The 72,089-nt window shown below is 37.8% G+C and overlaps 2 protein-coding genes and 2 pseudogenes across 2 annotated transcripts; 3 read left to right on the forward strand and 1 right to left on the reverse strand.

Moving 5' to 3' along the window:
- Window positions 1-719: 719 nt before the first annotated feature.
- LOC103301733 (transmembrane protease serine 11B-like) lies at window positions 720-14,912 on the forward strand. Its single transcript, XM_008158737.3, has 10 exons — window positions 720-727; window positions 3,357-3,475; window positions 5,127-5,242; window positions 5,327-5,394; window positions 6,945-7,105; window positions 10,026-10,064; window positions 10,876-11,053; window positions 13,256-13,515; window positions 13,878-14,020; window positions 14,751-14,912. Exons 1-10 carry the CDS (start codon window positions 720-722, stop codon window positions 14,910-14,912), a joined length of 1,254 nt encoding a protein of 417 aa, XP_008156959.3.
- A 13,246-nt stretch (window positions 14,913-28,158) lies between these two features.
- LOC103301741 (60S ribosomal protein L10a-like) lies at window positions 28,159-28,787 on the forward strand (annotated as a pseudogene).
- A 2,059-nt stretch (window positions 28,788-30,846) lies between these two features.
- Window positions 30,847-45,377, forward strand: LOC103301732 (transmembrane protease serine 11B-like protein). Its single transcript, XM_008158736.3, has 9 exons — window positions 30,847-30,979; window positions 35,481-35,599; window positions 35,696-35,763; window positions 38,214-38,374; window positions 39,053-39,091; window positions 39,589-39,763; window positions 40,493-40,752; window positions 41,228-41,370; window positions 45,195-45,377. Exons 1-9 carry the CDS (start codon window positions 30,847-30,849, stop codon window positions 45,354-45,356), a joined length of 1,260 nt encoding a protein of 419 aa, XP_008156958.3. The 3' UTR covers window positions 45,357-45,377.
- Window positions 45,378-63,580: 18,203 nt separating this feature from the next.
- Window positions 63,581-64,075, reverse strand: LOC103301731 (39S ribosomal protein L17, mitochondrial-like; annotated as a pseudogene).
- Between the last annotated feature and the right edge of the window lie 8,014 nt (window positions 64,076-72,089).

Consider the following 72,089-nt stretch of genomic DNA (forward strand, 5'->3'; position numbering starts at 1 on the left):
TATATTATAGAAATCTCACATTTATCCATAAGAAAACATCAACAAACAATAGAAAAAAATAAGCTAAATTTATGAACAGGCATCTCAGAAGAGAAAACCCAGCCTCCCCTCTCTCAGCCTCCCCCATGATATTATGTGAAATGATCATTATTCTCAATGGTAATTAGGGAAAAACAAATGCAAACCACAATGAAGTAGAATTTCATTTACATCAGAATGATGGTAATATTAGTTATACTGAAATTCATGCCTTGTGAAAAGTCATTTGTCAGAAACTCCTATGAAGTTGTAGTTGGTTTGAATTGAGGAAGAAGCCACTAGAATGGAATTGGTCAAACAGATTTAGGATTATTCCAATTTACCACAAAGCTGCTCCTTGGGTGTAACTTTTAGGTGACTAATCTAAGACTAAGCTATTATTATTTTTTCTAAATGGCCAAGTCAAGGAAGTTTGTCATTCCCTGGATGACTCCTATCTTGAAACTATAGAAATATGACAGTCTTTAACCCTGATCAGACAAGTTTCATCTTATTTGTTCTTTACATTTCACCCAGCCCATAAAAACCAACCAACCAACACTGGATGTAGCACATAAACCTGTGACACTTCGATCACCTTTAGAGCTACACAAGAAGATCCTTATTTTTGTTACCATTATCATCATTGCCATCATCATCACCACCATTGTCCCTGACACCAACGCAATAACCAGGACATAATGTACAGGTAAATAGGATTTTATTTGGGAAATTAAGTCTGTGAAACCTAACAAGTAACAACAAGGTATCTTCTAACTTCTTGCTAATTGGTTGCTTTCTATAATTCAGATTTTTTTCTGGTCACTGTCAAGAAACATGCTATTGTTTCTGAGGTCTAAAGGCCTTGTAAAGTCTCTAGGAAAGTTTCCGAAAGTTGGAAAAAAGAATCAGATTGCAACAAAATTTTGCTCACTTTTTTTTTTAATAACCACCCATAAGAACACTTTCATTTTTGTTCTCTAGTAATAGAATTGAAATCAATTTTATAATATAAAAATGTTTTTATAGAAATAATTTAGAACTATGAATGTCTTTATAGATTTTTAGAATAATGTACTTTACAAAACTCATCATGAATTAGTATCTGGCAAACTTCTAGGGGTCCTCAAAACTTCATAAATATTTAAATGAGATTCCTTTCTAGGATATTCTGTTTTTGTAGAGTTCCAGAAGAAAGTTGGAAGAGGAGGCCATTCAACTCATTTGGTCATTAATTTCTCTGTTCCTTATTCAAAATTTTCTCCTTAGTGATTTAAAGTCCTCTACAACAAAAAAGAAATAAAATAAAATAAAAGGTTTATCTTTATAAAATTTAGGAAATTTTGCACTGGAATCTTGTGCTAACTCTCTTCACTATATAACAACTTAGATGCATCTAATTCAAATGGTCTATAACTGAAGGTCTAATAAATGAAGACTAGTTCATTATGCTTTGCAGTCAAACTGATAATGCAATATCAGAATATGGTTATGAAGAAATCTAATCTAGAAAACTATATCTGGTATGGACTGTGGGATAAATTATAGTGAGATTGATGGTTTAAAATTGAATAATGTATTTATTACCATTTGTATGAATATTATTATTGTAATTTGATTAAGGTGAATGGTTGATTATGTCAGAATAGCAATGAGCCTTTACTTGAAGTAGATTTAATCCAAAATTGAGGCAATGATAGTCCAGTTAAGTATATGAAGTTGGTTAAATTCATTGAAGATTAATTTTAACCTATTCTCTTTATTCAATGAGGGGTTCATTATGGAATACAAATCCCTACATTAAAAAAGAAAAAAAAAACCTGTGGCTAAAATTAATTTGGCAGACAAAAGAGTAAACTGTTCCATGAATGGACATTTTATTTTTGTTTGTATTTAGAACATCATTTTAATGGTTTCTGGTATTATTCAAAATAATAAGGCATTCTTAAAGCCCATGCATCACATTTACTGAAGGAAGGGTTGAATAAATCATAAACTACTGTGATCTTTTAGATATCAAAGACTCTCCTTAATTGTTTATGACAGGAAGAAATCCATAATGGGGGGAGCCATATAAGTGCTATAGTCAATAATCTTTCTTTAGAACATCTAACAGGGCATTTCAGATCATCTAAAAGAGCTTTCATAGAAAAACATTTTATAAGATGTTATGTAGTGATTATTTTTATAGAAACCATCTCAGCAACTTTAGAATCACTATTTAGGCTACATAATGTTTGAGTTCTTCAAACTGATATGCGTTTCTCAGAAAGACTAAACTACCAGTCTACTGGCTAATCCAAAACAAATTTGAGATCTCACTATCACAGTGAACTTCTACTCATTAAAATAAAATATTCTCAGATATTAGTAGGATTTAAAATATAGTTATTAATTACTTTAATTTTATATTTCTCTTTAAGTGTGATTCATTTAGTATGAGAGACTGTGCCAGAATAGCATTTTGCTCTGAGTACGAGATTAAACAATAGAATTCCAGTATGAAAGTTACATACAGTGGGGAGTTTTGCTGAAGAGATTATGGTTCTTGTAAACATGAATTTAGCAAGTCATCAATGTAAGGAAGAGGAAGGATTAAGAATAGAGAACAGAGCATAGGTTTGGCTCAGTGGATAGAGCGTCGGCCTGCGGACTGAGAGGTCCCCGGTTCGATTCCGGTCAAGGGCAGTACCTTGGTTGTGGGCACATCCCCAGTAAGGTGTGCAGGAGGCAGCTGTCGATGTTTCTCTCTCATCGATGTTTCTAACTCTCTATCCCCTCCCTTCCTCTCTGTAAATCAATAAAATATATTTTAAAAAATAAATAAGAATAGAGAACAGAGCATAGAGGAAATAAGACAGGTGCAGTTACACAGTTGTGGCTTAAGGTAGTGTTTTAAAAAAGTGTAACTCCCCCCAACCCCCCAAATCTCCTCTACCTAAAAAGCAGTTGGTCCTTCAGGCATTAGAACAAAAAGAAAGATGCTCATAGTCATAGGGAATACTTAATCTGCCCAATATTGAATATTTATAGAAATATTAGAAAAATAAAGTTAAAGAAAAAGTAGACAAAAATTATCTATCCAAGATCTCATAGCAGGGATAACTGCAGTTGACATCATGATGTTTCCTTCCACATTTAATTAAAACTTATAAATGGTTATATTATGTATTTTTTTATAAACCTATATATGTCCTTGTTCATGATGTGGCTATAGTTTAGAAAAATACAATCAGACCTAATGCCTATATTATAAATCATGTTGTATGAGTTGGAGGAAAGACAGGTAGATTTAGAATGTCTATCATCTGATTTGAGCCATTTTTCTCCTTTCATAGGTACGGCATATCATCCCAGAGAAGATCTTGGCCACTATATATGACAATCCTTATTTTTCTTGGAGTGGCGGCAATCGTGGGAATAACTATTGGTCTTCTTGTTCATTTTCTGGCAGTTGGTCAGTATTAACTATTTTCAATTTTCACCCTTACTACTAAATCTCCTTTTACTTAGGAATTATCAAGAAACGACATAAATATTAAATTTATTTTGGTAAAATTTATTATTTATTAGTGTTTTATTTCAATATAATACTTTTCCATGAAATTTATTTAAAAAAATTTGAATTAGATGCCTCCTTGATCCATTGTGTACATTATATCATCAACTATGGGAATATGGCAAGATTGAAATATTCAATACTTTGATGTTAATATTCATTGTAAATAAAGGAACTTGTGTAGTAGGCTTGTAGTTGAGTTATGTCTTTTAGTAAATATACCTCAAACTATAGAGATCCCTACTCTTTGTGGCTCAGTTCTGGTATTGACAGATTAATCTGTGCAGCCTCAAATACCCAAGTTCAGCATACTGAATGCAACAGTGTTAAAGATTCTAGTTATTTGCTGTTCTGTTTTGTGATACATGTTACAGATTAAAATTATGAAATGGTAGTTAAAAAAGGGTGTTGGAGTTTATATTTTGTAATCTAGTCTTTGTTATTAGTGGAAAATATTCCAGAGGGCTAAAGTGATATGCTGGGTGACAGCCAATTTGTGTCACCTTGTATTTAACAAATTGAACTAGTTTATCTAACTTTATATACTTTACTCTTTTCAGAATGACCTTAGATAACTTCTTAGACAGGAACTGGCATTTGCTTTTCATATATACTGGTTGCCATAAGAAAAAATAGAGGAAGCTATAAAAAAAGGAAACTATTTTTATTTTAGGTTGAAATGATATTTCTGACTTCCAGGACAATGAATTATTACAGCTCAAGTGATCACATTTTTTAAAGTCTATCAGCATTCCTTAGAGACTATGTGGTGCTTTTTAAGGTTGCTCAAAAGCACAATTGTTCTCAGAATATGTGAATGGCTTATCCCTAATCAAAATATGGTACCATTTCCTATTAGTTCCTATTTTTGAAAGTACATATATGACCTGGAAGAACTACCTGTAGGCTTGTCATGTTTTAAATTATGGTGGCCTACTATATCAGGTGAAGCAGTTTACATTTGGGAACAGGAAAATATGGGGAATGTGAAACTGATGACATATGCCAGGCACCAGCCACCAGATGCCAGAGGGAAGTGCAAAGGCAGCATGAAGTCCTAAAGGAATGACTTCAAGGAGTGGAAAGAAGGCCAACAGTCAATGAGGCATAAGAAAGGGTGAAAGTGACTATAGATAATCCAGAAAGTGAAGGGAGATGTTTGTAATGTTTCTTGTATCACAGGTACTTAGGAAGATTAACTGGGTAATAACTAAGCTAAGAATTTAGATTACACATGAAAAATACATTGCATCTCTAGTGCATACTTGGGTAAATTGCTATTAGCTGCCAATATTAATATTTTGAGGAGGATTCTAAGGAACATGATATCTATTATCTTATGAAGAAAGGAGGGGGATCACTTTATTAATGCTGGGTAGTTGCTATTTCTAGAATAAGTGAATATTAATTTCCCTCCATTTCCCTCCTCTTCTTCATCCCTATGATTATTTCTAAAATTAGGTTGAATATTAATTTTGACATAAAGATATGGTGGGACTTGAAGTCAATTTCTATTTTAAAATTCTTTGAGTATTTCTCTATTTCACAGGAAAGATTTACCATTACCAAGGGGATTTTCATATTTCTGGAGTCACATACAATGATAGCTGTGAAAATGCAGCCTCACAAGTTAGCAAAGATCTGAGCAAAGATATTGAGACTAAGGTAAGTTGGTGATTTACTTTATTAATTTCATCATAAATTTGATTAAAATAGACATGGTGGCTCTTTTATTTTTTCTCCTGACAGATGCATGATGAATTTCAAAATTCTAGCATATACAAAGAATATGTCAACTCTCAGGTCATCAAACTTCTGTAAGTGCCAATTTATTCAAGATATTATGGAAAGGGATGTAGGTGATATGTAACATTAGCCCTGGTTTTACATAATAACAACATAAGAGAGAAAAAGAGAGAGAAGAAAGGAGAAAGAAAAAAGGAAGGAAGGAAGGAAGGAAGGAAGGAAGGAAGGAAGGAAGGAAGGAAGGAAGGAAGGAAAGAAGGAAAGAAGGAAGGAAGGAAGAGTTGCGCATAAATTAAGGTATCATTGTATTTAACAAATTTCTGTTCACAGTAGTAACTGTTCTGTACAAATCTGTAATCTTATACCTAAAGGGGAATTACAAGGTAGTTTGTGGCAATCAGGTCTAACTGACTTCTATGATAAAAGATAATTGTAACTATAGGAAACAAGGATTCCAACTTGATTGTTTTGCTATCCATATATGAGCCACCTCTTCTTTCATCCATATCCATCTGGCATGCCTTTCCTAAAATAATCTTTAGTATTACCATTACTGTAATAACTGTGGAGCAAAGTGAATCATTTAAGATAGCATTGGTCTAAATATGTCTTTGAAGTGTATTTGAGGGTGGAAGAAGTGGTGCGGGGAGGAGGGTAACATGGAGCATAGGGGATGTAGACAGCACTTGTATTTTGGTAATTGTCAATATCTATTCCAGAGATTTCTGAACTTCCAAAACAAAACAAAAAAAATCCAGATGACCAAATGCCAAACAACCAAACAACTATCTACAGATAAACAAAAACCTTTAAAGGTCTTCCATTGACCATAATTATTTGAAAATATAGTTGTTTTTTTAAATTTGTGATTAGCATGGCTTTTGGTTTGAAAGTCTTCCAAATGAATTAATTTCCTTTTCTGATGAATAAAAAGAATGTACTGAATGTATAAATAATGGAGATTCTCTTTATGCTTTAGAGCTATCTTTCTGAGATTTCTCATGGTACAGATTTCTCATGGGGCAGATATGTAAAGAAACTATAAAAAGGAGCTTAGTACTGGTTCTTGAATATATTTTGGAAGCTATCGTTTGAATGCTTCCCAGCTCGACATTAAGCTCTCACTTACCTCTTAATCTAAATTTAAGTTATTAGAAAACACCTATATGAGAACATGTGTGTGTGTTTTACTGTGTTATAATAAAATCTCATCTTAATCATTTATTGGCTGGTACTCAGTTTCTCTGATGTGTTTAAAATACAGGGTGAGGCAAAAGTAGGTTCACAGTTGTGAGTAGGTGAAATATAGAGCTTATTATCATATCATTATTTATTAGTTATCATATTATTTTCCATATGAACAAGTGTAAACCTACTTTTGTCCCACCCTGTATTCTGATTTCTAGTTTGTGGTTCACATCTTCCTCCATGCACAACACCTCTGAACCCATTAGAATATTTTTGGGACCCTTGCACTTTAAACAAACTAGGACAATTTCTATCTATTATTCTCTAATATATGTAAAGAAAATATGGTAATTAAAATGTGGGAAGTTCAATATGTTCACAAAACATCTAAAAACTCAAGAAGCAACAACTAGAACATTTCTGCTGTTTCTAGCCCTTATCCCAATGGTTCAAGCGTGCAGTTGCAGCTGACATTCAAGTTTCCTCCAGCAAAGAGGGGGATCATGAAGCCTACAATCACAGCTGTCTTACTTCAGCTGTTGAAAGACAACATGGTGACCTGGAATGCAGTTCCGGATTCCATTAAACTTACAGGTATTTCATTTATTTCCATTATTTTCTATTACCTGGGCTTATGGACTAATAAAGAAAAAGGGTACGAGAGAAAAAAAAAAAAAGCAGGAGTTTCTGGAATTTGTTTAGAAAAAATATGCTTCCCAAAGTCTGGCACTTCTACAATGCATTGTTAATAGAAGGGTCAGTGGCATAGAATTTTGTCTGAAGAGTGATTAAAATGAAGGTTAAACTGTAGCATGCAAGTTTGGAAGGGTTTATTGTCAATGTCTGAAAAGGTAGTGAAGGGACCTAATTGAAGCATTATTCCCCCCTACCCTGTACTCTTGTCAGGATCCCATTAGAGGAAACAGATTTAAGATTTTTTTAATCATTCAGTGTAAAGACTGTAATGGTAAGAATGACGATGGAATAGGAAGTTTTTGTTGCTTCTTGAGGAAGAATGGGAATAATAGCATTAAAGAAAAAATGATAGGAATTTGCTCCAGTACAGAAAGTGAAGTTTGTAAAGATTTCAAGGTCCTGCAAAGGTCTTGAAACTCTCACTTGTATTGTTTGAGGGCCTATAAGGTGATAAGCATGGGGTTACGGAGTCCAGTTTTGTGGTTCTTCCAGACTGACAGTTTATCTGAGTACCCTTGAAGGCTATGAAGGCTGACAGCTGCCTATTATAGCTCCATTCACTCAGAATACAGACTCTACCACCAATGGGCTACTGATGAGAAGTGAGTTTAAACTAGAACTTCTCGAAGGAGCGATACAATTCTCTGTGGGGAGATGTTGGGAAAGACAGCTGCACTAGCTACTGCTTCTGTGCCCCAGGAATTCAGTCAGCACTTTCTGGTGTGCCTTCCTTTAGTTCTCTACTCTTCTCTTTCTCTCTTAAGTCTCTTTCCAGTGGAAAAGAGACCTGAAAAGTTAAATTCTTAAAATTTCAGAATTTAGTCTTAGTAATGAGATGATCCCAAAGAGCAAGACAGATCCAATCTACACTAATAAAAGAGAAACATGCAAATTAACCATGACTTCACTACGCCCACAAGCCATGCCCACCAGCCAATCAGGAGTGAGTATGCAAATTAACCCAACCAAGATGGCGCTGGCCACAGAGCTGGAGCAAGCAGGAGGTTTGGGTTGCCCCGGCAATGGAGGAAACCAAGCTTCCTGCCCGCCCTGGCCGGCCCTGGCCTCTGCTCAGGCTACAAAGTTTCAATTATAGAAGATAAATAAATCCTAGATACTTGTGTCCAGCCAGCCCTGGCCTCCGCTCAAGGAGGTGCTGAAAAAAAAAAAGAAAAAGAAAAAAAGGAGGGGCTGGGAACTTGAGTTGCCAGGGGTGATCAGGCCAGGATGGGATGGCAGGGGCCATTGGGGGTAAGCAGACCAGCAGGGGGGCTAGTTGGGGGTGAGCAGACCATCAGTGGGGGTCAGTTGGAGGTGATCAGGACAGCGGGGGGGAAGTTGGGGGTGAGCAGGCCAGTGGGGAGGGAAGGTGAGGGCAAGCAGACCAGCAGGGGGGCAGTTGGGGGTGAGCAGGCTGTCATGGGGGGCAGTTGGAGATGATCAGTCTGGCAGCGGGGGGGGGCATTTGGGGGCGAGTAGGCTGGTGGCGGGGAGCAGTTGGGGGCAAGCAGGTCGGCAGGCAAAGTGGTTAGGGGCAATCAGGCAGGCAGGCAGGTGAGCGGCTAGAGCCAGCAGTCCCAGATTGTGAGAGGATGTCTGACTGTTGATTTAGGTCTGATCCCTGTAAACCAGCAGTAGGACATCCTTTGAGGGGTCCCAGATTGGAGAGGGTGCAGGCCAGGCTGAGGAACACCCCCCGCCCCCCCCCCCCCCCCCGTGCATGAATTTCTGCACCGGGCCACTAGTCTATATATATAAAAGCCTAAGCGACCATTATGACCGAACAACCAGAATGACCAGTGAACTGGTCACTATAATGCACACTGACCACCAGGGGGCAGACGCTCAACACAGGAGCTTCCCTCTGGTGGTCAGTGCACTCCACAGTGAGAGCGCTGCTCAGCCAGAAGCTGGGCTCATGGCTGGTGAGTGCAACTGTGGTGGTGGGAGCCTCTCCCACCTCTGCAGCAGTGCTACTGAGTGGTGGCAGTGGCAGGCACAACAGGGCTGGGATGAGCAGTAGCAGAGCTGCACCTGGCCACAGCTGGGGCTCCTCCCCGGCCTCCAGCCCCTTCAGCACTGTTACATCCCCTGAAGGGTCCTGGATTGCGAGAGGGTGTAGGCCAGGCTGAGGGACCTCACCCGTGCACAAATCCAGGCCTCTAGTCTATATATATGCATATATATATTATATATATATATCAATATATATAAAAAGCCTAAGCAACTGGCCAACTGGCTGGTAGTTATGACACACACTGACCACCAGGGGGTAGATGCTCAATGCAGAAGCAGAAACCACACGCATGGAAACATGGAATAGACTGATGAATCTCAGAGGGAAGGGGGCTGGGGGGAGGGCGGGATTAACCAAAGATCTTATATGCATACTAGAGGCCTGGTGCATGGATTCATCTCTAGTAAAATATAATTTTAATTGGAACTTTTTCTTTATAATATAGATAATTCTGAGTATTTCAGAGTAATAAGAATGATCATAAAGAAAGAAATTTAAAGATAATGCCCAGCCCCATTTTTAGTAAGAATGTCAGCTCTTTACTGCACTAAATATTTTACAACTATTATAAAATTGAGAGCTTTGTTTTTATTTCCTTTTTCCTTTTCCTATGCCTGGTAGAGATGTGAAGAGATGGTCAAAATATAACAAGTAAGAGTGAAAGGGGTTGATAATACATGAAATATTCTGAATATTTAAATGTTGGTCATAATTGGGGTAGAAAACTTAGCCTTTATTGTCCTTAAATCTAAGATAATTGTTCAGTGATATTTTATCAATTTTATGTCTTTTAAATTTCAGAAATCAGCAAGGCTAATGCTGAAATGCTTACCAACAAATGTAAGTTTAGAAACTTAATTATAAATTTAACACATTCACAAATATTTCTCCATTTTTTTTCCTGTAAAGGATTTTGAAGTACATCACATGGAAATCCATAGTAGTCTTTCGAAATTATTGGATATATTAGATATATATCTAGAATTTCTTTTTGAACAACACTGGCATATGAATTTTAACTTTGTAAGCATTTGTCCAAGAGGATGAAATAAAACTGATTCCAAAGAATTGAATTATGAGTTAAGAATATAATTCTGAGTAAGTTAAAATAAGAAAGACTGAAGGAAAAAAAAGACAACTTAGGATAATAAGAAAATAAACAACTAGGCTGTATCAAATATATTTAGTATTGATGAAAAATAGTTCTGTTTAAATAAATAAATAATCTTTAGAGTATCATGTTGCCCCCAAGAATTAACCCTGCATTCATACACTCAATGGATATTTTTGGAGTATCTGTTGTCCATATGGGGCCTTATAGGTAGCACTGCATATGCTATGCAAGATGCAGACATTAATGGAACAAAATCTCCACTTTCAAAAAGTTTGAAAGTTTCTTGGAGAAATGAGAATGATAACAAATAGAGGCAATAAAAGTCAGTGGTTGAAGGATGCTTGAGACTGAAAAGAGAATATGTAAAAGTCACCCAAACCAAGATGGAGTGGGTACCTGATAACAGCAGGAAAGAAACAGCATCGCTTAGGAGATGCTGGACAATCGCTAAAGGATTTCAAGTCATGTTTTAAGATACATATCTTATAAAGCATTATCAAAGATACCTGCTTTTGTATAAATAAATCCTTTCCTCAGGTTGTGGGAGACAACTGGTCAATAGTATCAGAGCAGACAACCGAATCGTGAATGGAGTAAATGCCCAGACGGGAGCATGGCCATGGCAGGCCAGTATGCAGTGGAAGGGCCAACACCACTGTGGAGCATCTCTGATCAGCAGCAGGTGGCTACTATCTGCAGCTCATTGCTTTACTAAGTAAGTAGAAAGTCTGACTATAGGTAGGATTCTGGGTGCTGGCTTATTTTTGGTAGTTTGTGGGGGTTAAACTAAATTTGTGAACATTCACTAAGGCCATATACATTTACAAGTACCTGCAAAATTAAAGGGTAGCAGGTTATTTAAATTTGATAAAGAAGAAGTGAATGGAAATAATTCTCATTTCCCAAAGAGCTACTTGGGACTGACAGTAAGTACTTTACTTACGTTATTTTACTTCATCATAACAATAATTCTGCACAGAAGGTATAATTAAACTTATTTGAAGATGAGAAAACTGGGGTTCAGAAATAGTGACATAAATTGGCCAAGATCATATAGCTTTTAAATATCAGAAATTGAATGTGAACTCAGGTATGTCTGACTCCAGTTACTAGGTGCTTACTTTTTCCTTTATTTTTGCTCTTCAGGGGTTTACAATCTAGTTAAAGAATTTTAAATATGATATATTCAGGGTATAAGACCACAGAGCATAGTAAATGTCTTGTCTACAATATGAGTAAGAGCTATGGAAATTTGATGAATAAAGATAGCATATCCAACTGAGATACATATCTATCTATCTATCTATCTATCTATCTATCTATCTATCTATCTATCTATCTATCATCATCATCTATCTATCCTTCCCTCCCTCCCTAAGCAACTGGTCTACTGCTCAACTGGTCGACCGGTTAAATGGTTGACCAGTCGCTATGACGAGCACTGATCACCAGGGAGCAGACGCTCAACACAGGAGCTGCCCCCCTGGTGGTCAGTGAGCTGCCACAGTGGGAGCGCTGCTCAGCAAGCTTACTGAGCTGCAGTGGCAGCAGGTGCAGCGAGGCCAGGATAAGTGGGAGTGCCCAGCAGGGGCTCAGGCTCTTACCCAGCCTCCTGCCGCTTCTGGCACTACTACATCCCTTGGGGAATATCGAACTGCCAATTTCAGCCTGATCCCCACCTGGCCTGCAGGGATCAGGCTGAAACCAGCAGTCTTACATCCCCTGAGGGGTCCTGAATTGGGAGAGGGCGCAGGACAGGCTGAGGGACCCCACCAGTGCACGAATCCATGCACCAGGCCTCTGGGGAAGATATAAAATTTGATCTGGCTCCTACAGATATAAGAATTGATTAATAAGGGTGGGTGTATGGAAAAGAATAATATGTGTATTTGGCTGAGAAAACAGTCTTCTTCAAATGTATTGAGATGGAATAACACAAGTCATATTCTGTGGATAACAAACAAAAAGAGTAACTTGAAGTAGAGACGATTTTGTGAAATAAAAGCATTAGAAAATATGCTTAGAAAATTTGTATTGATTGGGGACATCTCTAAATGATAAATGCTTACTTATTTAACTCTCTTACAAAGCATATCATAAGATTTGTCCCTCTGATATGATTTTCAAAAAATAGTCCATGGACTATGGACCATGGAGACTTTTCAAAAGTGTAGATCCTTAAGCATCACACTAAACCTTTTAATATAAATCTCTGGAGGTGGAGCCTGGGCTGAGTCTGAGGGAATGAAGTTTCAAACATAGCTGTGAAGCATGTGGAGTCCCAGAAGCTTTCAGAGTAGTGGAAGGATTGAAGAGTGTCACTGTTACATGAAGGTCTTGAAACCTTACAACAACAACAACAACAAAAATACACAAAGTATCTAATCTTTCGAGGGAAACTGAAAATAGTTAAACAAGATATTAGGTCCTAAATTGAGGAAGAGTTTCAGTGAGAACTTGATAAATAAGTCATAAAATCTAAATTAGAAGCGAAAATGCATTGACTTGGTAAACATAACAGGATGATTGGGTGAGAACAAGTGGCATTAGAGCCTCCAATGGCTGTAGAAATCCAGGCTGTTTGGCAGTGAGTGATTCTGGACCCCATGCGCTGAGGCTGCTAGGATGATTCTGACCTAAGTCAAATGTTCAGAACATGGATGGGGCTGAAGTACAAGGAGGAGACATCAGTGACTGTAGTTAGGACGATTTGCAGAAGGCTGACAGCTCTAATAGTCCTTAGCAGTATTTTTATGTGACTACAGCATTTATAATATCTGCAAATCAAAGAAATTTAAAGACAATAAAAACAAGTGATTCACAGTATTATATGGGAATCTCATGCCTTACACCGACCACTAGGAACAGTGTTGTGGCACAGAAGCTGAATGTATTTTCATTGAATTGTGTCTTCCAGAAAAAACAATTCAAAAGATTGGACCGTCAACTTTGGAACTGTATTAAATAGACCATATCTGACACTGAAAGTCCAAAGAATTATTTCTCATGAAAATTTTAGCGGGCCTGGGGTCCACGATGACATTGCCCTGGTGCAGCTTGCTAAAGAAGTCTCTTTCTCAAAGTACGTCCGTAGAATTTGTCTTCCTGAAGCCAAAATGAAGCTCGCAGACAATGACAGTGTTGTAGTTACAGGATGGGGAACACTTTATATGAATGGTAAGTTTTTCTCTAAAAACATAATAGCTTCGTGGGAATAATTATTTAAATGATCAACTAATCAATCAGTTTCTCATGCAATTAACCAATTAGTAAATATACTGAAAAGAATAACAAATTGCTGGAACCAGTTACTTATTTAACTCTTTTACAAAGCATCTGGAAATGAGAGATATTTGAGAATTGGAAAAATTGCAATTGTGTGAGGCAGCCAGCTATAATAAACATTTGAAAGAGACCAATCTAGCCTGGGACTGGCCTGGCTCCTGGTCACCAAAAGACTCTGCTTTATTTTATAGATATTCTGTATCTCAACAAGCAAAGTTAAGATCCCCTTAATATGTAGAATTTGTTGCCTTTAGGTCCCCTTCCAAATATCCTTCAAGAGGCCTTGGTGAAGATTATCGATAACAAAGTTTGCAATGCTCCACATGCATTATCTGGCTTAGTGACCGATAACATGCTATGTGCTGGATTTCTGTCAGGAAAAACTGATGCCTGTCAGGTACGTCTAGATACATCATCAAATCATTTTCTCCCAAAGTACTAATTAAGTGGCAGTTTTTATTACCACAAAATGTTTATCTGTGTTAATGATTTCTACAGAGTACCTTCTTATTTCAATGCATAAAATGAGTATTGATTGCCCCCATTTATATACCAGACACCAGCCTAGATGCTGGGGATGCAGTGGTGAACACAATCCCTGCCCTCATGGAGTTTTCAGTCTAGGAATCCACACAGATGATAATACCTACAAGGCAATAAAATAGATTTGGCCCTATTTCCTGGGCAATCTGCAGATCTACAATGCTGCCTCTTCCTTATCCAGAGATGCAGCAGGAGATTTAGCATGTGCACACGGCTTCATGGAGCAGCTGAGTCGCTTTCTCCAGAGTCAAAGCTGGACTCATCATAAAGTCAATTTCTAGTCTGTCCAATCCAGCATTTGGCAGCTGTAGACAATAGATTCTGGTTTGGAGTTTCCATGGGTTTTGTTTATTTTTATTTCATTTCATATTTTCCGTCACCATTTATCTCTTGTATGCCCTACCCCACCCCCTCCCAATCACCACACTATTGAAAAGTCCAAGAGTTCCAGAGTTTCTAAGCCTAAAGAAGGTGGATTGTTTTCAATGCTGGAGGACTATTGATAACTCCAGAAGAGAGGGAAACGGAAATTCTTGTACAGGATAAGAAACATTCTCTCTCCCCCCCCCCTTTCATTTTTCTAGAATGATTCTGGTGGACCACTAGTTTACCCTGATTCTAGAAATATCTGGCACCTTGTTGGAATAGTAAGCTGGGGTGATGGATGTGCTAAAAAGAATAAGCCAGGTGTCTATACTCGAGTGACTGCTTATCGTGATTGGATTACCTCCAAGACTGGACTCTGAAAGAAGAGTAACTTTGGAATGGAACATAAAGACAACTGCTGGGATTCTTATTTGTTGCTTCAAAATCTTTTTCTTTTGACTGTTGGTATACCAGTCATTTTCTTATATATAAATACATAGAGGTTTTTATCAATATTTTATTATACCTAAAACACTATCCATTTATTTCCTCTATTAACTAACAGGAAAAACACTAAGAAAAAAATAGATGGCAATTAAATATTTTTAATTGCCTTGTTCTGTTCTATCCTACCATTATATTCAGAATTGACCTTAACTTATTTTTTCAGAATTTAAAAAACAACACAACTTTTAGTATGAGAACACAAATGCTATATCTATCAAATAAATTATTTTTCATTCTATAAATTATAATTACATTTTGTTAAAGTGGAATATATAAGACATAATGTACATTGATTTCTTGTTTATATGTGAGATAATTTGTGTGCCTCATAAAATCATACAATCTTTGTGTGAAGGGTCTCAGAGGTTCAACTAGAGCAAGCCTCTCAATGTATAGATTGAGAAACTAAAGACTAAAGAGGAAAAATTATTTGCTTAAAGTCAATCTTCAGCCTCGCTGATAAGTTACAACTCACATGAATTTTCCTTCATAGAGTTTAGAACCAAAATTAATCAGGAATTTAAAAACAATTGTAAGTTGCAATTATTTAAATAACATTTTCTGCTTGTCATTCTTTTTCATTTGTTTGCCTTCACTTATAGCAAAAATAATGTGAGGTTTTCAAGAGCAGGGAACTGTGTGGAATCAATTCAATAGTTCCAATATGTAGAAATAATTTCTTAGTATAAAAAGAAGCAGCCCAAGATTTTCAAAGTAGCTAAAGTAGCCCAGCTGGCATGGCTCAGTGGTTGAGCATTGAGCTATGAACCAGGAGGTCACAGTTCGATTCCCAGTCAGGGTTCATGCCTGGATTGTGGGCTTGCAGATGGCTCAGTGGTTGAGCATTGAGCTATGAACCAGGAGGTCACAGTTCGATTCCCAGTCAGGGTTCATGCCTGGATTGTGGGCTTGATCCCCATTGTGGGGCATGCAGAAGGCAGCTGATCAATGATTCTCTCTCATCATTGATGTTTCTATCTCTCTCTTCATCTCCCTTTCTCTCTGAAATCAATAAAAATATATTTTAAGAAAAGTAGCTAAAATAAAGTAAAACTAGTTCTTCCCTCAATTGTTTGTATTATTACTTTTTTATTATAAGGTATGACCAAATGACATACATAATAATGCCAAACCAATCCACAACCAGGTGTGACAAGAAGTGTTTTTTCTCTTTTGATTCCTTTCTCAGGTGGGGCACACATAGTTTTTGAACTCCTAATGTGTTCCAGGAACTGTCAAATATAGACACAGTATCTTCTTCCAAAGATCTGCATTTAGTGGATAAAGATAGTAAATATAAATAAAATAATTTTGGATTGTGATAAATATTATGAAGGAAATAAAAAATAATATGATAGAAAATGGTGGGGCAGATTAAGAATACTTGAGGTTGGGCTATCTAAATTACTCCTCTCTCTAAGAGAGGAGCATTTGAGCTAGAACTAAATGATGAATAGGCAAAACATAAAACATCTGAGCAAAGAGAAATTCAAAGGAAACCAGTATAAAGTTCTTGAGACAGAAATAAGAGAGGTGGATGTGTGGGCAGAAATGATTTTTCTGTTATCAGCTATTTCGTCTCAGTCTTTTTTGCTGGATCTTCTACATCTTCCCAAACTATAAATGTTGGATTGTCCCAGGGCTCAGTCTTCAGATCTCTTCTTCTCTACTTTCATTCCTATCCTAGATGCTCTTATCCAGCCCAATACTTCAATACCAACTATTTACTGACAACTCCCAAATGTTTTAACTCTAGCCATGACTTCTCCTGGGACCTATTTGCATATAGTTAAAATTTCTACTTGGAGGTCTAATAGGCCCTTTACATTAGTATATCAAAACAGAATTCTTCATTTTTCATCAGTCTTCCACATCTGAGAACATTAGTTCTGGAGTCATTCTGGGTATCAATATTTGAGATATTATTCTTTCTTATTTTCATTATTAGAATTTTTACAACATTTACAACTGGACTGGGAAAGCTTTATCCTTATGTCTGGAAATGATTGGACTTTGACTCTTGGACAAAATGAGGCCATTAGGATTTACGTGAGGTTTAAATTCTGAACCTTTCATGGCAGCTCCTGGGCCAGTTTGTTTACTGATCCAACAACCTGCTGGAAACTTCTGCCTTGATTTCTTTTGGAGTTAACAGATCTTGGTGGTTCAATATGGAGACAAAATGTGTATGTGTCTGAATACGGACTATGGGAAACTTGCACCTGTATATGTCTTGACCTCCCAATGCTTGCCTATACTCTCTCTTGATGTACTGAATTCATTGCCTTTAAATAAAGCTCTATATATTTCCTATGGAATTGTATCAGTCCTTTCAAATATCCAGACTTATGAAATCTTTTCAAATTTAATATTTAAAAATGCAGCAGTGGTGTGCTGAATAAAGTTGGCCTGCACCATTTGTATGAGCTGTATATGAAAACGTTAGGGATTGTGTTAACCAGTTGTGAAACACACCATAGTTTAAAATCAAGAATGCTAAATACCCTAAACTCATATTTTAAAAATTATTTTACTACATATTACTAGTATTTATGGTCTTGAGATTAGTTACATCTATTATATCTGTACTAGCTTTCCCGTTGCAGGAAAATTCCTGCCATGGGATTTCCTGCTGCACTTTACCCCGCCTCCGTTCCTCCCTTGCCGCCCGCCTCGCTTTCTCCTCCGGCCCGCCCGCGTTTACCTTCGCCCCCGGCCCCGCCTCCGCTCCGCCCTTGCCGCCGGCCCCGCCTTCTCCTCCAACCCGCCCGCGTTTCCCTTCACCCCCGGCCCCGCCTCCGCTCCGCCTTGCCGCCGGCCCCGCCTTCTCCTGCCCACCCGCGTTTCCCTTCACCCCCGGGCCCCGCCTCCGCTCCGCCCTTGCCGCCGGCCCCGCCTTCTCCTCCAGCCCACCCTCGTTTCCCTTCGGCCCCGGCCCCGCCTTCTCCTCCAGTCCGCCCACGTTTCCCTTCGCCCACGGCCCTGAAATCGCTCCTCCCTTCTCCTCCCCCCGCCCCCCTGGCTTGCTTGCTTCTTCAAAGCTTTACTCCCCTTTGCAGCTCTTGGCTTCTTTAGACACTGTCTTGATATGCAAATTAGCCGCCATAGTTGTTGGGGCAATTTGCATACCCGTCCTCATTGGTTGGTGGGCGTGGTTTGGCTGGTGGGCGTGGCTTAGTGTAGCGAAGGTGCGGTGAATTTGCATATTTGTCTATTATATTGTATAGTAAAGATACACATAATAGAGTGCTACTGCTCACGTCTTCCCAAATCCATGCTTGGCAATATCATGTGGGTATCTGGAATTGGTCATTGTGTATTTACACCATGGAATTTGGTGAATCCTACTACCTCCTCGGGGAGCAGGCTGTTAAATCCTTACAGCACACCACTGAATTTAAGTATTCCTCCTTTATGTTTTAAAAAGAAATCTTCACCAAATGATGCACTGGAGCACAATTTTTATTCCATGACATTACAAACTAGTTTTTGGTCATCATGCCAGACTTTTTTGTTAAATGCCTAAAGTATTGCCTGCTAGTGACTGAGGTCAAGAAGATTTTTACTTGTTTTCATAATTTCAATGCTAGCATAAGTTTCAGAAGAAGCTCTTTTTGAAACATTTTGCATGATGTGTCAAGTGTATTTCTAATTTGCTATTCACGGTAGTTAAAGGATTCTAGAAAAGGCAATTATGTTATTTTAATATATTGTATTCTATATTTTGTTTAATTTTGAAAATAAAATAATTATATCATGCTTCCTTTCATTGTTTCCTAAAAAATTAAATTATCTTCATTTAAAACTTGTCAGAGTTACAAGAGTCCTTCTTTTGCCTCTGTGACTTTATAAACTTTCTCTTATAATTAATCAACCAGTCAATCAATCAATCAAGATGTAGTTTGTCACAATTGACATTCATGGTTGAATAAATAATTTTTTTTTTTACTAAGTAGAGGGGTACAAATTACACAAGAATTCCATTAAATAACCATCTCTAGTCTTATGAGCCTACATTAATACTTTTTAAAATCAGGTTTATCTCACTTAACAAAAAATAAATCAACAATGCAAAAATCACTAGCCAGGGTAATGAGAGAGTGTCTCCACATTTTCCTTCCCAGTCATTTGATGAAAGATAAAGAATTAGAGGAATTTATCTAAGCCATTATCAGAGCAGGGATGACATAGTAATAATCAGGGAGACTTAGTCTATCAGCACCTCTATCTTTTGCTTAAAATCCTATTCCATTCCTGGTCCCAACACCCATTGAGGATAAAACCAAAATTCTTTATTATGACTTGCTGGTGCTCCAGATTGTCCCGGGCCTACACCTGTCATTTCACTTCCCACAAGATGTAAAAATGAGCTGTTTATGCATCTGAATATCTTACTAGACACTGATCTTCTCAAGGTCCCCTTTCCATTTATGAGTTCCTGGACTTGTGGCTACTTCAACACAGGTTATTATTGTGTTCAATTGAATAAAACTTAAATATACTATCAAGATCTTGCTGCTACATTAGGTCTCTTTTATCTCCCATGATGCCCTTGCATCTAACCTGTGACCCAATCACACTACTGAGATTTCTGAAACATGCTATATTGGGCCTTTCCAAATAGCATACTCCTTGTCTAGAATGTCCTTCAATGACTTTTTCCCCCTGGTATACTCTTAACATCTTTTAAAAATTAGCATACATCTTTATGAAACTTTATCTACTGTGTTCTCATGGATATTATGCTTATTGTCGTTAAGCCATCATTTCATCATGAAAGGTTATATAAAGACAACAAATACAATTTATTTTTAGTCAATATTAACTTGGCCCTAACTCCCTGAGAAACTGTATTTTATTGCCACTTCCAACTTATTATTATTTTTTAATATTGATTTTTCCACAGAGAGGAAGGGAGAGGGATAGAGAGCTAGAAACATCGATAAGAGAGAAACATCGACGAGCTGCCTCCTGCACACCTCCCACCGGGAATGTGCCCGCAACCAATGTACATGCCCTTGACCGGAATCGAACCTGGGACCCTTCAGTCCGCAGACCGACGCTCTATCCACTGAGTCAAACCGGTTTCGGCTTATTTTTTATTCAGATCTACATCAAAGATAAGCTTACATTTCATAAATATATCTAAATTTTTAAAATTATGTAACTAATATCAATACATTATCTTTGTGAAAAAAAAATGAACCCATTATAAATAAAACTAAACTTTTTTTTAATCATCATTTTCAATTCTGGTCTCTTCCCTTCCCCTCAGGGATAATCACTGTTTTGTGAATTCTTCCATATCTTTTCATATATTTATTTATCTTTTCATTTACAACACATTAATTTTAGTACATTATCAGTACCCATTAAAAATGTAAAGTATTATTTACTATTTATTTTAAGTATAAATGGCATATTGAATTACAATTCTGCATCCCATATTTTTATTCAGTTTTTCTTGAAATCTTTCTTTTTTATATATTTCTTTATTGATTTCAGAAAGGAAGGGAGAAGGAGAGAGAGATAGAAACATCAATAATGAGAGAGAATCATTGATCGGCTGCCACCTGCATACCCCCTACTGGGGATCGAGCCCGCAACCCAGGCATGTGCCCTTGGCCGGAATCGAACCTGGGACCCTTCAGTTCGCAGGCTGATGCTCTATCCACTGAGCCAAGCTGGCTAGGGTGAACTCTTTCTATATAGGTCAACAATATATCAATCATGGTTTAGAGGCGGGAAGACATTTTAAACAGAAAGGAATTTGAAATAGGATATCAGGTACTTCAAAAACTGTTGGAAGGTCTGGAGGATCAGGCTCTAGCCTCAAGAATGATCTATAGAACACGAGAGAACTGATGCCCATGGGAAGAGACTGCAACTGGCACCATCAAATTAAATACCTAAGATCTAGGGATCAGAAAGACACTACCACCAATGATATTACCACTACACTCTCCTTACACCCACAAGTTGCTCAGGTCTCTGCTTACTCGAAAATTGTTTCTTGGCCCCCAGGAAGTTGGACAATGACAGTAAAATGTTGCTATAAGAAATATCCTATATCCATGACCTTTCACTAACATAAATCCATAAGGCATCATTTATGCCTTTGAAGGCTTCTGACTTGCTTCTCCCTTCCAAGTTTCATGTGAGTGCATCTAGCTGGCAGAATCTAATTTGTATACAGAATCCTAGCTGCAAGGGAGTCTGGGAAATGTAATTTTTATCTTTCTAATATCTACAGCATTAAAAGAAAATGTAGAATGGAGGAGAATGAATCAACACACTCTATTAATAACCTCATTCCTTTTTATTTTATTTTTTTACAGAAAGGAAGGGAGAGGGAGAGTTAGAAACATAGATGAAAGAGAAACATCAATCAGCTGCCTCTTGCACGCCCCCTACTGGGGATGTGCCCGCAACCAAGGTATGTATCCTTGACTGAAATCGAACCCAGGACCCTTCAGTCCGCAGGCCGATGATCTATCCACTGAGCCAAACCGGTGAGGGTCTCATTCCTTTTTAAAATTTTATTTATTATTATTATTATTTTCATTCAGGTGATAGGACCATCCCAGGGACAAATTTAAATAAGAATCAGTAACGTAGCAGATGATTAAATCCAAAATGAGTATTGACAATGGTACTTGGAGGCCAGAAAAAGGAAGTAGTAACTAGGTTGGACCATGAAGCAGGAATAAACATTGGGTGGGTAGGAATGGCAATCCCGAGAGTATTAAATAGCACAAATAAAAGGATGGAGGGTGGGAAGCGCTTCCCTTTAAGAAATGGAACTGTAAGAAATGGCTCAAGTAAAGTTAATGTTTAGATAAAATCATTAAGATAATACAATGTCCTGAGCATTGTGCCAAGCACTTGGTACATATGGTGTCAATTGATGCAACAACTTTACAGATACGCTATTGTTAGATGTCATTTTTACCCATGAGGAAGCTGAAGCTCAGAGATATACATATATCACACAGCTAGTTACTAGAGGAACTGGAATTGGAATAGAGATCATGCCCTTTCTGTTACACCAAACTACTATGGAACAACATGGATAAAAAAAAGATGGCATTCTAAAGAGACTTGAACATCAACTGAAGAAGTTTATCTTCTATCCTAAAAGCAAATTTAGAGTTTTGAAGATAGAGAAATGTCATGATAATTAGTATCATCATTCAGGTGTCTATTCAAAAGCTTTCTTCTCAGAGAGACCTTTCTGGACCAATCTAAAGATAGCTACACCTGTTTCTCCCTGCCCCACCCCCCGCCAATATACACATACATTACTTTCAAACCAATTACTCTGCTTTGTTTTCTTTATAGCATGTATAAAAATATCTTGTAATAAATTATATAATTGCCCTTTTCTTGAGTGTTTGTACTTCCTATTCAAGTGTTAGCTTCATGAAGGCAGGAACTTTATATTATCCAGCATTGTATTTTCACTACTAGGAACAATGTGCAGCCTCAGGAAGTACATGACAAATAGTTGTTAAATAAATGAATGGACTGAGTGAATGGTTAAAAATATGAAAGATGGTGCTAAGAATCTAGATATTTGTATCCAAAATATCTAAATTACCTCCTAATGTTTTGTAAAAATTTTATCTGAAAACTTAATCCATATTTACTTAATAATATAACTTTTGACTAGGTCAATTAGTTCCATTTTTTATAAAGAATTACCAAAATAGGACTTTTGTTTCTTACACCAAAAACTACCTCTATCTGTAAATCTATTTCTATATAATTATGTGCAGAGTCCCAATGAGAGTTTTTAGATGAAGCATGTTACAAATGAGTAATGCTGTAGCTGAATTATTGTATTAAAACACACACAAAAAACAACAACAGTGCATATTTAAGTCATTTGTCAAAGACTGCTCTGGTGAGTAGAGTTGGTTTCACTGCAGAAGAGCTCTGTATCATAAAGGAATGGATGGAATCTGAGTCAGAGCACTGATTCACCAATATGCGGTGGCATTTCTTGGGCGGACCTCTCAGGCAACCAATCCAAGTGATGTCTACTGTCTTTTTCTAAGTATACAACTCAAAGAGTGATTTTCAGTTCTTCCTTTAAACCACAGATGCACAGCTGTCACCAACACTTGTTAAACAAGTTTCTTTTTAATTACCCTCTGCTATTGCACCCAACCCTTAAAATCCCAGGTATCATTGTGGTTAGCACATTTACCTGAGAACCACTGATCAGGACAAAAGAAGTGCAGAAGTTTCCTTTATTGCTATTGACATCAACAGCCAATATATCGGCACATTATGTATAGGTAAGTGGGGATTTGCTCGCCTAAAATTCCGACAAAAATAAAACTAAACTTTTTCCTCAATATGACTCCCACCCAAGGACTGTAGTAAGATAATTGAGTTGAGGAGGAGTTGGTAATTTTTCCACAGATTTTTAAGTTTCCTGCCTGGAGACAACCCTATCACATACACACATTTTTGGTTTAGAATTTGTAGTTTTGTGCAGTGGTTCAGGGAGTGCTTCAGAAAGGTGACATGCAGCTTAACAGATGTGTGACTTGTTGTAAAATGGAAAAGAGGAAACAAAGAGAATTTTTTCTCTTATAAATCAAATGTGAAATTGTTATTGGTGGTGATCATGATTATGAGTTACTTGTTTGTTTTTTAACATTTTGTGCTTTCTAAAGTGCTATCATGAATATTGTCTTGAATCTTACAGTATTATTGCTTCATAGCTTTTTTTTTTTTTTTTTTAGAATCATATATAAAACCTGGGAAGTCTGTCACTTTCAATCAGCTATTTAATCATGTATTTTTATCTGTAAAATGATCATGAATTAGAATGGTTTAATTATGTCTAAACATGTGTTTTTTTATTTTTATCCAGTATCTAACTAGATAATTATTATGTGAAGTGAACAGTGATAATTAATGCCATTTTAAAAGTTTACTTTTAGTTCATAAAGCATTTTCATAAAAATGCATGCAAAATAGCAAAATTAAGTGAAACTAATTATAAAATATTTAATGTTCAGGTAACTGTGTAATATGAATGCATATCTTATATAAATATTTCTCTAAAAAAGTTCATCTTGAGCCAATAGTTGAGCCCTTTAAGACACACACACACACACACACATTTTTTTTACAACATCAGTATTCACATAAAAATGTTATTAGAAAGATTATACTTACTGTAATAAGATATGGTAAGAATATTTTTTCTTGAACTAAAGTAAATATTTTTAATTAAAGATGTTATATTATTCCTACCCTGATGTTTTCTTATTAGTCTCAGCTCTGATGTATCAGCAAAAAAAAAAAAAAAAAAAAGTAATCATACACATTTAGCAGCAGAGAGGAAACAGCATGATTGCTTTGTTTTATTTTGCCTATAATATAGTCATCACTTTTATGCTGGGTGGGTGATTTTCTTTTTACTCATAGGGCACCTCCTTCATCTCCTTCAACATTTTGATACTTGTGTGAACTCCCAACCTAAAAGATTTCAAAGGATTAACCCATTGTTTCTAAGCATTCCTAGTTACCTAGGAAAACTTTAAGCCCTAATTCAGTGGTTAGCTAGTCAGAGTGAGGCATTAATCTGATTATCAGGAAGAGCTTGAGTGGATTTGGCAACATGATTGATTCTGCAGATGCATTTGAAGAGACCTTAGTCAATCCTGTGGTTGCACTTGGCTGCCTGAATGATGAACACCAAGAGAAGAAAAGGATCACTGGGAGTGGAAGTCAAGACTTCAAAACCACATTTTATCAATTCCATTTTTTAAAAATTACAGTCAGTCCTACAGGATAAAATGGGAAAAATCTCGAAAGCTGTGTTCTAGATTCTTGCCAAGGTAGCTTGACAAAGTAGTTCATGGTCAGGAGTTTTTAATAACAAGATATAACTAATATTCTGCATGCTCTTTCAGTAATTTCTTTTATGTGATTCCCCCCCCCCCCCCGAGAAGAATTTGTAGTATGAACTACCAGAAAGATTGGCTAAGTAGCTGAGAGATTTTTCTGCCTGGGAAGTCTGTCACTTTTAAGCAGCTATTTAATCTGTGTAATGGTTTGTAAGATCTTTAGGTTATGAGTTAAAGATTGCTACAACCCAGAGGAGCATCTGAGCTGGTAACAAGCAATAATCAAAGTGGACAAAGAGGAGAGGAAGTGTAAATATACAATTCTAGACTGCTTTCAATGAAGGACAGTTGAAAATGAGGATGTTATTTTAGTCCTTTTTCAAACGATTGTGTCTAAATGAATTCTAAGACATCTTAAAATGATTAAATTTTAATAGATTTAAATTTACTTATGTTCTTATATGATGCAAGTTCTTAAACTGTAGAAATAAGAGAAAAAAAATTCCCAAATCTATATGAAGGTAAATATTTAAAAATAAAACTAGTCAAAATAAGAAATGTATAAATATAATCTCCAGTTAAGATACTATTAAGGAATAAAAAAAGAGTAAGAGTTCATGGGAGACAGAAAAGTAAAGAAAGGGTGTGGACTAAGGGTTTAGAGAACCAAGCAGTGAGCAAAGCAGTTTTGGTGGAGCTGAATGCTTATGATATGAAGTAAGTGCTAACCTTTCAATGAAGGGTGAACAATATTTTGAATTTGACACTTAAGAAACATGCTGACAATATGAAGTCTTTTGAGAGACGTCAAACAATATGACTGTAAAATTCAAGAAATTTATGAAAAATCAAGAAATTAGTTGTAGTTAGAATGGAAACAAATTTTTGTCTTAAAAAGAGAAATATCAATTTTGCATAATATTTTATACAGCATGCATTACAATACACTAGTACAGCTTTGTTTCTTTCCTGTTTTTGGATGACTCCTCAGTTGATATCCACAACTACGTTAACTATCAGTCTGATATCTCTAGTTGTATACTGAAAATTTAAATGTCTCTCAAACTCAAAATATAAAATATTTATCATGTTTATCCTCAAGTTACCTCTTCTAGGTTTCATTTGCTCTTCTTTACTTCTTGAGATAAAGACTTATGTCATCTTTAACATATTCTCATCCTTTACCAATATAGCTAACTGATTACAAAGTTCTGACAAATATTATATTGTAATCTTTCTCAAATTAATCACTTTCTTTTCTTGCTACCACCATCCAGGACTCCATCGTTACATTCCCATAGATTACAGTAGACTCTTTACTCATTGGTCCTCTCATTTTTCCTCTCTCCTTTAAACTATCATCATGCAGGCTACTGGCAGATTCATATTCTTAAGCACCACAGGTTTTCATGATAGTTATGGGTCTTCTGATTAGCACTGAAGGCTTTCCACAAACTGTATTCCTATGATCTATCTATCCTTCATGATTTAGTTGTCCTTAATATTCCTTGGCTTCATGCATTTACTTCTTCAAAAAGTATCCTATATAATAAAGAGGTAATATGCAAATTGACCATCACTCCAACACACAAGATGGCACCCCCATGTGGTCAAAGATTGCTGCCCCCATGTGGACACAAGATGGGGACCACAAGATTATGGGCAAGGGAGGGCAGTTAGGGGTGACCAGGCCTGCAGGGGAGGGTAGTTAGGAGTGACCAGGCCTGCAGGGGAGGGCAGTTAGGGGGGATCAGGCCAGCAGGGAGGGCAGTTGGGGGTGACCAGGCCTGCAGGGGAGGGCAGTTGGGGGGACCAGGCCAGCAGGGAGGGTAGTTGGGGGTGACCAGGCCTGCAGGGGAGGGCAGTTATTGGCAACCAAGCCAGCAGGGGAGGGCAGTTAGGGGTGACCAGGCTGGCAGGGGAGGGCAGTTAGGGGCAATCGGGTCAGCAGGGGAGCAGTTAGGCATCAGATCAGGCTGGCAGGGGAGTGGTTAGGGGGTGATCAGGCAGAAGCAGTTAGGGGTAATCAGGCAGGCAGGCAGGCGAGCGGTTAGGAGCCAGCAGTCCTGGACTGTGAGAGGAATGTCCGACTGCCCGTTTAGGCTTGATCCAGGATCTGGCCTAAATGGGCACTCAGAAATTCCTCGAGGGATGCCAGATTGGAGAGGGTACAGGCTGGGCTGAGGGACACACACCCCTCCCCCCGAAATGCAACAGGCCTCTAGTTATCTATAATGTGCTAGACACCACCCTACTCCCTAAGTATAAAATAACAAATAATAACATGGCCCCAGACAACAACATGGTCACAACTAGAAGTAAAATGATTGCCATATAAAAATAAAAACTACTTTCAATGTGGACCCATAATAGGCTGGGCATGGAACACATCAGTGAAGAGGGGATGACAGAGTTGAGTAATAAAGTTTGAATGTAATCTCACTGGGTAGAGTTGAGATAGACATTTTAGGTAGAAGATCAGAATGTGCAAGGATATGGAAATGTGAAAGAGTTGGGTTGTCCATGGAATGCTGAGTAGTTTGAAATGACTGGCACATAGATTAAAAAGAGGTGGAAGCACAGGTTTAAAAGTGAAATGAGATGGTGGAGAGGTTGGCATATGACAGGGGCATAGTTTATTTATAGAACTATGAAGAAAAAGCAGAGGGTAGAAGATAAACAGATAAAGAGAAGTTCAAAAATATGATAATGGAGTTGTAATATTCTCCTCTGATGCCTTGTATTTTCTCAGTAGCCTAGGAAGTAAGGCTATCAGCTAAGCCTGAGGATGGAACAGATGGTGCTGGAGGTTTGAGGAAAAAGAAATAGGAAATAGTTTTCAAAGAGAGTAAAAAAAAAATTGTGAGGATTAAATTTTTTTTTTTTCTCTTGAAAACATCAACCCAATTAATTTTGAACTGAAAGCCAATATATCATAAACACTGCCCCTGGTGTTGACATAGTTAAGTGAGAATCTGCAGCACCAGGAGCGTTAAAGTGCAAATTCTCAGGCCCTTTTAGGAATCTGAATTCATTAGATCTGAGGTAGGATATGCTAATCTGCATAGTTAAAAAACACTCCCAGGTGTGTCTGGCTAAGGTCATCCTCCAATCACACTTGGAGGAGACCCACCATATAAGACAAAATATCAATACCTTTGCTTGACATCAAAGGTGGTTCTTGTTGTTGCCTCTCTGTTGATGTCAGGATTCTCTAAAGAAACAGAACCTAGTTTTGCAGCTAGGAATCATGAGCAGCAAAGTCTCCTGCGACACCGAGGCGGCGCGGGAAGTCCTGCACAGGAACCAGCGCAAGCGTTGGAAGTTTTTGGAGACTGAAGATCAGTTTGAAGAACTGTGACCCTCAGAAGGACAAACGCTTCTCGGGCACCATCAGTCGTAAGTCCACTCCCCACCCCAAATTCTCTGTATGTGTTCTGGGGGACCAGCAGCACTGTAATGAGGCCAAGGCGGTGGATATCCCCCACATGGACATCGAGGAGCTGAAAAAACTCAACAAGAATAAGAAAATTGGTCAAGATGTACCATGCCTTTTTGGCTTCAGAGTCTCTGATCAAGCAGATCCCACGAATCTGGGGCCCAGGACTGAATAAGGTTGGCAAGTTCCCTTCCTTGTTGACCCACAATGAGAACATGGTGGCCAAAGCCAATGAGGTGAAAGTCACAATCAAGTTCCAGATGAAGAAGATGCTGTGTCTGGCAGTGGCTATTGACCACGTGAAGATGACAGATAATGAGCGTGTTTACAACATCCACTTAGCTGTCAATTTCCTGGTGTCATTGCTCAAAAAGAAATGGCAGACTGTCCTGGCTTTGTATATTAAGAGCATCAGGAGCAAGCCCCAGTGCCTGTACTAAGGCCAGCTTAATAAACCATATTGCTACTGTTAAAAAAAAGAAAAGAAAAAAGAAACAGAACCTATAGGATATCTCTTTTTCTAGATAGATAGACAGCTAGATAGATAGATAATAGATAGGTAGATCCTATTGGATATAATACAATATATATATCTATATGCCCATAAATTTATATCTATCTATCTATATAGCACTCATCATATCTATCTAATCTATCTATCTATCTATCTAGCAATCTATCTATCATCTGGAGAGTGAGAGGTTTTATTTTAAGAAATTACTTAACACAGTTGTGAAATTGGCAAATATGAAATTCATAGGACAAGTTGTTAGGCTGGAAAGTCAAGTAGGATTTCCATGTTACACTCCTAGGACAGAATTCCTTCTTCTTCCAGAAATCTCAGCTTTAACTGGGACCTGGAAAACTTTATCTGATTGGATGAGGCTGAATTATCTCCTTTATTATTGAGAGTAATCTTTTTGTAAAGTCAATTGATCATAAAAGTTTATCACAGAATAACTTCACAGCAAAATGTAGACTAGTGATTGACCAAACAACTTGGGACCAAGCCTAGCTAAAGTTGACATAAAATTAATCATCACACTATCCAACTTCACCTTTGGCCAATCTATGACTAACAGTTTGCTGCAAGAAAATTGAATTTGCTGGCTAAAACTACATGTTGTTTTCTCTTCCTAGACATGTTTCCATGCCTCTTTGTCTGGAAAGTTCTACACATATTTCAACTTAAGAGGTGTCCCTCAACACATATTTATATTAAACTAGGAGCCATTGCACGAAGATTTGTGCAAGAATAGGCCTTCCTTCTCCTAGCTTCCCTCCCGGGCTGCCTGGGAGCTTGCAAGTCCCTGCTCTTGGGCCACCTGGGAGCCGCCATGTCCTCGCTCCTAGCCAGAGCACCGCTCCTATAGCTCCCTCTACCACCCTTCCCCCTCATAGCAGGTGTCCCACCCCACCCTGCATATGCAAATTAACCTTCCATCTTTGTTGGGTTAATTTGCATACTCAATCCTGATTGGCTGTGGGCATAGTGGAGGTATGGTCAATTTACATGTTTGTCTATTAGATAAGATAATAAAATCCTAATATGCAAATTGACCAAACAGCATAATGACCAGTCTCTATGATGTGCACTGACCACCATGGGGCAGACACTCAATGCAAGAGCTGCTCCCTGGTAGTCAGTGTGCTCCCACAGCGGGAGCGCTGCTCACCCAGAAGCCAGGCTCACAGCTGGTGAGCACAGCGACGGTGGCAGGAGCCTCTCCCACCTCCGCTGCAGGCGGGTGGTAAGGAGCAAGGGGTCCCAGAATGCGAGAAGATGCAGGTCGGGCTGAGGGACGCCCCTCATTGCATGATTGTCATGCACCGGGCCTCTAGTTGTATAAATGAAACACAGTGAAAATATCTTATTTTATTATAGGTTGGTCATGCCATGCTTGTCTATAAAAGATCATTTTGAATCATATCCATAAACAAACTAATAAGATAGAGGAACACTGCTTTGACCCAATATAGCACTTCATATTTGTGTGTGTTTTGTATATAATAAGGACATAATAAATAAGATAGGCTTATGATCATACTTTAAATATTGTGATAGGCTTAGGCATTAAGAACTTCTAAGACATTTCAATTCTCCACCCCTTTTACCCTGCAACCTGGCAAGCTGGTTATTTACTGATACCAACTTTACCACTATCCACTGATCATGGGAAGGAACTAGATGCTAAGTATAGATAATTTGGCAAACCAACCACCAAACTCCTGAGAAATAATTTCATAGCACAGATCCAGAGAGGTTTGATTATAAAGGTAAGCTCATGGACTTTCTTTCTTCCCTCCCTCCTCCTTTACTAGTATTCTCTCTCCTTCCCTCTCTGTCCTCTTTCTCTCTCTCTTTTTCATCTTAAAATGTATTTTGCTATTACTGTGCCTAAATTGTGGAGCTTCTAGATATGAGCAAAAGGAAAAACAAATATTTAGAATGACTGATTTTTTGATTTTTTAAATACATCCTTCACATCCTTCATATTTATGTCCTTTTCTTGCAGACCAGTCACAACTTCCCGTACATCTTTGCCACTATGGATAATTATCCTTATTGTGTTTGGAGTGTTGGCAATCCTGGGAATAATTATTGGTCTCCTGGTTCATTTTCTGGTAGTAGGTTGGTAAAAAATACATTTTTACTTATTATAGTTTGTTGTAAACTTTATATCCATTTCTACAAAAAAAAAAAAAAAAACAACATAGACAATTGCAAGCAATGAACTATCTCTATTTAAAATGTTTCTTTCTGGGATCACGGATAGAAGAATATATACCATATAGAGATATGAATGCATAGATACATATTTGATAGGCAGAAAAAGTACTCTACCAAGATGGTATTATATATGTTATTTATATTTAAAGTATTACTTATTTTATGTGAAGAAGAGAAAACAAATAATATTGCATTTGACTAATTTTTATTCCTAATAAAATATTAATGTAAAAATTCCTTTAACATAGATAAAAGATTTTGAAAACATGAGGATAGTTTGAGTTATTATTAGAAATAATGATTTAACTGTAGACAATATTATATTTATATCCTACTATGAAAGACAAAAAAAATCAGCATACTTCTCATTTTTCTCCCACACTTCCCTGCAGTTTATAAGCAATATTATTATTATTTTACATTTTCAATGCTTATAAAACTTCTTTCTGGTCTGTAATCATAATTACTACAGTTTTTTTAGTTTTGAATATGCTTACCATTAACCTTTTTTCCATGACTTTGGCATGATTGGATTCCCCCTTACAAAGTTATATACAGTATACTCATAATTTAGAGTCTAACTGGCAGATTTTTATAAAAAATCTAGAGGCCTGGTGCTCGAAATTCGTGCACAGGGGAAGGAGGGAGGTGTCCCTCAGCCCAACCTGCACCTTCTCCAATCTGGGACCCCTTGGGGGATGTCTGATGGATCGGGCCTAAACCATCAGTCGGACATCTCTCTCACAATCCAGAACTGCCGACTTCTAATTGCTCGCCTGCCTGCCAGCCTGATCACCCCCTAACTGCTCCCCTGCCGGCCCGATCACCCCCAACTGCCATCCCCTGCTGGCCTGGTAACCCCCAACTGCCCTCCCCTGCTGGCCAGTTGTCCCCAAATGCCCTGCCCTGAAGGTCTGGTCACCCCCAACTGCCCTCCCTTGCAGGCCATCTTGTGATGGCCATCTTTGACCACATGGGGGTGGCCATCTTGTGCAATGGTGTGAGGGTCAATTTGCATATTACCTCTTTATTATATAGGATGCAGCTCCTCCTCCCCTATTTCCAGTTTCTCAGAGACAACCACTTTCAACTCTTTCAGTTGATTCATAATATTGTTATGTTCTAATTTTCAACTATTGGTTTTATATGTTCACTTTATACTATGGAATATGAGGATTCTGTACTCAGTCACATCCTGGCTACAATAGCAGTTCAATTGGGATTTTCCTTCAGGAACATCTTGGGGATTACTTTCAATTGTCTGTTGGACTTAATTTTCTAATGCCTGCATTCCATGTTTTCTTTTTATTATTTTATTTACTCAGTTATGGTGGAGTATATACTCTAGGAGCTTTCTGAGAAGTATATGTTTTTGACAACTTGCATGTCTGAAAATGTCTTAATTTTACTCTGAACCTTAATAAACAGTATAGAAATTTTGTATAAAAATCCTCACCTGAGGATATGTTTATTCATTTTAGAGAGAGGAAGGGAGAGGGAGAAAAACACTGATATGAGAGAAACATTGATTGCCTACCATACCCACTCCCACCAGGGATCAAACCCGCAACCTAGGTACATGCCCTGACTGGGAATTGAACTCGCAACCTTTTGGTGTACAGGATGATATTCCAACCAATTTAGCCACCCAGCCAGGGCTCCTCTTCCATTTCTTTACTGAATCCTCCAGATTTTCTTCACTAAATTGTATATTTTGAGCTCTTTATTCTATAACATCTTTAAGACAATGGGGAGTACTAGTAAAAACTTTTCCTTTGTTTCATGATAATTATAAAAAGCTTCTTACTGGATCCTTTGTAATTATTATGTACTCTTTTTGATTTGTATAAGACTGTTTTCAAAGGATTATTGTGGGAAGTGAGACTAGGGGTGGCTCATAGGCTAAGGGAGTTTGGAGCTTATATTTTGGTTTGTCCCCTCAAATGTTCTCTTATTCAGTCTGTTATTTTTCTTTAACACTGGGGCACATTTACCTTCAGTTTTTAACACTTAAGAAGCCAGGTGGCCCTGAGGATAGTTCCTTAATTTACACTCTCTGAATTATGGCAGACTGATTCTGACTTCTTCCATTCTCCACCCCAGTTTAGCTCCAGCAAGTTGCCTCCGCTGGGAGATTAGACTCCACATAATAAAAATGTCACAGTAGTATGGTTTCACTTTTATTTTCACTGCCATCATTCTGCAGTGTCAAAATAAGACTCTACGGAAATGTTCCTACCTTTTTCTAGAATCTCAAGTCTTATTACTAGAATCATAGAACCATTGAGAACTTTTAGAAAAACCTTTGTTCATCTCAAATTGGGAGGAGATGAATCTCTGCTCTATACCCCTTCTCATCTTAGTGTATATTTCAGTTTTTGTCATATTTGCTTCCTACTGTTTTATTTGGAGTTATGGTTGTTTTCTTTTATTCCCTTCAACTTGAGCCCTCCACCTTTTTTTCTTACCTCCCCCCACCCTGGAATTTAAAGCAGGAGAATGTAGAAGTGTTTATACTCTGAGAGCTTCAAATATAAATGTTCTTATACTTGATGCTTAAACTATGTTATTAAATAGAGAACTCCTAGTATAGACTAATCTCCCAAAATGACAACATCATGTGTTTGTGTAAGTTTTCCTTATAGAAATAAGTTATAAGTAACCAACACATGGAAAAGTTATAAAACGTGTTCCTTCTTTCTGCCTCTTTTCCATCTTTCTCAATTCCTATTGGTATTTGAACCAATAGAGATGGGAATTTTAATCATAAAGTATAAATAAGCCTTATCAATACCCCATACCTAAGGGGTTATTTTCATCTCATCAGGAACCAACAGAGCACAATGGCTGTATGCACAGTGGCCTCAGTGTAGTGAGCAATCCCAGTGGCCCATTAGGATTGCTGCATAAAATTAAATTAAAAATATGATATTCAAGGGTTGATTTCCTTGTTCCAGAATATGGTTTCTTAGTCTTAAATGTCTTAGACAATTATATATTCAGTTTATCCACTGTGCTCCATGCAGTTGAAATAAAAATTGTTCCTATCTTGCCAGTTTATTGTTTTTTACATTGAAAAATATTCATGGCTGCCTAATTGCTTAACAGGTACAAATATTTAGGAATCTAATTAAAGAACTGAAACATTCATTGTGAATAGTAAATTATAAAAAATGAATTTGGATACTTTTAAAAAAATATATATTTTATTGATTTTTTACAGAGAGGAAGGGAGAGGGATAGAGAGTTAGAAACATCAATCAGCTGCCTCCTGCACACCCCCTAACGGGGATGTCCCCACAACCAGGGTACATGCCCTTGACCAGAATCAAGCCTGGGACCCTTCAGTCTGCAGGCAGACGCTCTATCCATTGAGCCAAACCAGTTAGAATGAAATTGAATACTTTCAAGGCCTACTTTTGGTATTTATGGTAAAACCTAATAAACTACCATTGCAAAATTTGGTCTCCGTAGTAAAGAATCCATGACTTACAGACAAGCTAACTACAATTAATAATTTTCATTCATAAATTATTATTTATACCAACCCATTTTCAGCATTTTATTTAGAATTTTCTGGCTTTTTTTCTCATTGTAAAATATTTTCACATTTTTGACAGCAAAATAGTTCATATTTTATTTTAAGTATAGTATCTCCATTCTTTGAATTCAGATATAACAATTAACTTTATAATTTAATTATCCTTATGGGTATCTCATTAGTAATGATTTAATCCTCATTGAGCCTTTTTCTTCCACAAAATGGTTTTTAAAGGCAATAATTATATTCAAAATAATATTAACATTTGTTTAGAGCTTTGAATCAAGCCTGGGACCCTTAGATGCTTAATATCTATTAAGATTAGAGGTAAGATACATCAGATACCAAATAGCTTAGTGTCTATGGAAATTTAGGAGGGAAATGTAATGGATTAGGTGTGGGCTTTGGACAGATCAAGTTTTGATCCTTGGCTTTCTTATTAGCTATATATTGGATAAGTTACTGCATATCTCTAAGACTACATTTCTCTGAAAAATGGGTATACTTCATCTGGCTTTTGTAAAGTATCTTTATACAGTAAGTACTTCATAAATGGTAACTATTTTTATTGTCTGACAATATTCTAGACAGAAATTTTATTTATATTATATGGTCCTACCTGTCTCAATCAAGATGTATCAACTCTTTATGATTTTTGTCTAATATATATCTACTTCATTCTTGGTCTTATAAACAGTTTTCACAATGCCCAGGTTATCTAATCAACCAGAAAGATTCACAGCATTTATCAATATCTAATATGAGCACAGTTCTTACTAGTTGGTATTACTATGTAATCTATATCGGGGTTGTAAACCCATTTCACTTAAATAATTCTTGGATCATTTCTTTATCTCACAGAAAACACAGTCTACTACTACCAAGGTAACTTTAAGGTTCTGGATATCCCATATAATAGAAATTATGAAAAAGAGACATCATCAGAAAATAACTATCTTAGCACAATTCTTGAGACTAAGGTAAATTAGTGTTTTCCTATATTTACTTGTTAATTCTCTGAAATATAAATATATTATTGGAATTTGATGTTTGGCCCTATGTGTTCTCTTTAACAGATGGCTGATGCATTTCAGAGTTCTGACATTTACAAACAATATCTCAATTCTCAAGTTATCACACTGGTGTAAGTAACTAACAATAACATAAAAGAGATCAACCCACTATAATATCATTATGCTTATAATGCTCCTATAAAAAGAGTCTCCTATAAATATGTCACAGTAATTAACCAATGAGTTACTAATATTTAGTATTGTCCTAAGCTAAGTGTCAGATTAATTGTTCAGTATAAAACCAAAGGAATTATCAGGCAATATAACTGAGTTCATTAGACCTATTGAAAATATTATCAATCCTTAAATTAAAGAAAATATATCCCTCTGGTTTCATAACTTTTTATGTTCAGAAAACATTATTAAATGGTCCCTTAGACTGATGTTTGATACTCTGACATTTTTATTTAGCAGTAGCATAAATACAGAATTTGTTTTCTCCTGTCTTCCTCCTCGCAAGTTAGCTAAGTACTTTATAGAACTATTCTAGAATTCTTATGGAAAAGAACATATCTCTACCATGCTTTGATACCCAGGCAATCCTTCTAGTCACCACAGCAAGAAGTAAGATACCTGTGCTGTGTTCTCTGCATGTGGGTTTGGAGTAGCATGAAAAAGCAGAGGGAATTCTAGAATAGGTAATAGACAACCTGAGCCCAGCCTTTGCCATTTAGTAGCCCTAGAACCTTGGGAAAGTCACCATACCACTTTGAATCTGCTCCCCTGACTGTGAAATGTTGATAATGACACCTACACTGCATCACTCATAAAACTGTGCTCAGGATCAAAGAAGATAATATGCATGCAACAATTTGCAAATAAACACATTTCAAATGAAGGGAATCATACTGCTACCTTCATCAATGCCACCAGACTGCCTACATTTCCCCTACTCCTGGAACTCATGGAACTGCTGGAATTGCACAATAAATCAAGATTTCAACTAGCATTAACGTTGGGGGTCAAGTTTAGTACTGGAAAGAAATAGGAGACTAAAATTAAAGGGCCATGTACCTCTCAGACAAAACTGCAATGACCAGAAGACTTCCCTTTTTTGATACCAAGGCAATCTTTCTAGTAACTTCAGCTATCTATAGGAAGGGATGGAGAGGTAGTATCTCATTTGGGCACACCCTGTGACAATAATCAAACTCTCACTCCCATGAGCTGATTGCTTCCTAGGAATGATTATTGATTTATATGCCAAAAGATGGTAGCTCATTAGGGAGATCCAAAGCATAATAGTGCCACTTCAGACACTACCCTCAAGGATGCTTGAGCATTCCATTAGCCAGCCTCTTGGGCTTCCCAGTTTCAAACAAATCAGCCCTGAGCACCACAGTCAGATGAATCTTCCTCAAGCATGATTTTACTCAACTTATCTTCACTGCTGTCCTTTGGCTAGCATTACAGGCCTTCCTAAGTCCAGTCTCTTTGACACTGTTGTCACTAGCTGACTGGGCAGAGGGAGACAGAGTGCACATGTAAAGAGCCGGGTTGTGGAGTCAATCATACTGAATCTGGATCCTAGTTGAGTAGCTGTGCAATCTTGAGCACTTTAAGGTAACCTCTCAGAACCTCAAGTTTTCCTTGTCTATCAAGTGAAGATAATGACACCTGTGCTGCACGGTTACTGTGGAGACCAAGTGTGATAATAAATGAGATAAGCAAGTATTTAGAACACACAGATGGCCAATAAACACCAATTAATGTCATTGCTCTCTAGTTATTCTGGAATACTATTCCTCCTCTGTTCCGCCTGGTGGCATTTTCTGCTTGATGATGAAGCAGCCATAAAAATGCTTAAGGGCCAGTGTGTATGTCACCTCTTCCATGAAAAGTTCTCTGATCCTTTAAGTAAAAAAGGACTTACCTTTTTTTCTTATTAACAGCACATAAAAAGCATATTATAAGATTATAAAAAGCATATTACCTCTTTATGGAATTGCACAATAAATCAAGATTGATGATGAAGCAGCCATAAAAATGCTTAAGGGCCAGTGTGTATGTCACCTCTTCCATGAAAAGTTCTCTGATCCTTTAAGTAAAAAAGGACTTACCTTTTTTTCTTATTAACAGCACATAAGATAAATATCTTACCACTTCTGCCACATTTATTATAGTCATTTGTATACATATTTTATCTCTCTTAGAAATCTGGAAATTTCTTGAGGGTGGGAAATGTGTCCTAGTCACCCTCACATGGCCCAGTTGTTTGTCTAGCAGTTGCTCAATAAATGATTAATGAATGTTTGAATAAATGATCCCAGTTCTTCTACCCTGTGCCTCAGGCCTTTCTTATTTTTCAGATTTGTAGAACTATTTGTCCTCTAAACTGAATAATATAGCTGCATGTATACTGTTACCAAGTAAAATGTAGGTAGAAGCATAATGCTGGGATTAAAGTGAAGGTACTGCACAGACCCCTAAAAATCAGAAGAAATCAAGATATGAAAGATCAGGAAAAAAAGAAGGAAATGTAATTTTTTAGCAACATATGACACCTTTATGTTGTTTCCAGTCCTGATAGCAACAGCGTGACAGCACATATATTGCTGATGTTCAAGGCTTCCAGATCAATGAAGGAAAACACAAGAAGAAGAATTGAAAGCATCTTACGGCAGATGCTCAGTAACAACTCAGGATCCTTGACTACAGATCCTAATTCTCTTAGGCTTGTGGGTAAGCTCACGTATTAGATGACAGCAGTATTACTTTCGTCTTTTTATCTGGACCCATATCACAAGCACCAGCAACAAAGCTGATCCTCAATATATTCTTTAAATGAATGTCATTGTTTTACATGAGAGCAATACTTTGTATTCTTCATTATTAAAAACACTCAAATCATAATGTCACACCTTAAAACTGGTTCTGGTGGGAAAAAAAAACTACTTCTTATTTAAAAATGGATACTAAGCCTTTGAACAGTTCCTAGAAGTAATGGTGTGTCTTGCTATTCTTTTCATGATCTCCTATAGCTTTCTAAAACTGCATAGTATCTGCTCTTATGACAGCTCACTTTTTAAAAGTTATGTTTGTATGCTAACAGGAATCAGATTCACTTGTGGGAACTTCCTGTTCTTACAAAGGAAGACACTGGCAATTTTCCACTCTAGATGATATACAATACAATTTTAATTAAGTAGAAGGAAATCTCTCACATGAAACTATGAAGATGATACTCATATCACATTCACATACAATAAAAGAACAATTCAAATAAACCATGTTCTCTCCTTCCTATCGACATTTTATCCTGAGAGTCCTACTGTACCTACCATCTCACTCCATAGGTTCCAGGGCCAGTGGACTAATGCCAGGTATTTCATTTACCATGTCCTCTTTGTTCTATTTCAGAAACCAGTAAGGTTGATACTGAAAGGATTATCAACAGCCGTAAGTTCAGATACTTTTTAATTTAAATATATAAGACGATCTAAAACATAAGTCAAGATTTGTTACTTTTGGCCAGGCACAGGTCTAAGTGCTTTATATACAACTTGCTTAATCCTCACAACCATTCTAAAAGTAATTATTATTATCACCCCATTTTAAAGATGGGGAAACTGAAGCACAAAGAAGTGGCATAATTTGCCTAAGTTCAACCAGCTTGTAAATGTGGGAACAGAATTCAAGCTAGGCTGTATGGTTGCAGAGGCCATGGACTTAACCATGACTTTACATGCCTCCTACAGCTTTTACACTCTTCAAGTGCTGAGATGTCTTGGAGGTCCTATGGAGGTGATTCAAGGGTTGCTAGCGATTGTGTTCCTACCAGTGTAAGATATTGTCAGACAGACCATACAAGAATATCTCACTTCACTCTCAGCTTTGTCATCAACTCAACATTATTTTCCTATTCTCAATGGAACAAAACTGACTCCCTCTGACAGGCTGTGGGAGACGAGCAAGGATATCAGCTACATATGATAGAGTCAAGGGAGGTTCCAATGTTCGCGAAGGAGAATGGCCCTGGCAAGCAAGTCTCAAAGTAAATGGCCGACACTACTGTGGGGCATCTTTGATCAGTGACAGATACCTGGTGACTGCAGCTCACTGCTTTCAAAAGTAAGTTCATCATGTTGCCCAGGCTAGGGGGACCAAAAGCCCTGGAACATTCCCAGTTGGCCTCCATTATCCCAGTTTAATTATCAGTAGCAAGCCATTTCATTCTCAAAAGTGTCCTGGAAGGTTTGGAAGACAAATGATATGGTAAACCAATCTAAGGCTTTCCTACCTTACCAATAAGAATGGGAAGAGTCATTCATTCATGTTATGACATATTTATCTCACATGATTCTTATCTCATGTCACTTTATACTGCAACTACTTGTAGTTGCTAAAACACATCATCCCATTTCATATCTCCCTCCCCCTCTTCATGGGCCTGTCCCCGTGTCATTTTATAGTCACATGTGACTCAGCTCTATAGTTTCACCCAAAATGCTACTTTCCCTAAGAAAGGGTCCATTTCCTAATGCATGTATATAACTGTGGTTCCACTAATTATATATACAATCATTTAAGCAATCATAATTGCCTGTGTTTATGCCATCTTTCATTAGACTTAAATTTCTTGAAAGCATGGGTTACTTATTTTTATTTATGTATTCTCATTGCCTTACATAGTGTATATTGAAAGGAGTCTTTTAAAATTAATTTAAAAGTCGGGTTCTATCACTAATAATGGATTATCAAGTAAGGAAAATTTAATGTCATGAAAGGAGTATAATAGATGCAGATTGTATTTCTATCACTTTGAAATAAATACAAAATACATAATTTTTGTTTCTTTAGGACACTAAATCCAAAAAACTATACTATCAGCTTTGGCACCAAAGTAACTCCCCCCTATATGCAACATTATATTCAACAAATTATTATTCATGAAGACTACATTCCAGGCGAACATCATGATGACATTGCAGTTGTCCTTCTCACTGAAAAAGTTTTATTTAAGAATGATGTCCATCGAGTTTGTCTTCCTGAAGCCACACAAGTTTTTCTACCAGGTGAAGGCGTTGTTGTTACAGGATGGGGAGCACTTTCATATAATGGTAAGTCCAGTGAAATCTTAACATAGTGAGTAAGGTACACAGCAACAAGAGAAATTAGTGCTCTAGGTACAGAGTCAAAGGCATTGTTTACCTCCGGATGCCCAGTACTCTCAGGCAACTTCTCAGAAAATGCTGCACTTGGATCTATGGCTTTGCAAATTGCCTTGCTTTAGAATATTCTAAGGAGACCAACTTGTGAAAACTCTCTAAGTTGGAGAACCTACGTGAGAAAGTTCTGGTCCAAAGATGTAAAAAGAGAGACAAGGGCATAGGAAGGCAGCATTAGGAGGATGTTTCAAACTGTTCTCTGAACATTTCTTTTTCATTGGTTTTACTGTGAGGGGGCTAAGAGGGCTTTCTCATCCTAAGAATAGCAAGATTCAAATATAGGTCTTATGCACAAAGGAAAACCCAAATTTTCCATCTTGCTCTGTTTCAGAGCAGCTCTTTTGCTGAGAATGTTTACTTCTTTTAGGTAAATACCCAACAATACTTCAGAAAGCACCTGTGAAGATTATCGATACAAAAACTTGTAATTCTAGGGAAGCATACAATGGTATGGTGCAGGACACGATGCTATGCGCTGGGTACATGGAAGGAAATATTGATGCTTGCCAGGTAAGTCTGAACATTATTCACATTGGACATACAATATACTGTATAAGCGATTGCTATTATTTTATGAATATTTTCAACATGAAGAGAATTCTATACTTAAGTTAATTTGTACTTTGACAATCTGTCAAATTCCCTCAGCTGTGGCACTAAAGTGATTCTTCCCTACATGCAACATCTATAATAATAAAAGCATAATATGCTAATTAGGCCGCACAGCTTAATGACTTTCCAGACATCATTCCAGTCATCCTTCCTTGGATGAAACCGCAGCAGCAGGGGCAGAGGCAGAGGCAGTTAGGGGTGATGAGGCAGGCAGGCAGGGTGGTTAGGGGCAATCAGGCAGGCAGGCAGGCAGGCAAGCAGTGAGGAGCCAGTGGTCCTGGATTGCAAGAGGGATGTCTGACTGCTGGTTGCGGGATTGGGCTTACACCGGCAGTCGGATATCTCCTGAGGGGTCCCAGATTATGAGATGGTGTGGTCAGACAGGGTAATTTAAGTACCTGAGAGACCCCCCCCCCATGCACGAATTTGGTGCACCAGGCCTCTAGTGTGTTTATAAGTGTTTAACAAATACTTATGTTGGACTTACTCTGAGCCAAGCACAAACTGAAGTCCTTTACAAATATTAACCCTTTTAATCATGACTTTGTGATGTAGCTACTATCATTATTATAATTTTATAGATACTGAAACTGAGGCAGAAGAAGGTAATGTAATTTACTCGAGGTCACACAGCTATCAAATGAGAAAGCTGGCATTCAAAACAAGTAGTCTAGCGTCACAGTCCATAACCTTGATCATATTTCAATGAAGAATCAGTCTCAGGTTCTAGCCAGTTTGGCTAAGTGAATAGAGTGTCTGCCCATGGACAGAAGGGTCCCAGGTTTGATTCTGGTCAAGTGAACGTACCTCGGTTGCAGGCTCCATCCCATGCACTGTCAGAGTGCATGTGGGAGGCAATCTTTCTCTCTCTCTCTCTCTCTCTCTCTCTCTCTCTCTCTCTCTCTCTCTCTCTCTCTCTCTCTCCCCCTCCCTTCCATTCTCTCTAAAAAAATCAATGGAAAAATATCCTCAGGTAAGGATTAACAATAAGAAAAAAGGAAATCAGCCTCAGAAAGTTTTCAATTATTTTCAGCTCATTTTTTCTTTTTTTTAATTTAATAAATCATTATTGTTCAGATTATTACAATTGTTTCTCTTTTTTCCCCCATAGCTCCCCTCCACCTGGTTCCCACCCCACCCTCTGCCCTTACCTACCCCCCACTGTCCTCATCCATAGGTGTACGATTTTTGTCCAGTCTCTTCCCTTACTCCCCCACCCCTTTCCCCCTGAGAATTATCAATCCACTCCCATTCTATGCCCCTGATTCTATTATATTCTCCAGTTTATTCTGTTCCTCAGATTTTTAATTCACTTGATTTTTAGATTCACTTGTTGATAGATATGTATTTGTTGTTCATAATTTTTATCTTTACTTTTTTCTTCTTCTTCCTCTTCTTAAAGAGTACCCTTCAGCATTTCATATAATACTGGTTTGGTGGTGATGAACTCCTTTAGCTTTTTCTTATCTGTGAAGCTCTTTATCTGACCTTCCATTCTGAATGATAACTTTTCTGGGTAGAGTAATCTTGGTTGTAGGTTCTTGCTATTCACCACTTTGTATATTTCTTGCCACTCCCATCTGGCCTGCATAGTTTCTGTTGAGAAATCAGCTGACAATCGTATGGGTGCTCCCTTGTAGGTAATTAACTGTTTTTCTCTTGCTGCTTTTAATATTCTCTCTTTGTCTTTTGCCCTTGGCATTTTAATTATGATGTGTCTTGTTGTGGTCCTCTTTGGATTCCTTTTGTTTGGTGTTCTGTGCGCTTCCTGGACTGGTAAGTCTATTTCTTTCACCAGGGGGGAGAAGTTTTCAGTCATTATTTCTTCAAATAGGTTTTCAGTATCTTGCTCTCTCTCTTCTTCTGGCACCCCCATAATTCTGATGTTGGTATGCTTGATGTTGTCCCAGAGGCTTCTTACACTATCTTCAAATTTTTGGATTATTTTTTCTTTTTGCTTTTCCGGTTGAGTGTTTTTTGTTTCTTTGTATTTCAAATCTTTGACTTGATTCTTGTGATCCTCTAGTCTGCTATTGGGTTCTCTGTATAATATTTTTTATTTCAGCCAGTGTATGTTTAATTTCTAGTTGTTCCTTTTTCATATTCTCGAGGGTCTTGTTAAATTTATTGGCCTTTTCCAGGAAATTATTGAAAAACCTTATAACCATGGTTTTGAACTCTATATCCAGTTGTTTGTTTTCCTCCATTTCTTTCATTTGTGATCTGTTTCTTTGTCTCCGCATTTTCGCTGCTTCCCTGATTTGGTAGGGTGGCTTTGTGTGCTAGGTGTCCTATATGGCCCAGTGGGTTGGCCTCCCAGTTACCTGAGGTGGACACTCTTGGTGCACCCCTTTGTGGACTGTGTGTACAGCCTTGATGTAGTTAAGTCTTGATTGTTGTTGGTGTCACTGGGAGGAATTGACCTCCAGGCCAATTGGCTGTGAGGACCCACTGTGTCTATAATGGAAGAACTGCTGTGCTGGAGACATGCTTATGGGGCAAGACTTATTTTAGTGGGGCTTTGGTGCTCACTAAGTCTGCCTCTTGAATGTGTCATTTATGGATGTGAGTAGTTGAAATCTGGTGTCTCACACTGACCACTAGACACACTAGCTTCTGGATCTCCAATAGGGTGCAGGTCAGCTACTGTCTGAGGCCACCCAGCAGGAGATAGAGTGAGAACTACAGTATTCTCCTCTTTGCTTGGGGTTTGGAGCTTTTGGAGCTGTCTGACCAGAGCTGCAGTTTGTTAGGTTAAGCTGCGATAGGGCAGGCCACTTATATGCAAAAGCCGCTGCGTGGAGCTTGGGTGGGTTTGTAGATTGTGCGGGGTGGGGGTCTCAGGGAGTCACTAGGCTAGGGCATGGCAAACAGCAATGGATGCCAGTCAGCCGTCTCTGTGTCTCCGCATTTCCAAGTCCCCGCGTCCCACGTCCCAGCGCAGTAAACAATGATTGCTGTGTGCACCTCTGCAAGAAAGTCACCCTCACTTTCCGACCCGATGGCAGACAGTCCAGCTTCTCCCCATAGGAGTTTGGGTCCCCAGTGTCTCCCCAGAAACTGGACTTCAGAGTAATCAGGAGCTTGTCTCCCTTCGGGTTGAAAAAAACAGTGCACCCAGTCGCCCACTGCCAGCCCGATTCGCACGCCTCTGTACCTCAGCTTTTCAGTGCTTGTGCACGTCTCAATGCTCTTTTCTCTTCCCTTCTAGTTGTAGAACTTCCACTCAGTCAGCTTTCCCATGGTTCTGGGTGATAGACGTTTTCTTTTAGTTGTAGTTTTGAAATTGTTGTGTGAGGCCGTAGTTTAGGTGTTTACCTATGCAGTCATCTTGGTTTTTCTCTTTTTTCTTATTTTTTTAGCCTCCTCATGGTTATGGGTCTGGCTACTTTTCTCAGATAGGAAGCCCTGTATTGCAAGTTTATCAATAATACATGTCTCCCAAAGCTTTCTCATGGAATTAGACCTTGTAACTTATCAGTTCATGCCTTCCAGGTTCAGGTCAACCCCAAAGAGCCCCAGAGAATATATTCTGGATGATCACAGTTACATTCTGGCCAGTCACAGTTACAATTAAGGATGAAGAATGGATTTACATCATATACCTTCCTATGATCTTTATGAAGCCTGAATAACAAACATCATCTTGGCTTTTTATTCAGGGTAATTTAAGTACCTGGGAGTAAATTCTCACAATGATAAATATTCTTTGTTTTATTTAGGGTGACTCTGGAGGACCACTGGTTTATCCCAATTCTCGACATATTTGGTACCTTGTTGGAATAGTGAGCTGGGGTGTAGAATGTGGTAAAATCAACAAGCCAGGTGTCTATGTGCGAGTGACCGCCTACCGCAACTGGATTGCCTCCAAGACTGGTATTTAAGAGAAAAGCATCTTGTAGAAACTATCTTAGGTCATTTTAACCTATTACTCCTAAGCCTTATGTAACGTGCATTTTCAATTAGGGTATACAAAGGTTGTTTAGAAAAAATTGTGGTCCTGAGAGAATATTTATGAACTTTAAGCAGACGCTACAAAAGAAGAAATCACATGTTTAGTCAAGGAAGGCTTAAGTTAAGAAAACAATCTTATCAAAAACCGACAATTACTATTTGTTTTCTATTTCATGCACCCACATTGTGAAATACAGCTCTTGGTTTTAGGCATTCAGACTTTGTAGAATTATGAAAGTATATTCTTGTCTATTTCAAGTTACCAGGCAGCACTGTGAGAGACTGGAACCAACACCTTCTGAGAGGTGGGTTGGAATGTGCTGCATCTGCCCTCAAGTCATAGTTTTTGTGAAAGGGGTGTGATTGTGACCTAATATCGTCAGAATTTAGGCCCTAACTTAGAGTCTCTTATTTGGGTGCTAATCAGCTCTTTCAGTTAAAGAATTTCACCATCAGCAAAACTGGGTAAAACAACTCATCTTAGATTTACAGATACCAGGTGCACTAATTCTTCAATGTTGATACAGGCTTCTGTGAAAATTCTTTTTCTGTAACATATATAAAAAGAAGTAGCTATGAGCCATGGAAATGTCTAATGTATTTTACATTCAACAATAAAGATAAATTTAAAAAAATAAAAGAAAAAATAGATTATCCTTGTTCAATATGACATTTTTCTTTTCTTTTTGTTTATTTTCTTATTAGTCTTTTGCAGGTAACTTTCTTCTTTTATTTTTCTGTTATTGCTTCCACTTGGTCAACTGCTTGGAGAAGGGCAACATGGTAGTTAAAAAGCTACCAGGAGGCAGGAAGGAGAGGCTGGGTCAGATCAGGGGCATGCAGTGCGCAAGGGAGGCTCCTAGTCATATTTGAGGATGAGACTGCATCAGCCAGGGATGGGGCCGGACAGCTTGAGGAGTTTGGTCATGTGATTGTCTATCCTCTCATGAGTGTCAGCTCTGGGTCTAGGAAGTGTTTCTCCAGGAAGCAAAAGAGTTGGGGAGCATGCAGATAGAGCCCAGGATGTGCCTACCCTTTGGGGCCAAGGAGGTTTTCATGGCGTGCAGGTTGCCACCTCACTCATCTCAGGATGGCTTCTGAATTTCTTAGAAAAGGGCTTTGTTGCTGCGCTGGTTTTACAACTTCAAGAGATGAGGGTGCACTCTGCTTCTCCTCCTCTAACTCAAAGAAATGGCACAAGTGGACCAGGGTAACATGATCCCGTGGGTATGAAGACCCCGAGAGAGGCAGGTAAGGGAGGCCCACAGATGCAGGTTGACCAGGCTGTGACAGCAGCCTTCACCTCAGAGGAATTAATTCTGGCTGATTTGAGGGCTCATGGTTCATTGGTGACTCAGAGCCAACCATACACACAAAAAATGACATTTGTGGGTCTCAGAAGTGGATGATGAATGACCAAGGAGATAGCTCTAGGAGCTGCTGCTGAGGGCTGAGGAGAAAGGAGGGTCACTGGAGGCTGGAGGGAAGTTGCATCCATACCTGCATACCTGCCTGTAGTTGGCTGTTTTATTTTTTTATTTTATTTATTATTTTTTTAAAATATATTTTATTGATTTTTTACAGAGAGGAAGAGAGAGGGATAGAGAGTTAGAAACATCGATGAGAGAGAAACATCGATCAGCTGCCTCTTGCACACCCCCCACTGGGGATGTGCCCGCAACCAAGGTACATGCCCTTGACCAGAATCGAACCTGGGACCCTTGAGTCCGCAGGCCGACGCTCTATCCACTGAGCCAAACCGGTTTCGGCATAGTTGGCTGTTTTATATGCGAGAAATGCTAATTACTGGCCATGTTCTTGGTCTCAGTTTGTGGAAATGAGCACAGAATCCTGTTTTATGAACCATACAATCTTCATAAATTCAGTGACTTTAGTTTGTAATATTCATCTTTCAAGGGTAGAAATTTTTATCAGTCTTTACTAAAAATTTGACTCAGAGGCTAACAAGAGTCCTTATACAGTGTTTAAATTTTATATAAGCTTCCACTACCTAGATTGGATATATAAAAGGAAATGTTTTACCTACAGAATTTTCTCCTCCCAGAAAATATAGATTTTACTCTCTACCTATAACCATTTTCTATGTAAGACCTGGAATAAATATATATCATATACAACCATATAAGTTAGTTGCTCCAGAGTTTCATAAATTTGCTTTTAATGGCAGTTATAAGTTATTTTCCATCATCTATAATCCTAGTTTTTTTAAGTATTCAAAGACCAAAGACTCTTAAAGAAGTCTTGGCATATTAAATTCAGTTATTATCTACCTTGTTATTTAACCCATTTAGTTATAAGTAACATCAAATATTGTATTATTCATTATAATAAGAAATTAAACAATAAAACTTAACATTTATTGAGTTCTTACTATATGTCAGGAACAATTCTAATAACTTTACATATCTTATCCCAGTTAATCCTTATGTTCTATGAACTATACTACTATTATAGTTCAGATGAAGACATGGAGACATAGATTTTAACAACCTTGGCCAAGCATGCAAAATAACATTCATCCTACATCATTCTTCCTCTTAGTCCATCACAGAAGTCCATGATAAGGAAGGGACTTTGACCTGAAGTGTGAACAGTTCACATTTTTTTCTTTGTTGAGATTGTTTTGTTTGTTTGCATATTCTGAAAATAGTAAAATCCCTTATAGCATTGGTTAGTACCTAACACTAGTATGAAGTTCACACTGGGAAATGATACCAGTGGCACTTTCACAAAACCATTTATATTTGTGGAGTATTTTATATCTCTTGCTTGATCCTATATAAAAATGGCTTCTGAATCATGACCTGGTGAATTTGGTTCCCACTGTCCTTCTCTTCATTCACAGCTTTCCATGCAACCTTCCAAGCAACACTAAATATTTCCCGTCATTTCTCCATACCCTCTGAGCCCATCAGACCTAGAGGAATTAAGTATACAGTGAGGACATAGAAGATAGGAGACAGATAAAAAATATAGATGCTAGAAATATGCCTAAAAATAGGTCTCAGATTTCCCCAGGATTAATAAACTTCAGATGAAAGATATATGAACATATGTCTTATTCCTACGGCAGCCTACTGGAGGAAAACCTAATATAAACTTGATATAGATACCTAAATAAGTTATACATAAACCAAAAATAACTGTACCCTCAATTGTATTTGGCCTATGAAATTTGCAATGATCTCTCCCAATAAAAAGTCAGATTTTCACTTTGTTGGGATCATTTTATATTATGTTATTGCTTCCATACTTTAAGAAGATTTACAGAATAAATGCAGGAATTCTTAACCATATCAACAGGAAGTGGATTTGAGTTTCATTGTTTGCACCCAAATGACTTCCCTTACAAAGAGAAAATTGATGTTATGTATATTGTCTTGCAAAAGCTCTTTATTTTGTGGCTGTTAATTTCAAAAGGCTCTTTAGAATAAACCAATTTCATATCCCCTTGGAAGTAATATCTGAAATTAACCTAAAGTATGATAATCCAAATTCTTTACTTCAGTAAAGAACTCAATTACATGTTAATATGTATTAATTAGAAAGGAGGGATAAATCTAGGGTTCTGAAAGGATAGAAGAGAAATTTAATTATCAAGATGATCTTACTTTGATTGGGAGCTGAGGGTCACTCGAGGAAGCAAACAGAGAATAACACTCAGAAGTTTTAAAGGAGCCCAGTTTTCTTTTGCTTTCATTTATCATACATAGAAATGTCAGCTAAAAGGATAAATTATGTTTTTAGAATGCAGGCTCACTGGAGTAGAAAAATAAGTCATAACAAGGAGTTACTCAACACATATGAATAAAAAGGAACAATTCATCTTTAGAGAGTGTCAAATCACCCCATTTTGGTCATAGTGACATGCATATAACCTGACAACTGCTCCTGTGAGCTGTCAAGAAAGAGGAAGAATAATAAAAGCAATAAATCTCCCATCTGTGAGGGTTTGGAAGGAGTCAAGTAGAGACTGGATATTTACTCATCCAGCAGAGGTGAAGGGATTTGAGGTTTGGTTTTAAAAGTGCAGGTAAGTTAGAAGTAGAAAAGAGTGATATTAGTGACCACTAAGATTTTTATCAATCCTACAATTACATGTTTCGAGCCTTCAGATACAGCTTCCATAATAGTTGAGCAGTGCAACATGAACCTTTGCCAGAATTCCACTTTGGACTTAGAATTTCTTAGCTAACATATGAAGATCAGAGTTTATTGATGTGGAATAGTAAACTTCATTTTTTTTTGGTAAAAAAACAATAACAACTTATTACAAATAAATGTTTGTGTAACTTCCTTTTTATTTATTTATTTTTTAAAATTTTATTTTATTGCTTAAAGTATTACAAAGAGTTAGTACATATGTCTCCTTTTTTTCCCCATTGACGTTCCCCCGGTCTCCCCTACCCCCCAATATCTTGTGTCCATTGGTTATGCTTATATGCATGCATACAAGTCCTTCGGTTGATCTCTTACCTCCCCACTGCAACCCTCCCTAGCCTTCCCACTGTAGTTTGACAGTCTGTTTGATGCTGCTCTGCCTCTGTGTCTATTTTTGTTTATCAGTTTATAATGTTATTTATTATCCATAAATGAGTGAGATCATGTGGTATTTTTCTTTCATTGACTGGCTTCTTTCACTTAGCATAATGCTCTCCAGTTCCATCCATGTTGTTGCAAACGTAAGAATTCCTTTTTTTTTTTACAGCAGCGTAGTATTCCATTGTGTAGATGTACCACAGTTTTCTAATCCATTCATCTGCTGATGCGCATTTAAGCTGTTTCCAAATCTTAGCTATGGTAAGTTGTGCTGCTATGAACATAGGGGTGCATATATCCTTTCTGATTGGTATTTCTAGTTTCTTGGGATATATTCCTAGAAGTGGGATCACTGGGTCAAATGGGAGTTCCATTTTTACCTTTCTGAGGAAACTCCATACTGTTCTCCACAGTGGCTGCACCAGTCTGCATTCCCACCAGCAATGCAGGAGGGTTCCTTTTTCTCCGCATCCTCTCCAGCACTTGTTGTTTGTTGATTTGTTGATGATAGCCATTCTGACAGGTGTGAGATGATACCTCATTGTTGTTTTGATTTGCATCTCTTCGATGATTAGTGACTTTGAGCATGTTTTCATATGTTGTGTGACTTCCTTTTTAATTTAAAATAAAAGAGTTTTATGAGCCTATTTGGTAAATTATTTCAACTTCCAAGTGTTATTTATACTATATTTCATATTTTATTGAATATAAGTTTGTTAATGACAAACTCTGACATGAACTAGCAATGCAGAGGCAGCTGTTTTACATATAACATTTTACTGACTGTTTTTATAATCAAGTACTGCTACTTAGCATTGTGTCCACTGGTACACTATTCAAAACAGATATATAATTCTGTGGCTATTTTTAAACAATAGAGTACACCATAAATAAAAAGTTACAACTTAAAGTGTACTCTGCTTAAGTATGTAAACTGGTGATTTTAGATAAAGAAAAACAATCAATTTAATGCCTTTATTCACAATGTGAAAATATTCAATATGTTTTCTGATAATCTTGACATTATCATTAAGTTAACAGTAGTGCAAAATTTGGCACAGAGAATTTTGATTAGAAACACATTTATCTTAAATACTTCATATAAATTAATCACATGTACATAGCAACATGCATGTATAAATGTGTAATAAAAAGGTTTCAACTGTAAGTGTTTTGAATGTTTGTGGCAATGTATATTATGTATTACTATATTTTGAAATCCTAAGATTAAGGAAAAAAACAAACAAAACAAAACCAACAAACAATAATAACTTGAATAGGTTATTCTGAAAATGAATTCAGATTCTGCTGCCTGCTGCAGCAAAAGCTAAAGTCATGAGACAGGTGCTGGTAAAAGGAAAGAGGTTTATTCCAGTGCCAGCATGTCAAGAAAATGGGGGACTTTCCCCAGTCCTCAAAATCCCATCTTCCCTTATTAGTGTGGGCAGGGTTTTTATCAAGGAGGAGAGTGCAGACAGAACAAAGAGACCAGGGGCAGGGGTGTGGGTAATCTATTTCTTTCGAGGAGTAAAGAGAAGGGCGTGCTGAAGGACTGTTGTTTCCCAAGGTTTCTTCTCCCCAATTCAGCATTTTCTCTCTAAATTTGTAGTTTTATTGAGGACACCTGTGGATTTTTCTGGCTGGTGCTGTGCATTACCTTCTCCCCCCAGACAGTCTTCTTTTAAGCTATAAAAAAGAGGCTGATAAGAAAAAATAACACAGGGTTTTATTTACATACTCTTAAGATACCAGAAAGTTGGCTGTAGCCTTAAAACCAACACAATGCTTAGCCTTTGTATCACTTAATTGGAATGTTAATCTGTGGTTACAATGTTTGGTATATATTCAGTTTATATCAGAAGCAATCAAATCGCGGAGTGCTCAGTGACTGTCAAGTCTGGAAACTTGATGTCCAGTCAATAATCATAATACATTCTTTCTAAGTCCTGGGAAGGATGCCTCTACTACAGTGTTGTGGAATAAGTCTGGGTTATTGCTGGCTTGATTTTCTCTTTCGTAGCTGTATTAATCATTTTATATCCACTCCTTGCTCCTCCTCTGGTTTTATATGTTCATTTGGCCTTTGACAATGTCCTCAGTTGATGGCAGGTTCTGTAAATGATTTTTCTATAAAACCAATATCTAGATCCATTTACTTTCTTTACTGGGCTTTTTTTGAAGTCTTATCTTTTTAGTTTATAGTTGCTCATTTTTTTCTGTAATCACTCTTTCTCAGCTGCAAGACTTTCCATATGCCTCTCTAGACCTGCTAATATATTGCTGAAATTGTTAGTTTGCTCTTTTATGATCCTATGATACCCTTTGAGGCCTTGCTTCCCATAGCACATACAATTTTTAGTTTACTCATTTTCTCAAAATGAGTTTGAGAAACAAAAACAAAAGCAACAACAACAAAAATACCCTTGAATTTGTGGCATGCTTTCCTTTTTAAAAATGCTACTCTTCTGGGAAAGAAGATGACCTGAGCCCTCAGCATCCTATGAAGAAAATCTTGTGAAGGCTGAGATGGATATTTTTATTGTCGCCCATCTTCAGCTGGGCTTTCATTCCTTTCCCTCCCTCCCCCTTGATTTTATTTTCCCAACTTTCCTACATGTGTAGCATTTATTTCATGTGGCTATGTAATTTCTTTTACTAATGAGCCTGCTCGGACAGTTTCAAAAGAATAGTTGACTTTTCACAGCACTACGTTAGCCTCTTAGTAATTTGCTTCAACTAAAAATCTACATGCTTTTCTCATGGATTGATGAAACAGGTTGACAGGGTCCTTCCATCACTCTCTATAGTTTCTGGGGTGGGAATCAGGGTAGGAGCAAAGGGCAACAGTGCCCTAGCACAGGGAGTGTGGGTTTAGGGACGTTTAATCAGGCTGTTGTGAAGGAGTCTCCTGAACCTGGGAACTTGGAGTAGTGAGAGTTTTGCCACTTTCTTTGGAGGCAGCCTTTATCCTGAAATGAGATTGAAAGGCTTATTATAAATGAGTTGCAGGAGGACTGTGGACTTGAAGGTGCTCATTACTGCTATAAACTCTTTTTCTGTACTTGTGTAGCCAGTCTATTATGTTTGCTTTGCCAACTCCATAATCTCAATCCTAGATTTTCTATGCAGTGGTTCTCAAACTTTGAGCTGTTTAGGATCCCTTCATATTCTTCAAAACTATTGAGAACTCCAAAGAGCTTTTGTTTATATAGGCTATGTCTATTGATATTTATCATACTAAAAGTTAAAACTAAAAATATTTCAATTATTTAAAAAAATAGGTATATTTTCCAAGATAAAAAAAAATGAGAAAAGTGATATTGTTTTACAGTTTTGCAAATGTCTTTAATATCTGACTTAGTAGAAGATACCTGGATCCTCACATCTGTTTCTTTATTCAATCTGCTGTTTTGGTTGAAGTATATGAAAAAAATTTATCATTACACAGGTATGTAGTTGAAAAGGAAGAATATGTGAATAGCATTTTTAGGTATTCTCCTTTGAAACACATCAATATCCAACAAGTGCTAGTTTCTTCCATGGAATTTAGCCATCTCAATAAACTTTTTTTGATTTGTGATATTAAAATTCATTTGTCTATCATGCATTTTGAATGAATCTTTTATCCCTGAATGATTTTGTAACAGTATTTATCAATCATTTGGAGTTATACAGATATTTCAAATGTTGCCACCTTTTATTATACAATATCAAAAATACCACATTTGCCCTGTCATTGTGGCTCAGTGGTTGAATGTCAGCCCATGAACCAGAGGTCATGGTTAGATTCCTAATCAGGTCATATACCCGGGTTGTGGGCTCAATCCCCAGTAGGAGGTGTACAGGAGGCAGCCTATTGATGTTTCTCTGTCATTGATGTTTTCTATCCCTATCCCTTCCTCTCTCTAAAAAAAAATCAATAAAATATATCTTCAAATATAACACACTCATTAATATGAACTTATCCCATTATAAAGTCTTTAAGTATGAGGGCATGAGGGGGCTGTTAAGTTCACAGAGGCACATATAAATTTACCAAAATTCTAATTTTCATGACAAATTTCAAATTTTATCATCAGCAATGAATATTGTCATTTGTTTCACTTACGATGGGTTTCCTTTATTCATTTTCAAGTTAATGCCTGCCAAATACCAATTCTAAATAATCATAGTTTGTCAGTTATTCTTTTTAAATAAAATGTTGTTTTGTGACAAAAGTGGTGACTTCAGCATGTAAAACGTACAATTGTTCAAGTGCTGTCTGTAGGACAGCCATTTTAATTCAGTATGCAGCAAAGGTAAAGGTGCTTATTTGTATTTCTGTTTGTCATTCAGAATATTACTGAGGATGTGCTCAGCATGAAAATTTTATACAACTTACAATCTTGAATGTTTCAATCAGGGAATTCTTAAATGAAGTTGGTGTTTATCCCTGTGAATGTGTGGCCGTGAAGAATACAATGATACAAAGACTCCTGGTATAGTTTGATGGCATTGTCTTGATTTGCTAAGATGCCAGCAGTTTTAGCCACCACTGTTTGTGTACCATTGGTTTGACTGTACAGACCTGCTGAAAGGGTCTCAGAGACACTCAGGGGTATGCAGACCAAACTTTTAAAACCACTGAGCTATGCTAATTGTTCTAAAAGGAAGTGCACATTACCAACATTCACAAAATAATTACATCAATCCATAAACATCTAATAATCATTAATCCCTATTGTTATGTACGGCATAAACATGTGGAAGAGGCAACCAACCCAGAAAGGAGAATGGGGGCAATCAAAGCTGAGATAAGCCTTATAAAATGAACAAGAGGAAGCCAGGATAAGACTTCCTGGTGAAGGGGTGGGCATGATTGCAAAGGGCATCCAAAGACACATTGTCAAACATGATGACTGAATTTAGCATCATGTATTAGCATAGGCCAGACACACCTAAATCTCCATGGCTTACCACATCAACACTTACTTCTCACTCATAAATTATTGCCATTAGGAAACTCTCCAAGGCAGCTGGATCAGTAACCCAGGCTGCTTTTGTCTTGTTGCTATCCACGTGAGCATGTGGCCTCCACAATATCCACAGCAGGGGAAGAGAGAGCTGCTATCAGACCTATTAGCAAAACTGAAAATATATACACCGATTCTCATTGGCCAGAACTCCTCAAACGGCTCCTTCTAAGTCTAAGGGGGCTGAGAAATGTGAGAGAGCACTTGGAAATTTGGAGAGGCATACATTTCTTTGGCCTGACCTACTTCCTTAAAGCAGACTTCTGGCACTAATTTCTACTGCAGAAAAGAACAGACTGTTTCTATGGAGTAAATAGTAAAGGGCTCTGTTAATGAACCAGAATGACGACTAGTAGTCAGATTAGCACGGCAGTTTCAGGTAAAAAATGAGCAGAAGTAGAGCTGGAGGGCTCCAATAATAAGCAGAAGATTCTTCATGACATAGTGATCAAAAGCTAAACCTGGTATTGGAGGGCTAACTTTTTTTTTTTTTTTTTGAGTGGGTAGAAGAGGGAAAAGGAAGTAGTTTCTGTGTAGGGAGAAGTCTTCAGAGTTACAGAAATTTATGTCATAATGCTAAAAAAAACCCAAAGTTATACAAAACTGCTTTGTAGTTTGTCTCTCCTAGCTAAATAAGAAAAAAGACTAAAAGGAAATACAGTATTATTTAAACAATTTATTCTGGTGATATTATGAATGATTAATTATCTCTACATACAGCCCATCTTATATTTTCCATAATGAGTACGGTTACTTAACAACCAAAGGGAAAAATTGAGCTTTGTTAAAAAAAAAAAGTGCCAGTCTTAATGATAGATTTCCTGTAAATCAAATGGGACAGATTTGTCATAACACACATTCTTGCTCACCACAAATGTGTTAATGAAATTTGTAATCCAATTTTTATAAACTGAATTACATTTTAAATTCCCCAGATAGCTTGGTCTTTAAATAAATGCATTACTTTAAATTATTTTTCTATATAAGGAATATATTTAATGGTTCTTTTTTATTATTTATTTATTTCAGTTACAGTTTACATTCGGTATCATTTTGTATTAGTTTCAGGTGTATGCATCGTGGTTAGACAATCATATACTTTACCAAGTTCCCCCTGGTATTTCCAGTACCCACCTGACACCACACGTAGTTATTACAATATTACTGTTTATATTCCCTATGCTGTACTTTAGATTCCCATGACTATTTTGTAACTGACAAGCTTTACATCTCAATCCCTTCACCTTTTACACCCAATTCCCAAACCCTCTGCCCTCTGGCAACCATCATCTGTTTTCTGAATCTATGAGTCTGTGTCTGTACCACTGCTCTTAAAAATTTACTGTTACCTTTAAATTCACCTCCTCTACTATCTTTGCCCAAGTTCTAACTTCTGATTGTCTCCTAACTAGGCAATTTACTTATATATGAAGCATAAAATTTTAAATCTGACTTTCAAAGCCATTATCTGAATTGCTTTTAAATTCTAAGTATTACCTGTGGGTTGCTCTTATAGCAACACAGTAAACCAGTCAAAATCCTAATTTCTGTCAACCTAGCTTCAATTCCACTTAAAAAAAGACTTTCTGGTAAAAATTTTCTCCTTTCATCACCCAATAGCATTAATTTGCATTTTTGTTAGAAGACTAATCAAAGACTGTTTTGTATTAAAATATACATAATGCATACATGTCCATTATGCCATTTTCATCAAATTTTGAGCCAAAGTGCACAGTGTATTAATATGCTGAATCATGTGGTACACCTGTAGTACAAGGAGGGTATCCTTATGCTTGTGTACTTGCTCATTTGTGCTACGCATTGCTTATATCCACTTCCTCATGAGAGCTGCACTGGAAGAAAACAACTTTATATTTAAAAAAAAACTTAAGATCTGCCCAGCCGGTGTGGATCAGTGGTTGAGCATCAACCTAGGAACCAGGAGGTCATGGGTTCGATTCCCAGTCAGGGCACAGGCCCGGGTTGCGGGCTCCATCCCCAGTGCGGGGCGTGCAGGAGGCAGCCGGTCCATGATTCTCTCTCATCATGGATGTTCCTCTCTCTCCCTTCCTCTCTGACATCAATAAAAAAAAAATTAAGATCTGTATAAATCCCAAGTCTGTCTAGTGAAGGGCTATAGAAAGGATAGTGTCTTTCAACAATATATTTACAGGTAAGGTTTGGTCAATGAACAGTAAAACACCTAAAGGAGTGAACTTAATGAACTTTAGTAAAAAAGCACTCTTCAAAATATCCATGGTTTCTTTAAGGACTTTTTCCCCCCTGAATTAAACAAACAAACAAAAAAAGGATATTCAGATTATCCCCTGTGTAAAAATAAAATAAAATAAAAATATTGCCTCTCCAAAAGCAGTTTTTTTTCTACTTGGTGATTTTGTATTTTCCAAGACTTAGTATTGCCTATGAACTAGCATAGTATTTCTCTGGGACACCTTGTGTGAAAAGTTGCTAAGGGTTTTACAGCACAGAGGACAAAAATCATTGAAATACTGTCATGGGGATTATTTGGGCCCATTAATGCTGTGTGTAAAAATAGTCTTGTAAGCAATTCTAAAATATCACCAGATCATACAAATTCTACTTAGAGTTCTTGCCAGTATAAATCCTCATTTTTACAAAGACCTCCAGACCAATGATAACTCACATCCTCTTTTTATACAAACTGGCTGCAAAAGCACATTCAGGTATCTGAATCATAGATTTATAAATAAATAAGAAACATAAGAAGTCAGTGAATCCAACTTCTCACCCCTGAGGACCGTCTCCGGTAATGTCCCTGATAGAATCATCCTTCTTTGGCCTGAACACTATTGACCTCAGGGATTTCTGGACTCCTTGATGCTGTTCATTCCATTCTGGCCAACAAAAGTTAATAAAACATAACAGCATATGTAATAGTTATTATTTATGTAATTTTCAGTGCCATTTCGTAGTGTAGTTTTTCTTTACCAGAAATCCTGATATCTATAGGATGTACCTATTGCCACATTTTAATTTTAAAAAGTTAATTATGTATATACATCAGATATATATAGGATATCATATGTACCACATATATACATTTATCATATACACACAAACCATTAGCAATTAAACTGCATATACTTCCTGGCATTTTAGTTTCAAAAAAAAAAAAAGGAAGTTTGCTGCATATACAAGCAAAATCTTGAGGTATTATTCTCAGATCTCAGGCAGGTCATTGCACAGCTTTGCTGATTTGTGCACTTTTTTTTTTTCTCTCCATAAAACTCCTGCTTCCATCTGCCAGCCAGACTGATAGGAGCTTTCCTTGATGATGCTACTTATCAACCCTCTGTTGCCTTTATGCCTTCAAGGGGTACTCATTTTGAGTTTTATTCACCCAATGATTCTACCTTAATAAACATTCCCTAATTCCCCAAGAACAGTAATAGGGACCTTGACCTTTTGGGTGGAGATTACCATTGTCTTCTCTTCTCAAAAGCCTTTTCTCCTCTTTCCAGAGTCTCTGAGTCTTCTAAGTCTCTGCCCCTCGGTCCTGCAACACTCCACTCTGCTACTACATCCTGGTGTTCAGTCGTGTGTCATATGCCTTTGGTGGACGGAGAGCTGCCTTCCTTTAACATCCACTCATTTGTCCTAGCTTTGTCCTCAGGAATAACACAGAATAAAATCAATTTCTCTTTTCTTGGTGGCTCATCAAGGATCGTTCATGTGCCCTTCCAATTTTCCTTTCAAATCTTGTTCCTTCATCAGGTGCTTGTATAACTTCCACACTCTGTACCATCCTAGGGATCCATTTCCATTTGTCAGTGTTCATCCTCAAATGTGGCTCACAAAATTGGGTACACTTTCCCAGTTATAGAATCAGCAGAGAGCACAGTGGAATATTACATTTTGATCTGAAGCAATCCACTTGTGAATGTATTCTAAGCATTATAGCAGACATACTATACCAAGCAAAGAAGCTATTAGCTATTCAAAAGGTGGTGGGGCGGGAGACTTGTTAATTTAATCGCTGTTTTGTTTTCAAGATGCCATGAGTCAGTTTTCCTTTTCCACATTCTCCCAAATTTGTTTATAAACACAGTTCATAAATTTAAAGACATAGAACTTTTCATAAAAGTAATTGAAGAATTGGCTTGTTTGGTATTGCATTTCACAGAAACAACTCATTTATTATCCCTTTGCCCTGGTTTTAAAATATATATTTTTTATTTCAGAGAGGAAGGGAGAGGAAGAGACGGATAAAAAAAAAATCAATGATGAGACAGAATCATTAATCAGCTGCCTCCTGCACGTCCCACACTGGGGATCAAATCTGCAACCCAGGCATGTGCCCTGACCCTGACCGGGAATCAAACCAAGACCTCCCAGTTCATAGGTTGATGCTCAACCACTGAGCCTCGCTGGCTGGGTGGCAGTGCATTTCTTGACTAGGTGGTAATTACCTGAGTGTTTGCTTTGTGAGAATTCACTAATCTGTACATTTGTCTTCTGTGTGTTTTTCTGGTTTTAGGCTCTTTTTTCCAGCACTTAGAATTGTTACACTTTATCTTTTAAAATATATTTTTATTGATTTCAGAGAGGAAGGGAAAGAGAGATAGAAACATCAATGATGAGAGAGAATCATTGATCAGCTACATGTCCCACACTGGGGATAGAGCCCACAACCAGGCATGTGCCCTGGACCGGGAATCGAACCGAAGCCAGCCTCCTGGTTCAAAGGTTGATGCTCAACCACTGAGCCAAGATGGCTGGCCAGGCAGAATTGTTACACTTTAGATATGTGGGATAAAATCATGTTTATTACTTGGCATATTCATTCATTCTACAAACATTTATAAAGGATCACCCTATGCCAGTACTATGTGGTAGGTTCTCATAAAGATACATAAGAAACAATCCACATTTTCTCGGAGCTCAAATGGAGAAAAACAAATACATAGTTCAGAATAAAGTGATAGAGAGAACCCAAGATGGCAGCGTAGGTAAACACCTGAACTGCTGCCTCACACAACAATTTCAAAACTACAACTAAAAGACAAAACGTCTATCACCCAGAGCCACGGGAGGGCTGGCTGAGTGGAAGTTCTACAACTAGATGGAAAGAGAAAAGAGCAGTCAGTGCACAAACGCTGAAAAGCTGAGGTATGGGGGCGTGCACAATACGGGCTGACGGTGGATCCTGGTGGTGGTGGGTGTTGCTTTCTTCAACCTGAATGAGACAAGCTCCTGATTTCTCTGAAATCCAGTTTCTGGGGAGACGCGTGAGACCCAGACTCCTATGGGGAGAAGCTGGACTGTCTGCCATCGGGTCGGAAAGTGAGGGTGGCTTGCTCACAGAGCTGCACAGAGGAATAATTGTTTGCTGCGCTGGGGCACGAGACGCAGGGATGCAGTCAGAGGCACAGGATGGCAGCCTGCCAGCCATTGCTGTTTGCCATGCCCTAGCTTAGTGACGCCCTGAGATCCCGCCCCGTACAACCTACAAACTCACCCAAGCTCCAAGCAGCGGCTTTTGCATATGAATGGCCTTCACTATCGCCACTTAACCTAGCAAACTTGCAAACCGGTTCAGATAGCTCAATAATCTACAAATCCCAAGTAGGGAGGAGAGGACGGTAGTTTTCATGGTAGCTCCTACAGGGTGGCCTCAGACAGTTGCTGACCTGCACCCCATTGGAGATCCAGAAGCCAGTGTACCTAGTGGTCAGTGTGAGACACAGATTTCAACTCCTCACATCCATAAGTGATACATTCAAGGGGCAGACTCAGTGAGCACCAAAGCCCCACTGAAATAAGTCCTGTACCATAAGCGTGTCTCCAGTGCAGCAGTTCTTCCATTATAGACACAGCGGGTCCCCACAGCCAATTTGCCTGGAGGACAATTCCTCACAGTGTACCAACAACAATCAAGGCTTACCTACACCAAGACTTTGCACTCAGCCCACAAAGGGGTGTACCAAGACCGTCCACCTCAGGTGATTGGGGAGGCTGAGCTACTGGCCCCTGTAGGTCACCTACCATACAAAGCCACTCCATCAACACAGGGAAGCAGCCAAAATGTGGAGACACAGAAACATGTCACGAATGAAAGAAATGGAGGAAAGCAAACTACGGGATGACATAGAGTTCAAAACCACATTTATAAGTTACTCAAGAATCTTCTAAAAACCGCTGAGAAACTTGATGAGAGCCTTCAAGGACCTAAATGAGAATGCCAAAAAAAAATGGAAAAAAACCAGTCAGAAATTAAGCATACACTGTCTGAAATAAAGAATATATAGAAACTCAACTATAGATCAACATACCCCAAGAATCAAATCAAAGATCTGAAATATGAGGAAACAAAAAACACCCAACCAGAAAAACAAAAAGAAAAAAGGATCCAAAAATGTGAAGATAATGTAAGGAGCCTCTGGGACAACTTTAAGCATACCAACATCCGAATTTTTGGGGTGCCAGAAGAAGAGAGAGAGCAAAATATTGAAAACCTATTAGAAGAAATAATGACAGAAAACTTTCCCTACCTGGTGAAAGAAATAGACTTACAAGTTCAGGAAGTGCACAGAACCCCAAACAAGAGGAACCCAAAGAGGACCATACCAAGACACATCATAATTAAAATGCCAAGGGCAAAAGACAAAGAGATAATCTTGAAAGCCGCAAGAGAAAAACAGTTAGTTACCTACAAGGGAGTACCCATACGACTGTCAGCTGATTTCTCAACAGAAACTATGCAGGCCAGAAGGGAGTGGAAAGAAATATTCAAAGTGATGAACAGCAAAAACCTACAACCAAGATTACTCTACCCAGCAAAGCTATCATTCAGAATTGAAGGTCAGATAAAGAGCTTCACAGACAAGAAAAAGCTAAAGGAGTTCATCACCACCAAACCAGGATTACACGAAATGCTGAAGGGTATTCTTTAAGAAGAGGAAGAAGAAGAAAAAGGTAAAGGTAAAAATTATGAACAACAAAAAGACATCAAATACATACCTACCAACAAGTGAAGCTAAAAATCAAGTGAATAAAAAGTCTGAAGAACAGAATGGACTGGTGAATATAATGGAATCAGAGACATAGAAAGGGAGTGGACTGACAATTCTCAGTGGGAAGGGGGTCTGAGCGGTGCGGGAAGAGATTGGACCAAAGTCTTACACCTATGGATGAAGACAGTGGCGGGGGGTAAGGGCATGGGGTGGGGTGGGGAATCAGGTGGAGGGGAGCTATGTGGAAAAAAAAAGAGGAACACTTGTAATAATCTGAACAATAAAGATTTATTTTTTAAAAAAAGAATAAAGTGATATGCTTTATAATGGTACCAGAGGCCTGATGCATGAAATTTATGCAAGAGTAGGCCTTCCTCCCCCGAGCTGCTGGCACTGACCTCCCTCCGGCATCTGGAACCTGTGCTTCCCTCTGCACGCTGACAGCCACCTGGGACCCAGGCTTCCCTTGCAGCCCTGGCTTCGTCCAGAAGGTTGTTTAGAAGGATGTCTGGTCTAATTAGCATATTACACTTTTATTATTTTATTTTATTTTTTATTTTTTAAAATATATTTTATTGATTTTTTTACAGAGAGGAAGGGAGAGGGAGAGTTAGAAACATTGATGAGAGAGAAACATCGATCAGCTGCCTAGTGCACACCCGCTACTGGAGATGTGCCCATAACCAAGGTACATGCCCTTGCCCGAAATCGAACCTGGGACCCTTGAATCCGCAGGCCAATGCTCTATCTACTGAGCCAAACTGGTTAGGGCTACACTTTTATTATTATAGACTAGAAGCCCAGTGCACAAATTCATGCATGGGTGGGGTCCGGGCCAGCAGGTGTGAGGACACCTGGGAGGTTAGCCATCCGGCCTACCCCTGATGGGGGTTGGGCTGGCCAGGGAGAGGGGTGCAGGTGGTTGGCCAGCTGGCCCTGCCCCTGATCAGGGTGAGGGGGCCGGCTGGGGGGCCGTGCCAGCCAGGGGGAGGGACCACAGGAGTTATAACTGAACGTACAGCTTATTTGCAGAACTACTTTGAAGGAATTATGGAGGCAAGAAAGCTAGATGAGAAGCCTTCATTAAATTTACTGAGAAAAAATATCTCAAACAGGGAGAAATCTAACAAAGTTAGATGCGTGTTCAGTAGTTAAGCAAAAACTTTCTGAATTTACATATGTTCAGAACAGTCAACCTTGTTATGGATTCTGGTCAAGAATCATAAAATATGGTGCTTGCCTATAAACTTGGGAAGTCTAAAGTAAAATACAGGGGTGAGCAAAAGTATATTTATAGTTGTGAGTATGTGAAACTGAATTTGTTTATTTATTTATTTATTTTTGAGCATTTGGATAGTTCTCATTCTCAGAAATCCCAAGGTGAGAGAAAAAAATCAGTTTACATATATTCAACAAGGAATTGTACCTATTGTGCAAAGAGAAGGTTTACCCAACAGGCTACCCAACAGGTTCTGGGCTCCATTAAGACTGTCCACTTCACAACTCTAGCTCCAATTCTTAGAGATGAAGAGATCCAAAGGCCTATGATCATGGGCACGGATGAGGCGACACACTCTTTGGCTCCAGTTAAATCCCTGGTGTTTGAGGTGTGTGGGAGCTGTGGATGCTTGCTTCTGGTCCTGCTGAAGCCCAAAAAGGGGCTGGTTTAGAAGATAAGCGGTAGGGGTAAGGAGGCAGCTCCCATTATAGTCGATCACAGCCATCTTAGCCCTATCCTGCACTAGGCAGCTGATCGATGTTTGGGATCTGCAGCACTCTCGTGTAGCCCCCATTCTGACCTTGGTACCGAGAGGCCAGCACTTGAAACAGCTTTGGGATCAAGTCCTTCTCTGTGAGCCAGAAGTCAGCCATGCGCATGGCTCTTTCATTTGCATCTGCCAGCTTCCCATAGTTGATGAGCTTCATCTCATCCACGCATGCCCAGGACACCTCGATGTGATCGGGTCGCACTAGTCCCGTAAGCAAGTTCCGCAACAGGTGGATGTGGGTGGGACTGGGACCAAGGCCCAGGCGGCAGAATACATGGCCATGGGAGATGGCTGCTGGGACCGACAGCCGCATGTTCCCTGCTACTCCCCAAACACCTGGAGCTGGAAACCCAGAATTTATTCTTGTATTATATTTATATTTATTATTATTGTTATTGTTATTATTATACTATTATTATTCTACTTTTACCCACCCCTGTACAGGAAATATTAGTAGACAAAGCAGAACAGGTCCAAGTTGGGAAGTGTGCTTCTGTAAGCTTTCTCAGAAGGAAAGGTCACATAAAGATGGACTAATTGCCCAAGAATGGTCTTGGAAGGCACACGAGAGCAGTAGTGTAAAGCGTGGACATTGGAGTCATCAGACCTGTGTTGGAATCCCTGCCATTGCCCAGGTGTATAAACTTAGGCAAGTTTCTTAACTCCCAGGTCCTTGTCTGCAAAGTAGGAATGATAATAATATCAAGGCTATGTAACGTAATGAATATAAAACATTTAATACAGTGCCTAGCACATAGTAACTCCCCTCCCCCCCTCCCCCGATGATCTGTTGTTACAAAAGCTAGGTCTTGATGATAAGGGATAATTTGGGCAGGCAGAGAGTGTGGGAAAAGGCTGGTATTTCAGGTGAGGGGAACAATGAACTTGAACAAAGCAATGAACATGGTACATTTGAACTCACTGAGAGAAGTGCACATGAAGGAGTGGAGGGACAGGACTGGGCATATGGGGTTGATCTGGACGAGTGGTTCACAGCTTTGGAGCCCTAAGAGAAGGATAGTTCTCATAAGGAATCTTCACATCCATTGGTGCTCCAAGCATGTGAAGACCCTTCACGTCCTCTTCATAGTCATCATTAGCTCTATGTTGAAACGAGGATTTCTTATTAATAAAAGAGGTGCCACAGAAGAATTGTCCAATTATGAGACACATAAGAGAAAAACGAGTCATTGTTCTAAAAGGCTGTAGCGTAAACCTGTGGGAGAACATTGCTTTTGAGATATAAGTACATGACATAGCTATTCATTTCAGTGCACCAATGATAAAGTCATTAATTAGAGCTTCCCCTAAACCCAGACAGGTTAAACCGCTAACATATTATCCAAAATTAGGTAATGTGTGTTGTCACTTGGATAGCTAGTCATCCAAGTGACAATACATTTTGAACTCCCACAACCTCAGCCACCATAAGACAACGAACACGTGTCCTGAGATTGCCCGAAGGTGTAACAAGATTGCTTAAAGAAACAAGATCTGTGATTGTATATTAAGCAAGCAGGTCACCAATGGATAAACTGAACATTTGATGAGAAACTTGATGTGACCCAAAGTACTTAATATATAGCATTATGTCAGGAGACATCTGAATTTTTAATATCAATGTCACATTATTTGATCCCTTATCTTTATCTTTGATTTTTATTCTGACATTTGCAGACACATATAAATTAATGATTACTAATTATAGGACAAAAGTTAATAGCTCCACTAAAGTATTTTATGTGTCTGAATTTCTGTCTCCCAAGAGTTGTCTTCACTTCATTTTCTTCCTATGAGAGAAATGGAAATAGTGGTCATGCTGTGCCCTCTTCTACTCTCAAGTAAAGCTGTTATTCTTTAAACACAATACATTTGCTCTGGATATTTGTCCACAAATACTATGCATTAATATAAATCATGATAGTAAATAATTATACATGGGATAACCTGTTTATCCATCTATTTACCTATTACGACATCAGAATTATTTCTGATATGTCTGCACCTAAAAAAATCCTAAACTCCACCTCTTGCAAATCAAGCAAGATATTTTCAGAGCTAGTGACTTGAATAGTTGCATGTATAACTCCCTTCCACCCACCATATCATCTCTCCCCTATGAAGCACAGGAGTTAGGAAATTTGTCATGGTTCTCCTAGTGGGAAAATCTCCTCTACTTTCTTGGAGCCAGAAAATATGATTCTTCTGTTTATCTTTTGTTTCTCAATGAAGTAACTATAAGCAGGTCCACAGGGACTCTGTTTCTACAATTTAAAGCTGTTGCTGATCTTTTAAAATGAGGTGAATAGGATTTGACTCTAGGAAGGGAGGCTAATGGTAGGGGATTTTAGGATCACCAACTATCTTAGTCTGGATTTCTGAGAAAACAGAGCCTGAGGCACAACCTTACTTTTGAGGGCATGCTATTCTGGAGAAGGAGTTAGGTCCAATAGAGCAGGGAAGAGTGGAGAGCAAAGGCAAGGGGTAGATTACCAATCTGGCTGGAGCTTTATATGAAGCTAGTGGGATATTTCCAGACGTCTCTATGAGGTATTGTGTTTCTGAATAGTCTGATCAGGGAGAGAAAGGAAGACTTGATTCTATCTTCTCCTATCTGCCTGTGAACAAAATTCAACCTATGGTGAATCAACAGGGACATGCTTTTAGGTTTTATCACCTGGTCTTTCTAGTAGCCCTGGGGATGGCTAGATCCAAAGATAGCAGTGACAGCATCTACAGCAGCAGCAATCACACTGCTTGGGGTGAGCTAGTGAGCAGAAGCAAGTCAGTGATACTTCCCACTTGCCCACATATAGACTTCAGTATTGCAGAACCAGCTGGGCAAGTTGATGCACCTCTAGTGTGTCTCAGAGGCAAACGAAGAGCTCAGGTGGGGAGCAAGAGGGGCAGAGTAAAGAGTGAGACAATATACTGTCAGGTCTTACTTGAGGTCCCATAAGGGATTGGGAGCGGCCACCTCAGTGGGATGGGCTGGCCAAGCAGGTGGAGTACCATGAAAATATGGCCCCCACCGTGAAGATGTCAGCAAGCTTTCCTCCAATGAAGCCTGAAATTCCTACTCTATGGTCTATGCTTAAATGGTAGGTGCCAGAAAAATCTTCTGGAGGATTATCAGGAGCATCCTGCAGAAAATTACAGTCCATAATCCAAGGCATGAACAAAAATAAAAAACTGGGACCAGTCATGAATCAGCAAAGCTGGAAGGGAGGAGATCCTAATAGAATGCAATCATTGTTAAAAACAAACACCTATTTATAAAAATTCAGCTCGTAAAAGAAGCAGGGAAATAAGCCATTCTTAATTATTACCTGTTCAAACTAGGTTCACTAAAGATATCCAACCATTCTGCATTCACCAAAGTGAGGAAATGTTAACCAAAGCTAATAGTGCCTGCACCATGGGAATGTGAGACACTATGAGGTAATGAAAAGAAAACTACTTGCAAGTAAAAAAATCTGGATTCCAATTCAAATTCTACTACTTATATTGTGACTTGAGAAGTTTACTCAACATATCTGATATCTCAGTTTGCTTTCCAGTTTAATGGGAATAATAGTGTACACTTTACAGCATTGTGAAGATTATAGAAACAGCTGAAAATGCTCAGTACAGGAAATCAGCAATTCTTGGTTAAATTAGAAAATACTTCTGAACTATACTTTGTTATGCCTTTTTTCTTCCTAAATATTTAATTTCACTTGCAAATATGTGTGCCATTATCTTTCTGCACAACTAGCACATAACACCATTGGTTGGATCCTAACCTAATTTTGCTAAGCACTAACAATAACTTTTTAAAAAAATCCTCACCGAGGATGTTTTTATTGATTTTTTTTTAGAGAGAGAGAGAAAGGGAAAGAGGGAGAGAGAGACAGAGAGAGAGAGAGAAAGAGAGACAGAGAGAAACATTGATCAATTGACACATTTACCATATGCCCTGATGGGGATAGAACCAGCAACCTAGGTATGTGCCCTGACTGGGAATCAAACCTGAAACCTTTGGGCGTATGGGACGACATTCCAACCAACAGAGCCACCTGGCCAGGGCTACTCTTGACATTTTTAATTAATTAATTAATTAATTAATTAATTTTCAGTCTTGTCATTTTTAGATAAGCAATCTTGGCATCCAGAATTCTAACTACCATTGTTAAGTGAGTTTATTTGTTTTAGATATTTATCAACAGCAATACCTGGAGGTGTTCTTTAACTAGAGAATTTTAAAAGATGACAAAAACACTAAATTAGACTATTTAAGAATATTATTATAATAAAATAATTTTAAAAATATACAGTGAATTATATGTAGTGCATTAAAAGTTACTGAGTACAAATAAGCAATGGCCAGACCACATATAAAAATGTAACTTTGACCTATTACCTTTAGCAACCAGTCCAGAAAGGCAACTCTGTCTGCCACAATCAGTTCAAGAGGCCAGACAAAAAACAATCTGCCCCAATTGACTATGACTTGATTAATAACTTGATTGATAACTGATACTTCTCTATTGGTTTCCCCTGATTCCAACTTAGGACCAGAGGAAGCTAAATATGCACCCCCCAAATCAAGTAGTATGCCATGGTTTTAGCCAGCCCTCCTACAGTTTTCCCATGTGGATAGCTTCCAATCAAGGCATACCTGAAGCCCCCCTCCCCCTTTTTTTTTTTACTATATAGCTTTCTCCCTGCTCTGCCAACCACCTTGCTAAAGCAAACTGTGAATAAATAGCCTTTACTTGTTCTAATTTGGTTTGTGTTTATTTGTTACTATAATACATATGGAAATTTTATAAATATCTTGTAGTTTAGTTCCAGCATTAAATTCCAGTGGTTTATTATTAAGGAATTGTGTAAACTTTGGCCACCAGATATAGCTAGTAAAACTGTCTCAAAAATTAGACTTTATTTATAATGTTTATGTCAAAGTCTTTATGAATAATTGATTAATTCATTACTTAAAAATATTTATCACTATTGTACATACTAGAGATGCAACAATCCATTGCTGTAAATGCTAAAAAGAAACTACATGTAAATATTAAGAAAAGGAAATAAGCAGAGGTTGAGGATAGAGTGATGAGGTCAGTACTTTAGACAACATGGTCAGAGAGGCCCCTTTGACGAGATGACATCTGAGCATAGGTGTGAAAGAAATGAAGGAGCAAGACTTGAAAGTATCTGCAGAAAACTTTCAAAGGAGAGAGCATAGAAGTTATAAAGACTGAGGACAGCACTGCTGTAACTGAGAAGAGATGCGGTTGGAAAGATCAGAGAAGTAGTAGGGCACGGTTATATATGATCTTATTTGCCACAATAAGACTGAATTTTATTCTAACTGTGTTGAAAGGCACTGAGAATTTTATCCAAGGCAGCAAGATTATCTGACTAGTATTTCAATGAGATCTCTCTGACTTGTATACAGAATAGATTGAATGGGGTCAATCACAGAAGTGGTGACGCCATTTAGGAGGCAATACAGTACTTCAAGTGCTTGATGATCAGATCATTGATTAGGACGGTATTGGTGAAGATGACAATAAGTGGTCAGATTTGAATATACATTTTAAAGATAGAAACTCTAGAATTTCCTAATGGAGTGAATATAGAAGGGAGTCTAGGATGACCGCAGGGTTTTCATCATAGCCAACTTCGTGAAAAATGGTGCCATTTACTGAGTTTGAAGAGCAGAAAGAAGCAGTTATGAGGAGTAGGAAGAATGAATTGTTAAGTTTGGGTCATAGGAAGTATAAAATGCCTATGTTAAATACAAGTGTGTATATTGGACAGAGATTTAAATACGCATGTCTGGAGTTCAGAGAAGAGCTCAGGACTGGAAGTATAAGTTTAAGAATCATGAACATATAGGTGAAACAAAGGAAATAGATGGGAGTTAGAGAATAAATGTGATAGAGAAGATATCTGAAGGCTGAGCCCTGATAATTTGCAAGCTTTAGTGGTTGGAAAGAGGTAGAGAATTCAGCAAAAAGTTTCTGAGTTGTCCTGTAATGAGCAGTTGTTAGGGAGGCATGTAATTTTTCCTTGACTCATATTTTAAGTATTAGACACAATACCGCCAAAGGCATACTAAGAACATAGTGTATACTAGCCTAAACATATCTCCTTTGTTAATTTGCAATAAATTAAAGGCAAAAATGTAGCTACAAATTACTGACTTGGGGTATTTGCTCAATAATCTTCAAAACCTTTGATTAAATCTGTTTAGTCAAACACTAAAGGTACTGTGAACAATTTAATTTATGTAATAAAAATGTCTTCTCAATCCTTCAAAAGCTTAGTGCCTAAAAGTGTTTCTTGTGGCAGTCAGAACTGAATAAATAGTAATTCCATGCTGTAATGTTTTATTGCAAAGGTACTTAATAATCACAAAGCCATTATATGTAGCAAAGAACACTAAAAATTATTACTTTAGGGAATATTTCCCATTCATTTTCTTTAGCAACATAAAGAAATATCAATGAGAAAAAAGGTATTTCTTGAAATAAGGATCCCATATTCAAGTTCTTTCATCAATATTTTCACTTCTGGCTTACCGTGAGGCTTTAGTCAAAGTGCATAACCTTTGTATAGAGTGAGTATAATGTGTGCTGCCCTCAGAGCTCTCTGGAAGACAGCCAGGGATAATGATAATGGGGATTATAGGCGTGTTAGAAAATGCCTCCTTGACCAGCTGTTGTGTTTAGAATGGCCCTATGATTGGCTAAAGAAAGATGGCATGTGACTAACTTCATATTAGCAAGAACCCTTGTGAAACTATGGTCCATGCCTGACACAAATTTAAAGGGTTAAGTCCTGGGAGAAGGAGGTTAACACTCCTTGTCTTTCATATGTTTTGGATCTCAGAAAAAAAGAGTCTGAAATTTCATTCTAGGACCATTTCCAACAGCTGCCAGCTAAAGAGGTAGATGCTATCTAATGACGGGACCACTTCCAGACTATAAACTACAAGGTATGGAAAACAGTGGTTAAAGGATTCATGCATATTTTAAAATCCTTTTGATTTCTTCCTATGCCCTGGTATAGTTTTCTATGATGTGATTTTTTTTTTTTAGTTTACTTCTTATGCTTACATGTTAAATCTGTCCTGTTCAAATTCTATTCTCTCTCCGAAATCTTCAGTGAATGATTAGGCATTTCAATTTATTGCTTAGAAATGTACTTCTAATCAATTTATAAACATATTGGGATGTTTGTAAAGACATTTGTTTAGTTTGAAAAATTTAACTCAGTTCTTTACAAAGTGTGTACTATAGTCTCCTATGGAGTCCTGAGTTGTCATGGGCTGCTGACATTCAAACTAAGGTCTCATTTGCAGTTTCACTGTGTTGATATGTGCACTGATGGAGCAAAACCAATATGGTCAATACTGCCGGCGCCTTAGTGTGAACAAGACAGTGGCACCAAACTGTACTAGAGTCATTATACTTGTGCTTTCAAATATTCCAGAAAAAAAGAATTCCAATTTCACTTAAGAATATTCTTGATGAAGCAGTTAAAAAATATTAATTCTATTAAATCTTGATAGGTACAGATCTTTCTAAATGTGCTAGCCAACAAAATGAAAAGAATGCATAAACACTGCTGCATGCTAAGTACAATGGTTGCCTTGAGGGAAGTTCTCAGACATTTGAGTTGAAAGCTCTAATAGCTATTCCTTAACATATATCACCATTTTGACGTGTAAGAGCGACTGATAAACAAATCATGGTTATTTAGATTTGGTTCTTTGGCAAATAGTTCATTTAAAATTAATGAAATGAGACTGTCACTTTAAGGAAAACAATTAATAACTTGTTTTTTGTGATAAAATTTGAACTCACAAGTGAAAATTACAATTTTGAAAACTTGCATAATTTCCTGTACATTTGACAACTTTGCAATACTTAAAGACTTAATGGAATATTAATTTTTGATATTGTACAATGAGATATGTAACTTAATTTTTACACTATCCTGTTATACATAACTTAATAACGAACTACAACGTTCACTAATGACTGATTACTATAATCGGGTTGCATTCATTTCCCTTATATGCCTTATGTGCAGGCACACCATTTCTCTCCACTAATACTGGCAGCGAATATTTTAGCATCCAATCACCACGTCATTAGTCTTGCACTGACTAATTTAGTGAGCGCAACAAAAAATATTTTGCTTTCGGAGAACAAGAAAAATAGGTTTATTTGCATTACTCTTATCAATTTGTGCAGTTATTCAGTGTCTATTAAGTTAATGTTTAACAAAAAATATTAATTTTTATTAAAATGTTCTATTATTTTACGTTA

Source organism: Eptesicus fuscus, chromosome 2 (assembly GCF_027574615.1).
Source record: "Eptesicus fuscus isolate TK198812 chromosome 2, DD_ASM_mEF_20220401, whole genome shotgun sequence".
Classification (NCBI taxonomy): Eukaryota; Metazoa; Chordata; class Mammalia; order Chiroptera; family Vespertilionidae; genus Eptesicus; species Eptesicus fuscus.

What these genes read in the sequence shown, in the direction of transcription:
- LOC103301733 (XM_008158737.3), top strand. An exon ending in GGGAACACTTTATATGAATG is followed by an intron (nt 13,516 to 13,877) that starts GTAAGTTTTTCT and finishes TGTTGCCTTTAG; the next exon opens with GTCCCCTTCCAAATATCCTT. An exon ending in GAAAAACTGATGCCTGTCAG is followed by an intron (nt 14,021 to 14,750) that starts GTACGTCTAGAT and finishes TCATTTTTCTAG; the next exon opens with AATGATTCTGGTGGACCACT.
- LOC103301732 (XM_008158736.3), top strand. Translation starts at nt 30,847, where the DNA reads ATGTCCTTTTCTTGCAGACCAGTCACAACTTCCCGTACATCTTTGCCA. An exon ending in GGTTCATTTTCTGGTAGTAG is followed by an intron (nt 30,980 to 35,480) that starts GTTGGTAAAAAA and finishes TTTATCTCACAG; the next exon opens with AAAACACAGTCTACTACTAC. An exon ending in GGGAGCACTTTCATATAATG is followed by an intron (nt 40,753 to 41,227) that starts GTAAGTCCAGTG and finishes TACTTCTTTTAG; the next exon opens with GTAAATACCCAACAATACTT.